The 72,089-nt window shown below is 46.5% G+C and overlaps 1 protein-coding gene and 2 long non-coding RNA genes across 6 annotated transcripts; 1 reads left to right on the top strand and 2 right to left on the bottom strand.

Annotated features, from left to right (window-relative positions):
- Positions 1 to 21,088: 21,088 nt before the first annotated feature.
- Positions 21,089 to 37,650, top strand: LOC118372963 (very-long-chain 3-oxoacyl-CoA reductase-B-like). The gene is made up of 11 exons (XM_052517585.1): positions 21,089 to 21,434; positions 31,452 to 31,498; positions 31,921 to 31,996; positions 32,228 to 32,335; positions 32,537 to 32,601; positions 32,749 to 32,793; positions 33,009 to 33,043; positions 34,939 to 35,086; positions 35,520 to 35,669; positions 36,021 to 37,074; positions 37,111 to 37,650. Exons 1-10 carry the CDS (start codon positions 21,257 to 21,259, stop codon positions 36,126 to 36,128), a joined length of 960 nt encoding a protein of 319 aa, XP_052373545.1. The 5' UTR covers positions 21,089 to 21,256; the 3' UTR covers positions 36,129 to 37,074; positions 37,111 to 37,650.
- Positions 37,364 to 38,704, bottom strand: LOC127929606 (uncharacterized). Its single transcript, XR_008135415.1, has 2 exons — positions 38,597 to 38,704; positions 37,364 to 37,625 (listed from the first exon to the last, which is right to left on the bottom strand). It is a non-coding gene; the product is annotated as an uncharacterized LOC127929606 (long non-coding RNA).
- Positions 38,705 to 46,232: 7,528 nt separating this feature from the next.
- On the bottom strand, positions 46,233 to 47,860 carry LOC127929604 (uncharacterized). 4 transcript variants are annotated; one of them, XR_008135412.1, is made up of 4 exons: positions 47,385 to 47,860; positions 46,956 to 47,228; positions 46,607 to 46,682; positions 46,233 to 46,528 (listed from the first exon to the last, which is right to left on the bottom strand). It is a non-coding gene; the product is annotated as an uncharacterized LOC127929604 (long non-coding RNA). The 4 variants fall into 4 exon arrangements; XR_008135413.1 differs by lacking the exon at positions 47,385 to 47,860 and having other exon boundaries at positions 46,233 to 46,452; positions 46,568 to 46,682; positions 46,956 to 47,325; XR_008135414.1 differs by lacking the exon at positions 47,385 to 47,860 and having other exon boundaries at positions 46,233 to 46,489; positions 46,956 to 47,325.
- Between the last annotated feature and the right edge of the window lie 24,229 nt (positions 47,861 to 72,089).

The following is a 72,089-nucleotide window of genomic DNA, read 5'->3' as shown; positions in this document are numbered from 1 at the left end:
ATCCATACAATACAGAACACAGTGAGACTCGTGTTACATGTGTTAAATGTTGTAATATTTGATTGCGGTTCAATGTTATCTGTCATCTTTTGTACATGAGTTCCGTATTTCTCAAAACACAATTATGTTGGATAATTGTATGAGTTTGCTGTTTGAATAAAATGTTGATTCATGAAATGGGTGTTTTCTGGTCTATTCTTTGTGTTTTGTAATATAGGAAGTGTGTAGAAATACAAAGAGGCCAGCACTCCCTTGGTGAGTTAATAACTGACTTAGATGGAGCAGATCATTTAGATGTTGGTTAAATATCCTAACAGCTCACACCTAGACATGTATTCCACAAGGTAGGACACGTCCCGAGTTCAGGACCCCCCACTCTGGTCCTGGGTGTGCAGGCTTTTGTTTCACCACAGCACTAACACACCTGTTTCCACTAATCAATTGATAACAGTCATCCGAGTTGGAGACAGTTACGTTTTTATCTAATTATATTGTTTATTAGTAGTGGTTGTGGTTTGTGTTTGTGCAGGGTAAGATGGCTGCTACATTGTTTTAAGGGTTTCCTCAAGTCCTGAGCAAACGAACCCCTTCTCAATCTATAAGGAATCATATGCATGCCACAAGGTATTGTGGGATCTTTTGAGACCCCCGTCACACCCCTACTGAACCACTTCTTCACCCCTCCCTATCTAACCTGGTCCTATATGAATGTGCTGTATCCCACCGGGAGTCTTTGAGTTGCATATCACTTGTCTTTATGATCTTCTGTCAGGTGTCCTGAGCGTCACCAATGTGTTCTATGAAGAGTGTATGATTACGATGAAAATGCTCTACATTTACATTTACATTTAAGTCATTTAGCAGACGCTCTTATCCAGAGCGACTCATTCACCTTATGACATCAAGTGGAACAGCCACTTTACAATAGTGCATCTAAATCTTTTAAGGGGGGAGGTGAGAAGGATTACTCCTATCCTAGGTATTCCTTAAAGAGGTGGGGTTTCAGGTGTCTCCGGAAGGTTGATTGACTCCGCTGTCCTGGCGTCGTGAGGGAGTGTGTTCCACCATTGGGGAGCCAGAGCAGCGAACAGTTTTGACTGGGCTGAGCGGGAACTGTACTTCCTCAGTGGTAGGGAGGCGAGCAGGCCAGAGGTGGATGAACGCAGTGCCCTTGTTTGGGTGTACACAATTATCTTGGATACGAAGACAGCAAAGACAACTATGTAGCTAGCTAACACTACCTAATCAAGTCGTTCAGTTGAGTGTAATAGTTTCTACAGTGCTGCTATTCGGTAGACGGTGGACGTTTGCTCTCATGAGTCTTGAGGCTCCACTTCAAGTGGAATTGACAGCAGTTTAACTACATTGCAGATATGAAACAAACAGACAATCATATCAGTCAAATAATATAGAATTCCCAGTTTATGCTACAAAGCCAACTGTATAAGAGGTTTTAAAAAAAAGGTTATATTTGACTCAGAATTCCATGACATACAGTAAGGCATTACTGGCAGAAAAGCTCAAGTTCAATGCCTGATTAATATAATTCACCAATACATTTCTTGGTTGTCCAAAAAATATTGCTATCAGGTTTTAAATCAGAGCTGGCCTGGTACATTGTTTACTGCCTCCACCCTTTCGGGGAGTTTCAATCACTCAATATTTGGAACAAGAAAGGAGGAATGTAACTAAGGCATGTACATACAACCAAACTAGCAAGGACAATGATCACAAGTCAGTCATAAAGTGGCTAATAGACTAGCGTATCCTATTTATGTATCTATTTATTTAGCAAGCTAAAAACACAGAGCCTAACGTTAGCTAGCTAGCTTCTGGGAAGTGCTGGGAGGATGTCATGGCTTCACTTGACCGCAGTCATGCTATTGGAGGAGTGGCTGAGTGGCCAAATCTTTCTCTCCTATCGTTTATGGGTGGCTACAGAGATGCAGGAGTCATTTGGTTAGCATCTTGGCCATGTTCTGTTATAATCTCCACCCGGCACAGCCGGAAGAGGACTGGCCACCCCACATATGCTCTCTCTAATTCTTTCTTTCTCTCTCTCGGAGGACCTGAGCCCTAGGACCATGCCCCAGGACTACCTGACATGATGGCTCCTTGCTGTCCCCAGTCCACCTGACCGTGCTGCTGCTCCAGTGTCAACTGTTCTGCCTTATTATTATACGACCATGCTGGTCATTTATGAACATTTGAACATCTTGGCCATGTTCTGTTATAATCTCCACCCGGCACAGCCAGAAGAGGACTGGCCACCCCACATAGCCTGGTTCCTCTCTAGGTTTCTTCCTAGGTTTTGGCCTTTCTAGGGAGTTTTTCCTAGCCACCGTGCTTCTACACCTGCATTGCTTGCTGTTTGGGGTTTTAGGCTGGGTTTCTGTACAGCACTTTGAGATATCAGCTGATGTACGAAGGGCTATATAAATACATTTGATTTGATTTGAGCTAGTAAGACATGTGAATCACTTTGCTAGCTAGCTATACTGAACTTGAACAACTGTTATCCAGTTAGCATATCTCTTGCGCTCGTAAATTCACTCTGGCTATCTACTCCGATTTCAGAACACTCTCGTCTGAGTGTGACAGAGTGCAGAATAACTGATGAATTTACTAACGCGCAACACCTGCTGAATATGACCGGGCAGTAAAGTCCTTAAATTGTTGCCAGCAGCACAGTCAGTCACTAACACTCTAGATAACATGTAAACAGCCTAACCAGCTTTGCTAGGGTGAGGAAAATTGTCAGAGTGAGGTGTGGTCAGAATGTTCTCTCATTTGTGTCTGGAAGTAGCTGGCAAGCTAGCCAACTTTAGCCAGTTAGCTTGGATGCTTGACTGCCGTTGTGAGGAATGCTAGGATCAACCCTACTCCTCGGCCAGAGCATCCAGACCAGTGTCAATAGTGCAGTGTGTGTTCTGAACACCCGGAAAGGGAAACACACGGAATTTACAGACAATGTGAATTTATGAACATTCTGAATTCACTAACAGACATTCTGAATTCACTAACAGACATTCTGAATTTACGAACAAACATTCTGAATTTACGAACAGACAATCTGAATTTACTAACAGACATTCTGAATTTACGAACAGACACTCTGATTTACTCTGAATTTATGAACAGACAATGTGAATTTACGAACAGACAATCTGAATTTACGAACAGACAATCTGAATTTACGAACAATCTGAATTTACGAACAGACAATCTGAATTTACGAACAGACAATGTGAATTTACGAACAGACAATCTGAATTTACGAACAATCTGAATTTACGAACAGACAATCTGAATTTACGAACAGACAATCTGAATTTACGAACAGACAATCTGAATTTACGAACAGACATTCTGAATTTACGAACATTGTGAATTTACGAACAGACAATGTGAATTTACGAACATTCTGAATTTACGAACAGACAATCTGAATTTACGAACATTCTGAATTCACTAACAGACAATCTGAATTTACGAACAGACAATCTGAATTTACCAACAGACATTCTGAATTTACGAACAGACAATGTGAATTTACGAACAGACAATGTGAATTTACGAACAGACAATGTGAATTTACGAACAGACAATCTGAATTTATGAACAGACACTGAATTTACGAACAGACAATCTGAATTTACGAACAGACAATCTGAATTTACGAACAGACACTGAATTTACGAACAGACACTGAATTTACGAACAGACAATGTGAATTTACGAACAGACAATGTGAATTTACGAACAGACAATGTGAATTTACGAACAGACAATCTGAATTTACGAACAGACAATCTGAATTTACGAACAGACAATGTGAATTTACGAACAGACAATGTGAATTTACGAACATTCTGAATTTACGAACAAACAATCTGAATTTACGAACAGACAATCTGAATTTACGAACAGACAATCTGAATTTACGAACAGACAATCTGAATTTACGAACAGACAATCTGAATTTACGAACAGACACTGAATTTACGAACAGACAATCTGAATTTACGAACAGACAATCTGAATTTACGAACAGACACTGAATTTACGAACAGACAATCTGAATTTACGAACAGACACTGAATTTACGAACAGACAATCTGAATTTACGAACAGACAATCTGAATTTACGAACAGACAATCTGAATTTACGAACAGACAATCTGAATTTACGAACAGACAATCTGAATTTACGAACAGACACTGAATTTACGAACAGACAATCTGAATTTACGAACAGACAATCTGAATTTACGAACAGACAATCTGAATTTACGAACAGACACTGAATTTACGAACAGACAATCTGAATTTACGAACATTCTGAATTCACTAACAGACAATCTGAATTTACAAACAGACAATCTGAATTTACGAACAGACAATCTGAATTTACGAACAGACAATCTGAATTTACGAACAGACAATCTGAATTTACGAACAGACAATCTGAATTTACGAACAGACACTGAATTTACGAACAGACACTGAATTTACGAACAGACAATCTGAATTTACGAACAGACAATCTGAATTTACGAACAGACAATCTGAATTTACGAACAGACAATCTGAATTTACGAACAGACAATCTGAATTTACGAACAGACACTGAATTTACGAACAGACACTGAATTTACGAACAGACAATCTGAATTTACGAACAGACACTGAATTCACTAACAGAAAATCTGAATTTACAAACAGACAATCTGAATTTACGAACAGACAATCTGAATTTACGAACAGACAATCTGAATTTACGAACAGACAATGTGAATTTACGAACAGACACTGAATTTACGAACAGACAATCTGAATTTACGAACAGACAATCTGAATTTACGAACAGACAATCTGAATTTACGAACAGACAATCTGAATTTACGAACAGACAATCTGAATTTACGAACAGACAATCTGAATTTACGAACAGACAATCTGAATTTACGAACAGACAATCTGAATTTACGAACAGACAATCTGAATTTACGAACAGACAATGTGAATTTACGAACAGACACTGAATTTACGAACAGACAATCTGAATTTACGAACAGACAATGTGAATTTACGATGGTTTAATGGTAAATGGTTTAAGTTGTTTCTCAGTGCAATTTTGAGTGCCAACTAGCTGAAATCATTTGAGAGGGTTTATCTACTGTCTCTTGTTAGATTTTAGGCCATCCCCTTTGGCTAGCAATAGTTGTTGATCTTGTTGTTGTTGATGTGCATATGCAACTGAGGGAGAGAGAGCCTACCTTTTCATGGTTGTTTGATCAAAAGGACTGTAAAGATCCCAAATGTAAGAGCATCCCCTTGGTATTTACATATTTGCAGAAATCCATTCAGGTGTATTTTGTGGCTTTTGGCGAATGCGTTCTGATGAGCTAAAGTCACGCTGATGCTACTGCCTGTAAACACACAGTCCAGTTCAAAGTGAATGATGGCAGGCCCTACTGCCTGTAAACACACAGTCCAGTTCAAAGTAAATGATGGCAGGCCCTACTGCCTGTAAACACACAGTCCAGTTCAAAGTAAATGATGGCAGGCCCTACTGTCTGTAAACACACAGTCCAGTTCAAAGTAAATGATGGCAGGACCTACTGCTGTAAACACACAGTCCAGTTCAAAGTAAATGATGGCAGGACCTACTGCTGTAAACACACAGTCCAGTTCAAAGTAAATGATGGCAGGACCTACTGCCTGTAAACACACAGTCCAGTTCAAAGTAAATGATGGCAGGACCTACTGTCTGTAAACACACAGTCCAGTTCAAAGTGAATGATGGCAGGACCTACTGCTGTAAACACACAGTCCAGTTCAAAGTAAATGATGGCAGGCCCTACTGTCTGTAAACACACAGTCCAGTTCAAAGTGAATGATGACAGGCCCTACTGTCTGTAAACACACAGTCCAGTTCAAAGTAAATGATGGCAGGCCCTACTGCCTGTAAACACACAGTCCAGTTCAAAGTAAATGATGGCAGGCCCTACTGTCTGTAAACACACAGTCCAGTTCAAAGTAAATGATGGCAGGACCTACTGCCTGTAAACACACAGTCCAGTTCAAAGTAAATGATGGCAGGCCCTACTGCCTGTAAACACACAGTCCAGTTCAAAGTAAATGATGGCAGGCCCTACTGTCTGTAAACACACAGTCCAGTTCAAAGTAAATGATGGCAGGACCTACTGCCTGTAAACACACAGTCCAGTTCAAAGTAAATGATGGCAGGACCTACTGTCTGTAAACACACAGTCCAGTTCAAAGTAAATGATGGCAGGACCTACTGCTGTAAACACACAGTCCAGTTCAAAGTAAATGATGGCAGGACCTACTGCCTGTAAACACACAGTCCAGTTCAAAGTAAATGATGGCAGGACCTACTGCCTGTAAACACACAGTCCAGTTCAAAGTAAATGATGGCAGGCCCATGTGGAAAATGGCTTATTTGCATAAAGGCCTACTGTAGCTCTGATTGGTTATCGCGCACCGGTCCTGGACGAGACAGATGTTTTTATTAGCTTTTATTTACTTCTGTTGTCCAAACGCACAGAAGCTTTCCTACTCTATTTTGCTATAGAACTTTCACAAATGCCTTACTATACGTAATTCCCAAACATTATATGAATTTGTGAAAATGGTCATATCTAAGTGCTCGCTTGTCAGAAAATGTACAAAAAAAGGTGTCATATTCGCCCTGGGGGCCTATATGAACAGATTTGAATAAGATTTCAAAATGCTGTCAGTTCCACTTGAAGGTTTCTGTCCTCTTTGTGTCTTGCCATTATCATCACATGTGTTTACCGTTCACACAGTCTTAGGACAACAGTTTGAACTGGGTTCTGTTTACTTCAACATTCATGCCCCCATATCATGTTGTATCCCGTTTTTCTGCAAAGGGACCAGGACGACTGATCCGTGTAAAGGAAAGAATGGATGGGGCCGTGTATCGTGAGATTTTGAGTGAAAACCTCCGTCCATCAGCAAGGGCTTTGAGGTTGAAACGTGGCTGGGTCTTTCAGCATGACAATGATCCCAAACACACCGCCCGGGCAACGAAGGAGTGGCTTCGTAAGAAGCATTTCAAGGTCCTGGAGTGGCCTAGCCAGTCTCCAGATCTCAACCCCATAGAAAATCTTTGGAGGGAGATGAAAGTCCGTGTTGCCCAGCAACAGCCCCAAAACATCACTGCTCTAGAGGAGATCTGCATGGGGAATGGGCCAAAATACCAGCAACAGTGTGTGAAAACCTTGTGAAGACTTACAGAAAACGTTTGACCTCTGTCATTGCCAACAAAGGGTATATAACAAAGTATTGAGATAAACTTTTGTTATTGACCAAATACTTATTTTCCACCATAATTTGCAAATAAATTCATTAAAAATCCTACAATGTGATTTTCTGGAATTTTGTTTTCTAATTTTGTCTGTCATAGTTGAAGTGTACCTATAATGAAAATTACAGGCCTCTCATCTTTTTAAGTGGGAGAACTTGCACAATTTGTGGCTGACTAAATACTTTTTTTGCCCCACTGTATGTGCATTAAAGTAGTAAAAATGTAAGTATTTGGTCCCATATTCATAGCACACAATGGCTACATCAAGCTTGTGACTCTGTGATTCTTATTTACAATAAAAGTGACTCCAAAATGACACAATACATTATTTACCATTCAGTTCTATTGGGCACAACATTATCTGAAAAACAACCAAAACTAACCGCAAATACATCCAACAAATGTGTAGAGTCACACACTTGATGTAGTCATTGTGTGCTATGAATATGGGACCAAATACTTTTTACTACTTTAATACACACAAAATGAATTTGTCCCAATACTTTTGGTCTCCTAAAATGGGCCGACTATGTACTGAAAGGGCTGTAATTTCTAAACGGTTCACCCAATATATATGAAATACCCTCAAATTAAAGCTGACAGTCTGCACTTTAAACTCCAAAGTCATCCAACTTTCCCACAACGTTCTGGGAATGGTGCAGGATAGTCGCGTGGCTTTGGAACATTCTCAGCACATTTAAGAAATTCTTCTGTGGGAATTTCAGTTATTCAGCAAAAAGTTTTCTGCAGGTTTCCTCATGGTTCTATTTCAAGTCCTGTTCTCAGAACATTGAGAAAATGTTCCATTAAAAAGCCCCAAGAAAACATTCATAAGGTTCAAAGAAGATTCTAAGAAGGTTCTAAGAAGGTTCTAAGAATGTTATTTAACAACATATACATTCCGTTCTCAGGGTCAACAAAACTCTCTCTCCTCGATCTTGTTAAGTGTGTTCAGGTGTGTTGGCCACTAATTGGCCACAGCTGATCTTAATGAGTGCTTGTTTCCATTGAAATGAGAGCTGGTTGAGTAAACTACAATGAACAGCTTTGTATGAGTTTTTAAAAAACATGGGGTTGTAGCTCCATCCTGGTGGGCAATGGACTAATTCCATGGATAGACAACTAGGAGATCATAGGTTCAAATCTCACTGATGCTGTGCTACAATAAAAAGAGATGTGTTTGCATGATTAATGCCTAAGCAAATGAATGTACAATGTGTCCTATCTGTGCTGAGAGTTAAGAACAGTTGACCTAAGCTGGCAGTGTTATTGAAAGTCTTGATGCAATATGAAACTCAAGTGAGTTTTTAGGAAGATACTTAAAAAATCTCCAAATAACATTTACATTTATTAAAAACATTCACAACATTTAGAGAATGTTCTCAGAACGTTATTTAATTATCTTCAAATAACGTATAATTATAATAACGTTAATAAAACCTCCCAGGAAAACTTTCAGGGAACCATCGTAAAACTTTCTCAGAAACTCCATGCAATTTAAAAATTAACATTCGCAGAACAGGCGAAATGTTCACTTCCATTCTCAGAACGTTTACGAAATGTTTGGTTTTACCAGAAATGAAACACATGGCTTCGTTCCCAGAACCAATGGAAAACAAAAAACATAGGTTCCCTCATCTTCCAAGGAACCAAATGTGCTGAATTGTGGATATAGATGCACACAGTCATAATATATATACACAGAGAGAGGGAGGGAGGACAGAGAGAGAGAGGGAGGGAGGACAGAGAGAGAGGGGGAGGGAGGACAGAGAAGGAGAGGGAGAGAGGACAGAAAGAGAGGGTGAGAGGGAGGGAGGACAGAGAGAGAGAGGTAGAGAGGACAGAGAAGGAGAGAGAGGACAGAGAGCGAGTGTTCATTTTTATTGTTTATTTAACTTTTGTATATTATCTACTTCACTTGCTTTTCCAATGTTAACATGTGTTTAGCATGCCAATAAAGCCCCTTGAATTGAATTGAATTGAGAGAGGACAGAGAGAGAGAGCGGACAAAGAGAAGGAGAGAGGGAGAGAGGGAGAGAGAGAGGGAGACAGGCTCAACAGATCTCTACTCCCAATCTCAAAACACAAAACAAGGATGTGTCCTATTTTTAGGTCCAGACAGGTAAATTGAGTCTGTAAACAATTTTAATGGACTGAGTGTGGTTAGCCCTGTGTGTATATATGTGTTTGTGTGTGTGTGTGTCTCTGTGTGTGTGTGTCTGTGTGTGTCTGTGTGTGCCATCCACAGTAAACAAGTCTGGAATCAGACTGTGCTTGTGCCATTTGGTGTATTTGGCTCTATAATTATGGGCTCAGAGGGTTTAGTGCCATTGGACCTCATAGTGCACAGCCAAATAAATGTAATTATGAGAGAGAGAGAGAGAGAGAGAGAGACAGAGAGAGAGAGAGAGAGAGAGAGAGAGAGAGAGAGAGAGAGAGAGAGAGAGAGAGAGAGAGAGAGAGAGAGAGAGAGAGAGAGAGAGAGAGAGAGAGAGAGAGAGAGAGAGAGAGAGAGAGGAGAGAGAGAGAGAGAGAGAGAGAGAGAGAGACACAGAGAGAGAGAGAGAGAGAGAGAGAGAGAGAGAGAGAGAGAGAGAGAGAGAGAGAGAGAGAGAGAGAGAGAGAGAGAGAGAGAGAGAGAGAGAGAGAGAGAGAGAGAGAGAGAGAGTTTCTTATTTAGTCATCAGGGCCATAACCATGTTTGTTATTTGTATTTTAATGTTGGCCTCCAGGGAAGATAGGTCCTGTGGAGATGTTCACATAGAAACATACAGGGGTTGTATTTTAATGTCGTCCTCCAGGGAAGATAGGTCCTGTGGAGATGTTCACATAGAAACATACAGGGGTTGTATTTTAATGTTGACCTCCAGGGAAGATAGGTCCTGTGGAGATGTTCACATAGAAACATACAGGGGTTGTATTTTAATGTTGGCCTCCAGGGAAGATAGGTCCTGTGGAGATGTTCACATACAAACATACAGGGGTTGTATTTTAATGTTGGCCTCCAGGGAAGATAGGTCCTGTGGAGATGTTCACATAGAAACATACAGGGGTTGTATTTTAATGTTGTCCTCCAGGGAAGATAGGTCATGTGGAGAAGTTCAAAATTAAAACATACAGGGGTTGTATTTTAATGTTGACCTCCAGGGAAGATAGGTCCTGTGGAGAAGTTCAAAATTAAAACATACAGGGGTTGTATTTTAATGTCGTCCTCCAGGGAAGATAGGTCCTGTGGAGATGTTCACATAGAAACATACAGGGGTTGTATTTTAATGTCGGCCTCCAGGGAAGATAGGTCCTGTGGAGATGTTCACATAGAAACATACAGGGGTTGTATTTTAATGTCGGCCTCCAGGGAAGATAGGTCCTGTGGAGATGTTCACATAGAAACATACAGGGGTTGTATTTTAATGTCGGCCTCCAGGGAAGATAGGTCCTGTGGAGATGTTCACATAGAAACATACAGGGGTTGTATTTTAATGTTGTCCTCCAGGGAAGATTGGTCCTGTGGAGATGTTCACATAGAAACATACAGGGGTTGTATTTTAATGTTGTCCTCCAGGGAAGATAGGTCCTGTGGAGATGTTCACATTAAAACATACAGGGTTGTATTTTAATGTTGACCTCCAGGGAAGATTGGTCCTGTGGAGATGTTCACATAGAAACATACAGGGGTTGTATTTTAATGTTGGCCTCCAGGGAAGATAGGTCCTGTGGAGATGTTCACATTAAAACATACAGGGGTTGTATTTTAATGTCATCCTCCAGGGAAGATAGGTCCTGTGGAGATGTTCACATACAAACATACAGGGGTTGTATTTTAATGTTGGCCTCCAGGGAAGATTGGTCCTGTGGAGATGTTCACATAGAAACATACAGGGGTTGTATTTTAATGTTGTCCTCCAGGGAAGATAGGTCATGTGGAGAAGTTCAAAATTAAAACATACAGGGGTTGTATTTTAATGTTGACCTCCAGGGAAGATAGGTCCTGTGGAGATGTTCACATAGAAACATACAGGGGTTGTATTTTAATGTCGGCCTCCAGGGAAGATAGGTCCTGTGGAGATGTTCACATAGAAACATACAGGGGTTGTATTTTAATGTTGTCCTCCAGGGAAGATAGGTCCTGTTGAGATCATATTAAAACACATCTTATTTTTTAGTTCCTAACTTGTTTGATAAGATTAGTTCAGATTTTCTCAGGGGACCCCACATGGGGCCCCTACCCCAAGTTTCCTCGCTCTCTCTGTCTCCTCTACTTCCTCCTGTATGCATGGCAGCCTGCCTCAGCCTCACCTCTGAGTGCCACATCACTGTCTGTCTCAGTAGTCTGCTCTCTGTAAAACAAAGTTACAATGATAACTTAGTAGAGTATTTTTTTCATCCTGCTGAGGTAGGCACCTTTTAACGTTAGCTTCTCACTTCATCCTTCTAGCTGGCTAAGTAACACTAGCTAGAGCCCTTAAACATTACTGCAATATAAGTATAGCCACCTGACTGACATACCTATAAGCAAATACTTAGCAGTTGTGCACTTATTCAGTTTTTGTTTGTTTGCGGGATGTCTGTAGACAAGGCGGGACTGTTATAATTAGCTTTTTGACCGGCATCTCCTAAACCCACTGTCAGCAGAGCCTACTGCGAACTGGGGTAGTTCGTTGTGCGGCAAGAGGGTGGGGGGGTTAGCGATTTGGAAGAGCGGTGAATGTGCTGCTAAAAAGACAAATCCGGGTGACGCAGACGAACAAAACTAAATATCACTGTTCATGATTCAACGCCTTCGCAAAAAGGACGGTGCGAATATAACTCAGTCAGATCAAGACATTAATTAAGAGACGTGATGTATTTAAAATCAGATATAGGTGAGAGGAGTATCACAACGACTCACTACAAGGGAGCTGTCGGGTAAGATGTGGTGCTGAAGTCATATATATATATATTTATATTCATTTTGGGTTGAAACTAAAGACAAACAAAGAGGCTTTATTATGCAGATCTAGTCCCTTGTCACATTTAATTGTTCAAAAGAAAAAGTATATTAAAGTATAAAGTATATGATATATTTATGAATATATTAGGATTCCGGGCAGGTAAATCAACAGGAGACATTCCAGAGAGCTGCAACAACACATGACATGTGATCTTTATACATGTATAATGCTAAGCCTTTGTATTCGTTTTATGATTCAACCTGTGCTTCTTAGATGTTCAGGCATCTACACATTGAACTATTTTTCCCCTCATGGTTGAGTCATTTATGAATGGTTTTAAATCAAAACAACGTTTATTGGTCGCCAAGACAGTTGAGCAGATCTTATAGTGGGTGCAGCGAAATGCTTATGTCACTAGTTCCTAACAACGCAGTAAAATGTCAAACACAGAAATTATCAATTTTAAAAACAACAAAAAGAAAGAACAAAAATAAATCAAGAAAGTTTGAAAATGAATCCAATTACAACCCAACAGCACTGTAACAGTAATCCAAGAGCAATCTATACGTATATACACCGGATGATCCGACACAATATATACTACCAATGATACGTACAGCAGCAGAAATATTAGTGAGCTATGTCAATAATCCAGTATGTAAATAAATACGCGGTGTGTTAAAACAGCCTAACTAAAATATAATGTAGAGTAGTATAAATATTAGAATGAGCTATGTCGAAATTACAGTATTTAAATACACAGTACAAAACCCCCATAGTAAAATGACCTGTCCAGAATACAGTATTTAAATACACAGTACAAAACCCCATAGTAAAAGGACCTGTCCAGAATACAGTATTTAAATACACATTACAAAACCCCATAGTAAAAGGACCTGTCCAGAATACAGTATTTAAATACACATTACAAAACCCCATAGTAAAAGGACCTGTCCAGAATACAGTATTTAAATACACAGTACAAAACCCCATAGTAAAAGGACCTGTCGAGAATACAGTATTTAAATACACAGTACAAAACCCCATAGTAAAAGGACCTGTCCAGAATACAGTATTTAAATACACAGTACAAAACCCCATAGTAAAAGGACCTGTCCAGAATGCAGTATTTAAATGCACAATACAAAACCCCATAGTAAAAGGACCTTTAAATTTAAATACACAGTACAAAACCCCATAGTAAAATGACCTGTCCAGAATACAGTATTTAAATACACAATACAAAACCCCATAGTAAAAGGACCTGTCCAGAATACAGTATTTAAATACACAGTACAAAACCCCATAGTAAAAGGACCTGTCCAGAATACAGTATTTAAATACACAGTACAAAACCCCATAGTAAAAGGACCTGTCCAGAATACAGTATTTAAATACACAATACAAAACCCCATAGTAAAAGGACCTGTCCAGAATACAGTATTTAAATACACAGTACAAAACCCCATAGTAAAAGGACCTGTCCAGAATACAGTATTTAAATACACAATACAAAACCCCATAGTAAAAGGACCTGTCCAGAATACAGTATTTAAATGCACATTACAAAACCCCATAGTAAAAGGACCTGTCCAGAATACAGTATTTAAATACACAATACAAAACCCCATAACAAAAAGAGTCCAGAATCTAAATCCTATTAACCAACGTCAAAAAGTTTTAGGCAGGTCTGAAAAAATGCTGTAAAGTAAGAATGTTTTCAAAAATAGACACGTTAATAGATTATATTTATCAATGAACTAAATGAAAAGTGAGTGAACAGAGAAAAATCTACATCAAATCCATATTTGGTGTGACCACCCTTGGCCTTCAAAACAGCAGCAGATCTTTTAGGTACACCTGCACAAAGTCAGGGATTTTGTAGGCATATAGTCAGGTGTATGATTAAACAATTAGACCAAACAGGTGCTAATGATCATCAATTCAATATGTAGTTTGAAACAAAATTATTAACTGAAACAGAAACAGCTGTGTAGGAGGAATAAAACTGGGTGAGGAACAGACAAACTCAGCTGACAAGGTGAGGGTTGCTGAAGACAGTTTACAGTCAAAAGTCATACTCCATGGCAAGACTGAGCACAGCAACAAGACACAAGGTACTGTATCAGTAAGGTCTCTCTCTCCCAGGCAGACATTAAGGCAGACAGGGGTTTCCAGATGTGCTGTAAAGCTCCTGTGAAGAAGCACAAAGAAACGGGCAACGTTAAAGAACTGGGGTGCCGGGAAATGGCAGCAGGCGCTCTGGACTAATGAGTCAGAATTAGAAATATTTGGCTGTAGCAGAAGGTAGTTTGTTTGCCGAAGGCCTGGAGAACGGAACATGAATTAGTGTCTGCAGGCAACAGTGAAGCAAGGTGGAGGTTCCTTGCAAGTTTGGGGCTGCATTTCTGCAAATTCATTTGGTGATTTGGTCAGAATTAATGGTCTCCTCAATGCTGAGAAGTACCGGCAGATACTTATCCATCATGCAATACCACCAGGGAGGCATCTGAATGGCCCCAAAAGTATTCTGCAGCATGACAACAACCACAAACATACAGAGAAAGTCATTAAGAACTTTCTTGAGTGTAAAGAAGAATAACGAGTCCTGGAAGTGATGGTATGGCCCCCACAGAGCCCTGATCTCAACATCATCGAGTCTGTCTGGGATTACATGAAGAGAGATAAGCACCTGAGGCTGCCTAAATCCACAGAAGAACTGTGGTTAGTTCTCCAAGATGTCTGGGCCAACCTACCTGCCGAGTTCCTTCAAATACTGTGTGCAAGTGAACCTAGAAGAATTGATGTTGTTCTGAAGGCAAAGGGTGGTCACACCAAATATGGATTTGATGTAGATTTTTCTCCAGTTCACTCACTTTGCATTTTGTTAATTGATAAATATAATCTTTTAACGTGTCTATTTTTGAAAGCATTCTTACTTTACAGCATTTTTTTCACACTTGCCTAAAACGTTTGTACAGTACTGTCCATGTATGTGAAGGGTTTGTATAGACAGTATGGACAGTGTGTGAATAGAGAAGGTGTATATAGCAGTAGTTATATAGGATGAGCCATGACTTCACTCTTAGATAAAAAGGTGCTAAGTAAGACCATACAGGGTTTTCGGTTTGTCCCCATAGTGGAACAATTTTTGTTGCTGGGTAGAACCCTTTGCAGAGGCTTCATCTAGAACCCTCTATGTGGGGTACTTCAAAGAACCCCCTGTATATGGTTCTACCTAGAACTGTCCATGAAGGGTTATACCAAAAGCCATTTGTTCTTCTGAAGGTTCTTCCTAGAACCGTCTATGAAGGGTTAAACCAAAAGCCATTTGTTCTTCTGAAGGTTCTTCCTAGAACCGTCTATGAAGGGTTAAACCAAAAGCCATTTGTTCTTCTGAAGGTTCTTCCTAGAACCGTCTATGAAGGGTTATACCAAAAGCCATTTGTTCTTCTGAAGGTTCTTCCTAGAAGCGTCTATGAAGGGTTAAACCAAAAGCCATTTGATCTTCTGAAGGTTCTTCCTAGAACCGTCTATGAAGGGTTAAACCAGCCTTATTAGTCTTTACCATTGTATTATTTATGGAAATACATGCAGTGCGTTCGGAAAGTATTCTGACCACTTGTTTTTTTCCCACATTTTGTGACGTTATTCTAAAATGGATTAAATTATTATTTTTTCGACCTCATCAATTTACACACAATACCCCATAATAACAAAGCAATTTTTTGCAAATGTATAAATAAATAAAAATATCACATTTACATAAGGATTCAGACCCTTTACTCATTGCTTGGTTGAAACACCTTTGGCAACGATAACAGCCTTGAGTCTTCTTGGGTATGACACTAGAAGCTTGGCACATCTGTATTTGGGGAGTTTCTCCCATTCTTCTCTGCAGATCCTCTCAAGCTCTGTCAGGTTGGCTGGTCTTTCCATAGATGTTTGATCGTGTTCAAGTCCGGGCTCTGGCTGGGCCACTCAAGGACATGCAGAGACCTGTCCCGAAGCCACTCCTGCGTTGTCTTGGCTGTGTGCTTAGGGTTGTTTAGAGTTTCCTGTTGTATGGTGAATCTCTGCCCCAGTCTGAGGTCCTGAGCGCTCTGGAGCAGGTTTACATCAATGATCTCTCTATACTTTGCTCCATTCATTTTTCCCTCGATCCTGACTAATCTCCCAGTCCCTGCCACTGAAAAAAATCCACACATCATGATGCTGCCACCACAATGCTTCACCGTAGGGATGGTGCCAGGTTTACTCCAGATGTGACACTTGGCATTCAGGCCAAACTTGGTTTCATCAGACCAGAGAATCTTGTTTCTCATTGTCTGAGAGTCTTTTAGGTGCCTTTTGGCACCTACTGTAAGTGGGCTGCCGGGCCTTTTATTGAGATGTGGCTTCCGTCTGGCCACTCTACCATTAAAGTCTGATTGGCGGAGTGCTGCAGAGATGGTTGTCCTTCTGGAAGGTTCTCCCATCTCCACAGAGGAACTCTGGAGCTCTGTCAGAGTGACCATCAGGTTCTTCGTCACCTCCCTTCTCCCCCGATTGCTCAATTTGGCCGTGCGGCCAGCTCTAGGAAGAGTCTTGGTGGTTCCAAACTTCTTCTACTTAAGAATGATGGAGGCCACTGTGTTCTTGGGGAGCTTCAATGTTGCATAATGTTTTTGGTACCCTTCCCCAGATCTGTGCCTCGACACAATCCTCTCTTGGAGCTCTACGAAACAATTCCTTTGACCTCATGGCTTGGTTTTTGCTCTGACATGCACTGTCAACTGTCGGACCTTATCGACAGGTGTGTGCCTTTCCAAATCATGTCCAATAAATTGAATTTGCCACAGGTTGACTCCAATGAGGTTATATAAACATCTCAAGGATCAATGGAAACAGGATGCACCTGAGCTCAATTTCAAGTCTCATATCCAAGGTTCTGAATACTTATGTAAATAAGGTATTTCAGTTTTTATTTTTTATAAATGAGCAAATATGTCTAAAAACCTGATTTTTCTTTGTCATTCTGGGGGTTTGTGTGTAGATTGGTGAGGGAAATAGTTTATTTAATCAATTATAGAATAAGGCTGTAATGTAACAACATGTGGAAAAAGTCAAGGGGTCTAAATACTTTCCAAATGCACTGTTTAACATAAGGCCTTTCTTAAAGGGCCTAGTTATACCCTAACACAGTGGTGTTAGGAAACTCCTGGTTTACAGGCCACATCAGGCCTGCAAGTCACATTATGCTGGCTTGCAAAGTGATGTGCAATTCCTATTGGAATCCAACCAGAGTTATGATATTGTTAATCACCCGCAACCTGCATTCAGAATGACTGCCAGGGTAGGCAGTCATTCAATCATCTCAACTGGAACAACCATCTCAGTAAAACTTGCTATGAATCCGACAGATTGGATTAGTTTAGAAAACTGTACGTTATTTATCTTTGTGTAGCATAAAATATATTAACCAGTCAATGTACATGCAAAAACACAGATATTACAGTAAAACAAACCAATCTGAATGTCTTCCTGTAATAGAGCATGCTGGGAAATACTATGGTTCTATTATGTAGAACCCTTTTTTCCTTAAAAAGAATCCTTCTTGCCTTCCAAAAAAATCACCAAAGAACCCGTTCTTCTAAAAATGGTTCTTAGGATGTTAAAAGGTTTGAGATGAAACCCTTTGCCTTACAAAGCACCCTTCTCTTCCAAAAGGGTTCTTCTGATCAAAACGGTTCTTGGTTGAACCCTATCCCTCCGCAAAGAACCCTTTTGTAACCCTTTTTTCTAAGAGTGTTAGAATACAGTATATACATATGAAGCAGGTAAACAGAATGTAAACATTATTAAAGTGACCAGTGTTCATTGACTCTGTGTACACAGGGCAGCGGCCTCTTTAGGTGCAGGGTAGAGTATCAGGTGGTAGCCGGCTAGTGACAGTGTCTGAGGTTCCGGGCAGTGTACTGGGTGGAGGCCGGCTAGTAGAGACTGTTTAACAGTCTGATGGCCTGGAGATAGATGGTGTTTATCAGTCTCTCGGCTACAGCTTTGCTGCAACTGTACTGTACTGTCTCCGACCTTCTAAATGGTAGCGGGGTGAACAGGCCTTGGCTCGGGTCCTTCTTGGCATTCCTGTGACACCGGGTGCTGTAGATGTCTTGGAGGGAAGGCATTGTGCCCCTGATGATGCGTTGGGCTGACTGCACAACCCTCCGGAGACTTTTGCGTTTTGCGGACAATGCAATTGCTGTACCAGGCGGTGATACAGCCTGACAGGATGCTCTCAATGGTGCATCTGTAAATGTTGGTGTGGTTCTTGGGGGCCAAGCCAAATTTCCTCAGCTTTCTTAGGTTGAAGAGGTGCTGTCGTTTTTCACCACAGTGTTTGTGGGAAGGGACCATTTCAGGTCGTCAGTGACGTGCAAGCAGAAGAATTGGAGTCCACTGCAGAGTCCAGTAATAATAATAATATATTAACACAGTACCAGTCAAAAGTTTGGACACACCTACTCATTCCTGGGTTTTTCATTATTTTTACTTTTTTCTACACTGTAGAATAATAGTGAAGACATCAAAATAGGAAATAACACATTTGGAATCATGTAGTAACCAAAAAATGGTTAAACAAATCTAAATATATTTTATGATTTAGATTCTTCAAAGTAGCCACCCAAAGTAGCCACCCTTTGCCTTGACGACAGCTTCATGAGGTAATCACCTGGAATGCATTTCAATTAACAGGTGTGCCTGTTTATTTCCTTCTTAATGCGTTTAAGACAATCAGTTGTGTTGTGACAAGGTATGGGTGGTATACAGAATATAGCCCTATTTGGTAAAAGACCAAATCCATATTATGGCAATAATGGCTCAAATAAGCAAAGAGAGAAGTCAGTAAGTCCAACATTACTTTAAGACATGAAGGCCAGTCAATTCTGATTTGTTTTCAACAACTTAGAAAGTTTCTTCAAGTGCAGTCGCAAAAACCATCAAGTGCTATGATGAAACTTTTCTCTCATAAGTCTGGGAAGACCCAGAGTTACCTCTGCTTGCAGAGGATAAATTCATTGGAGTTACCAGCCTAGGAAATTGCAGCCCAAATAAAAGCTTCACAGAGTTCAAGTAACAGACACATCTCAACATCAACTGTAAACCAGGCCTTCATGGTCGAATTGCTGCAAAGAGACCACTACTAAAGGACACCAATAAGAAGAAGAGACTTGCTTGGGCCAAGAAACACGAACAATGGACATTAGACCAGTGGAAATCTGTCCTTTGGTCTGATGAGTCCAAATCTTTTGGTTCCAAGATTTTTGGTTCCAACCGCCATGTCTTTGTGAGATGCAGAGTAGGTGAACGGATGATCTCTGCATATGTGGTTTCCATCGTGAAGCACGGAGGAGGAGGTGTGATGGTGTGGGGATGCTTTGCCGGTGACACTGTCAGTGATTTATTTAGAATTCAAGGCACACTTAACCAGCATGGCTACCACAGCACTCTGCAGCGATACACCATCCCATCTGGTTTGCGCTTCGTGGGGCTATCATTTGGTTTTCAACAGCACATTGACCCAAAACACACCTCCAGGCTATGTAAGGGCTATTTGACCAAGAAGGAGAGTGATGGAGTGCTGCATCTGATCACCTGGTCTCCATAATCACCCAACCTCAACCCAAATGGGATGGTTGTGATGAGTTGGACCGCAGAGTGAAGGAAAAGCAGCCAACATGTGCTCAGCATATGTGGGAACTCTTTCAAGACTGTTGGAAAAGCATTCCAGGTAAAGCTGGTTGAGAGAATGCAAAGAGTGTGCAAAGTTGTCATCAAGGCAAAGGGTGGCTACTTTGAAGAATCTAAAATGTATTTCGATTTGTTTAACACTTTTTTGGTTACTTTATGAATCCATATGTTATTTCATAGTTTTGATGTCTTCACTATTATTCTACAATGTATAAAAACTGTAAAAATAAAGAAAACCCCTTGAATAAGAAGGTGTGTCCAAACTGTTGACTGGTACTGTGTATTATTTGTTTCATTAATAAAAAATAAAAAAATTAACATTGAACACAGACAACGATGAAAGTTATATACAGGATTAGCCAGATCTAGTGAAATAATATTACAGCACAAACCAATCAGAAATGTGAAAATCTGGTGTCATAAATATTCATCCAGTCAGATATTATGAAAGTGTTGGTCCCGCCTTCCTCGTCCATGAAGATTTAAAAAATACTAATAATGAAAATGGCTGTCGATACACTTTTTAATTACATTTTTTAAATGTTTTATTAATATCAAATCAATACATAAAGCAGATGAGGGAACACAAGCATACATAGATTACAAACAATAGACAATCGAGCTAGGAGGTACAATATCACATTACAATTACACAAGGACCTTAAGGGACATGCATATACTTACAATTCTAACAGCTTTTTTGTTAGTAGAGCATTTAACCGTCTTAAAATACAGTTCAATTTCTTTTTGTAGGATACGAAAATGTGGTTTTCTTTTTGTAAATTTACATTTGTGTATATGAAATTTGGCCAAAAGAATAATGAAATGAATTACATAAAAATGATTCCGCTTATTTCTATTGTATGTAAAGAATCCAAACAGTACATCTCTCCACAATAGTGTAAAATCTTCATAAATGTGTTCAATTATAAACCTACTGATGTCTTGCCACAGTTTTACACATGTCATTGCTGCTCTACGAATTGACGCAAATATAAACGAATCGAAAAGGAGCATATTTTGACAGATTCCAACGTCAACAAATCGGTGCTGCAAATCAGTGAATGCGGAAGTGTCAGACGCGGAAGTAAAGCCAAATATAAAGGCACGAGCTTAAAGTTACTGGCTGTAGCATGTACAAGAGGCTTTTGCGATAGATGCACGTATTGTAGACAGCCATTTGTAATTCCATACATTTGATCTCACAAATTAGTTGTGAAAGCCGTGTGCAAATATCATGTCGTCAACTGGAGAGACTTTACTACGGGCGGTGGAGACTCCGCTCTTCTGGATAGGCGCGTTGACTGCGGCCTATTTCTCAGTGTGCTCCGTATGTCGTTTGCTGTCAGGGCTCAGAGTTTGGGTGCTGGGGAATGGACGGGTGGTATCACCTGCTAAACTCGGAAAATGGGCAGGTGAGTAGCTAGCAAGCAATATTCATATAAAGACAAGGTTTGCATGACCTCACCATTTGCTTTATTGCCTGCTTTTTTTATTTTTAAGGTTTCTTTAGTCGCTGATGAAAGAGAATTGCCATATGTTTCGAAAGCCGTATCTCAAGCGATGATTGACGCGTCTAAACGTTAAAACACAGTGTATGAATTGTAGTTCACATGAGCCATCAAGGCTAATGACTCAGGACTGTCTAGTGAGGTCAGGATGCTGCCTGGTGTTTGAGAGCTAGTAGTGAGTTAAATCAATCACCCTCGACCCAGTATAATAATGGTTCAGTATATAGTGTGAATCAGACAAGTTTCTCCTAGCAATCAGTAGGATATTGTAGCTAGTAGAATACATGTAGTGTTTCCCCTAGGATTTCTCTGCAGGGGTGGTAAAGTTAGCGTGGGGACCACAGTTTTATAGAGGTCCTCTTGGCGTTAGACAACTGTGCTGTTTTTAAAGGAGATTTCCTGCAATTCTACACAATTTGCTATTGTTTATGTCTTATGTTTTCAGTGACTCAAACATAACTAAATCAATGGGAACACAATGCCAATCTCCCTGATTGTCCAGTTTTATTTTGGTGATGGCTAGTTCTCAAAGATCTTTTATATTTTTATATATATATATATTCTTTATCTGTTTAAAAAAAAAAAAAAAAAGTTTCACCATCCTGAAAAATCTTTACATTTTACTCTAAGTTTGTTGTTCACTGCTTAATGCATATAGGGGAAAGGCTGGCCAGCCCTATTGTCCTTTGGAACACACCGTGGCCTCTGCTTTGTAGACAACACATCACTGTTGCGTCGGCATGACATGAGTCTGCCTTTCCTCGCAGAAGTGAGTGATAGGTTACATTAATGTTTACCCAACCTTATTGCTCGGTCAAGGCCATTCAGGGTTATGTTATCAGGGTTACATCAACAGGGTTACCACATCAGGATGACTACATCAGGGGTGGCAGATAACCTAGCGCTTAGAGCCACTAACCGAAAGGTCCCTAGTTTTAATCCCTGAGCCGACAAGGTGAAAAATCTGTCAATGTGCCCTTGAGCAAGGCACCTAACCCTAATTGCTCCAGGGTTACCGTTGATTATGCTAGACCCTGGTTGTGACCCTACTCTCAGAGTGGGATTTGCAAAAAAAACAACATTTCCAGTTCACATGTGTATTAATACACACTTGTACATGTGTGAAATAGGACAAGTATAAGCACCCAGTGAATTATTATTCTTATACACTGCTCAAAACAATAAAGGGAAAACTTAAACAACACAATGTAACTCTAAGTCGATCACACTTCTGTGAAATCAAACTCTCCACTTAGGAAGCAACGCCGATTGACAATAAATTTCACATGCTGTTGTGCAAATGGAATAGACAACAGGTGGAATTTTATAGGCAATTAGCAAGACACCCTCAATAAAGAAGTGGTTCTGCAGGTGGTGACCACAGACCACTTCTCAGTTCCTATGCTTCCTGGCTGATGTTTTGGTCACTTTTGAATGCCGGCGGTGCTTTCACTCCAGTGGTAGCATGAGACTGAGTCTACAACCCACACAAGTGGCTCAGGTAGTGCAGCTCATCCAGGATGGAACATCAATGCGAGCTGTGGCAAGAAGGTTTGCTGTGTCTGTCAGCGTAGTGTCCAGAGCATGGAGGCGCTACCAGGAGACGGGCCAGTACATCAGGAGACGTGGAGGAGGCCGTAGGAGGGCAACAACCCAGCAGCAGGACCGCTACCTCCGCCTTTGGGCAAGGAGGAGCAGGAGGAGCACTGCCAGAGCCCTGCAAAATGACCTCCAGCAGGCCACAAATGTGCATGTGTCTGCTCAAATGGTCAGAAACAGACTCCATGAGGGTGGTATGAGGGCCCGATGTTCACAGGTGGGGGTTGTGCTTACAGCCCAACACCGTGCAGGATGTTTGGCATTTGCCAGAGAACACCAAGGTTGGCAAATTCGCTGCTGGCGCCCTGTGCTATTCACAGATGAAAGCAGGTTCACACTGAGCACATGTGACAGTCTGGAGACACCGTGGATAACGTTCTGCTGCCTGCAACATCCTCCAGCATGACCGGTTTGGCGGTGGGTCAGTCATGATGTGGGGTGGCATTTCTTTCGGGGACCGCACAGCCCTCCATGTGCTCGCCAGAGGTAGCCTAACTGCAATTAGGTACCGAGATGAGATCCTCAGACCCCTTGTGAGACCATATGCTGGTGCGGTTGGCCCTGGGTTCCTCCTAATGCAAGACAATGCTGGACCCCATGTGGCTGGAGTGTCAGCAGTTCCTGCAAGAGGAAGGCATTGATGCTATGGACTGGCCCGCCCATTCCCCAGACCTGAATCCAATTGAGCACATCTGGGACATTGTCTCGCTCCATCCACCAACGCCACATTGTACCACAGACTGTCCAGGAGCTGGCGGATGCTTTAGTCCAGGTCTGGGAGGACATCCCTCAGGAGACCATCCGCCACCTCATCAGGAGCATGCCCAGGCGTTGTAGGGAGGTCATACAGGCACGTGGAGGCCACACACACTACTGAGCCTCATTTGGACATTTTTTTAAGGACATTACATCAAAGTTGGTTCAGCCTGTAGTGTGGTTTCCCACTTTAATTTTGAGTGCTACTCCAAATCCAGACCTCCATGGGTTGATAAATTTGATTTCCATCATTTTTGTGTGATTTTTGTTGTCGGCACATTCAACTATGTAAATATGTATTTCATTCATTCAGATCTAGGATGTGTTATTTTAGTGTTCCCATCCATCTTTGAAGTGTAAACACCAGGTTAGGGCTTTGACCATGTGACTGTAAAACACAGCTGTGCCGATCGCACCCAGAAGTGGACTGGTTCCAGGAAGGTTTTACGTCATTGAAATCGCATTTTGAAATGAAAAATAAGCCCCTGTAAATTAAAGCACATGTCAACTTCTGTGTTTGGCATGTGACACGGAGTACCAGGAATGGTATGTTAACACCAAGCTGGTCTGGATTTCAGGCTAGCTGCCAAGGCCTGCTGAATATCGGTCTTGTCCTGCTCTGCTGATTTTTAAGTACAGGTTTGCAGCAAAGGGAAATTATAAATGTGGGGACATTTCAACCAATTTTGACATGTGTTGTATGTAGCTTATTTAGAAGCTGTGTGAATAGCTATTATACAGCTTCCCCCCCCTCGCTCACTGAAGCATAGGTGATTGAGAGAATGGCCTGATTATGTAAGAAGACTAGAGCCATTCATAAATGCGGCTGAGGAGTCAGAGTATTCTGTTTGAATTCCACTTTACTGCTGGCAGTGTGTTGTGGAGCAGCATCCCGTAACACAGGGTCCATATCTCTAGCTCCTCCTCTCATTCACAAAGGCCTATATTCACTATCTTTCTGTGCATTCACGCCTCTTACCCCTTCCTCATCCTGTTCTGAGCTTCCGCCCTTCCTCCTCCCTGTCTCTTTCTGTCACGACACCTGCTCTGTCTCTACACCATGGTTATTTAGCTTCTCATACAGTTATATTGTCAAGTCCTTTATTGAAATGCATTGGCTCATGAGTTATTTCTGGTGTGATTAACAGATTGTTGGACACTGGTAGCATTAAGTAGACCACTCTCTGTTATTGGTTGAAGGAGGTCGTTCTCAGGTCATTGTTACATTCCACACGGGTGTTCTTCTGCCTGCTTCAAGTTGGACAGGAAGGGGGATCTTTTGTAACAAAAGTTTTCAAAATCCTAGCATGTATTACAATTGACTAAAAACAAATATGCTTTGGAAGCGTGATCTTTGCCAATTTACATTTTTAAATCATTATTTAGATATAATTGCTGAAAGTTGGGATATTAATTAAATATTGCCCACTTCATCAGCTGCATATTTACAAATGTGGGCTGAGTCATGAGCTTTATACCATAACTGGGACATGATGTGGAAAAAAACATAGCAATTTGATATTTTGGGTCAAGGAATGCTGAGGTGTGAGAAACCGCTGGGAGCCGCCGCTCGTTGGTATTCTGTGCAGCAACTGTGCAAGACGAGGCTGCAGCCTTCTGCTATTTTAAACCTGCACTTCTTTTTTTAGCTCAGAATATTCGGCAGCAGAAGCACCGCTGTCTGGCAGAGAAGCACTAACATTTTTACAACAATTTTCATTTCTTTATCATTTGGAAGATGTATGAGGATGTTGAAGGATGCCATTCAAGCCCATCTAGGTTAGGTCCTATGAGTAGGTAGAAGAACCATCTTCACTGACCTGGCATATATTTATGACGATCTCTTCAAATGGACACTTTAAAAAAACAACAACAAAAAATGGAGTAAATTGGAGGAACATGGCTTGTGCTCGAAACATTGAGTTTCATTCTTAAAACAGCTTAAAATAACCAGCGGACGCTTCCCCTGTCGCCCATACGGACTCCCCCTCTTTCTGTTCAATTGCTTTGTTCTGTTTTTAGCTCTCTACCCTCCTTTCTGATCTCCATTCTGGTACCTCCCCAGTGAAAACCTGGCTGCTTCCCGTCTTCCTCTGCTTTAAGGCAACAGCAGTGGAGAGTTGGGTCTGGGGAGGGAGGGATGGATGGGTGGAGAGTTGGGTCTGGGGAGGGAGGGATGGATGGGTGGAGAGTTGGGTCTGGGGAGGGATGGATGGGTGGAGAGTTGGGTCTGGGGAGGGAGGGATGGATGGGTGGAGAGTTGGGTCTGGGGAGGGATGGATGGGTGGAGAGTTGGGTCTGGGGAGGGAGGGATGGATGGAGAGTTGGGTCTGGGGAGGGAGGGAGGGATGGCTGGGTGGAGAGTTGGGTCTGGGGAGGGAGGAATGGATGGAGAGTTGGGTCTGGGGAGGGATGGCTGGGTGGAGAGTTGGGTCTGGGGAGGGAGGGATGGATGGGTGGAGAGTTGGGTCTGGGGAGGGAGGGAGGGATGGGTGTAGAGTTGGGTCTGGGGAAGGAAGGAGGGAGGGATGGGAGGAGAGTTGGGTCTGGGGAGGGAGGGATGGATGGAGAGTTGGGTCTGGGGAGGGAGGGATGGCTGGGTGGAGAGTTGGGTCTGGGGAGGGAGGGAGGGATGGGTGTAGAGTTGGGTCTGGGGAAGGAAGGAGGGAGGGATGGGAGGAGAGTTGGGTCTGGGGAGGGAGGGATGGGTGGAGAGTTGGGTCTGGGGATGGATGGGTGGAGAGTTGGGTCTGGGGAGGGAGGGATGGATGGGTGGAGAGTTGGGTCTGGGGAGGGAGGGAGGGATGGGTGGAGAGTTGGGTCTGGGGAAGGAGGGAGGGATGGGTGGAGAGTTGGGTCTGGGGAGGGAGGGATGGATGGGTGGAGAGTTGGGTCTGGGGAGGGATGGATGGGTGGAGAGTTGGGTCTGGGTGAAGTAGGGATGGATGGGTGGAGAGTTGGGTCTGGGTGAAGTAGGGATGGATGGGTGGAGAGTTGGGTCTGGGGAGGGAATGGATGGAGAGTTGGGTCTGGGGGAGGGGGTCTGGGGAGGGAAGGAGGGATGGGTGGAGAGTTGGGTCTGGGGAGGGAGGGATGGATGGGTGGAGAGTTGGGTCTGGGGAGGGATGGGTGGAGAGTTGGGTCTGGGGAGGGAGGGATGGATGGGTGGAGAGTTGGGTCTGGGGAGGGAGGGATGGATGGGTGGAGAGTTGGGTCTGGGGGGAGGGATGGATGGGTAGAGAGTTGGGTCTGGGGAGGGATGGAGGGATGGGTGGAGAGTTGGGTCTGGGGAGGGATGGATGGGTGGAGAGTTGGGTCTGGGAGGGAGGGATGGATGGGTGGAGAGTTGGGTCTGGGGAGGGAGGGATGGATGGAGAGTTGGGTCTGGGGAGGGAGGGAGGGATGGATGGGTGGAGAGTTGGGTCTGGGGAGGGAGGGATGGATGGAGAGTTGGGTCTGGGGAGGGAGGGAGGGATGGGTGGAGAGTTGGGTCTGGGGAGGGAGGGAGGGATGGGAGGAGAGTTGGGTCTGGGTGAAGGAGAGTTGGGTCTGGTGAAGGAGGGAGGGATGGTGGAGAGTTGGGTCTGGGGAGGGAGGGAGGGAGGGAGGAGAGTTGGGTCTGGGGAGGGAGGGAGGGAGGGATGGGAGGAGAGTTGGGTCTGGGTGAAGGAGAGTTGGGTCTGGTGAAGGAGGGAGGGATGGGTGGAGAGTTGGGTCTGGGAGGGAGAGTGGGGTCTGGGGAAGGAAGGAGGGAGGGAGGGAGGGGTGGAAAACAGGGCTCACTGACAGCCAGTAAAGGCTAAATATAGCTACTGCTGTCTCTGCAGTGCCAGGCTGCCTGACCTGGGGTGGCAGAGGAATGCCACGGAGCCTGTCCCCTTCCCCTCCGTCTCAGTACCTGCATCACCATCGTCGTCTTGTCTTTACCACCAATATTCTCTATCGTCGTCTTGTCTTTACCACCAATATTCTCTTTTCCCTCACGCTCACTTAAATGACAGAACCACAGGTAGCAGTGCAAGGACACAATGCATTGTCAATGTGATCGTTTTCATCTGGCATGTCATTTTTCGATACATCAGCATTTAAGTATCTGTATAAATGTATCTGTATAAATGTATTTCATCCAGGTCTGATGAGTTGACTCAGTACTGCTTGACACACAGGCATGTTTGACCTATTGACTAGAATGGATCACTGTTCTCTTCCCTTTATGTAGTTTGTTTATCTTTTATTTCTCCCTCAGTTGTGAGGGTGTCTGTGTGTTTGGTTTGCCCTTGATTAATACTCCCCTTCTCCTTGTTCGTCTTCTCCCTCAGTTGTGAGGGTGTCTGTGTGTTTGGTTTGCCCTTGATTAATACTCCCCTTCTCCTTGTTCGTCTTCTCCCTCAGTTGTGAGGGTGTCTGTGTGTTTGGTTTGCCCTTGATTAATACTCCCCTTCTCCTTGTTCGTCTTCTCCCTCAGTTGTGAGGGTGTCTGTGTGTTTGGTTTGCCCTTGATTAATACACCCCTTCTCCTTGTTCGTCTTCTCCCTCAGTTGTGAGGGTGTCTGTGTGTTTGGTTTGCCCTTGATTAATACACCCCTTCTCCTTGTTCGTCTTCTCCCTCAGTTGTGAGGGTGTCTGTGTGTTTGGTTTACCCTTGATTAATACACCCCTTCTCCTTGTTCGTCTTCTCCCTCAGTTGTTAGTTGTGAGGGTGTCTGTGTGTTTGGTTTGCCCTTGACACCCCTTCTCTTGTTCGTCTTCCCTCAGTTGTGAGGGTGTCTGTGTTTGGTTTGCTTTGATTAATACACCCCTTCTCCTTGTTCAGTTGTGAGGGTGTCTGTGTGTTTGGTTTGCCTTGTGAGTTGTGAGGGTGTCTGTGTGTTTGGTTTGCCCCTTCTCCTTGTTCGTCTTCTCCCTCAGTTGTGAGGGTCTGTGTGTTTGGTTTGCCCTTGATTAATACACCCCTTCTCCTTGTTCGTCTTCTCCCTCAGTTGTGAGGGTGTCTGTGTGTTTGGTTTGCCCTTCTCTCCTCAGTTGTGAGGGTGTCTGTGTGTTTGGTTTGCCCTTGATTAATACACCCCTCTCCTTGTTCGTCTTCTCCCTCAGTTGTGAGGGTGTCTGTGTGTTTGGTTTGCCCTTGATTAATACTCCCCTTCTCCTTGTTCGTCTTCTCCCTCAGTTGTGAGGGTGTCTGTGTGTTTGGTTTGCCCTTGATTAATACCTTCTCCTTGAGGGTGTCTGTGTGTTTGGTTTGCCCTTGACTCCCCTCCTTGTTCGTCTTCTCCCTCAGTTGTGAGGGTGTCTGTGTGTTTGGTTTGTCCTTGATTAATCTTCTCCCGTCTCAGTTGTGAGGGTGTCTGTGTGTTTGGTTTGCCCTTGATTAATACACCCCTTCTCCTTGTTCGTCTTCTCCTCTCAGTTGTGAGGGTGTCTGTTGTGAGGGTGTCTGTTTTTGGTTTGCCCTTGATTAATACTCCCCTCTCCTTGTTCGTCTTCTCCCTCAGTTGTGAGGGTGTCTGAGGGTGTCTGTGTCTTCTCCCTCAGTTGTGAGGGTGTCTTGTTTTTGGTTTGATTAATACACCCCTTCTCCTTGTTCGTCTTCTCCCTCAGTTGTGAGGGTGTCTGTGTGTTTGGTTTGCCCTTGATTAATACTCCCCTTCTCCTTGTTCGTCTTCTCCTCAGTTGTGAGGGTGTCTGTGTGTTTGGTTTGCCCTTGATTAATACACCCCTTCCCTTCTCCCCTCAGTTGTGAGGGTGTCTGTGTGTTTGGTTTGCCCTTCTCCCCTTCTCCTTGTTCGTCTTCTCCCTCAGTTGTGAGGGTGTCTGTGTGTTTGGTTTGCCCTTGATTAATACACCCCTTCTCCTTGTTCTCCTCCCTCAGTTGTGAGGGTGTCTGTGTGTTTGGTTTGCCCTTCTCTCCTTGTTCGTCAGTTGTGAGGGTGTCTGTGTGTTTGGTTTGCCCTTGATTAATACACCCCTTCTCCTTGTTCGTCTTCTCCCTCAGTTGTGAGGGTGTCTGTGTGTTTGGTTTGCCCTTGATTAATACTCCCCTTCTCCTTGTTCGTCTTCTCCCTCAGTTGTGAGGGTGTCTGTGTGTTTGGTTTGCCCTTGATTAATACTCCCCTTCTCCTTGTTCGTCTTCTCCCTCAGTTGTGAGGGTGTCTGTGTGGTTTGCCCTTGTTTGCTCCTTCTCCTTGTTCGTCTTCTCCCTCAGTTAGGGTGTCTGTGTGTTTGGTTTGCCCTTGATACTCCCCTTCTCCTTGTTCGTCTTCTCCCTCAGTTGTGAGGGTGTCTGTGTTCGTTTGGTTTCTGTGTGTTTGGTTTGCCCTTGATTAATACTCCCCTTCTCCTTGTTCGTCTTCTCCCTCAGTTGTGAGGGTGTCTGTGTGTTTGGTTTGCCCTTGATTAATACACCCCTTCTCCTTGTTGTGTCTTCTCCCTCAGTTGTGAGGGTGTCTGTGTGTTTGGTTTGCCCTTGATTAATACTCCCTTCTCCTTGTTCTCTTCCCCTCAGTTGTGAGGGTGTCTGTGTGTTTGGTTTGTCCTTGATTAATACTCCCCTTCTCCTTGTTCTTCTCCCTCAGTTGTGAGGGTGTCTGTGTGTTTGGTTTGCCCTTGATTAATACACCCCTCCTTGTTCTCCTTGTTCGTCTTCTCCCTCAGTTGTGAGGGTGTCTGTGTGTTTGGTTTGCCCTTGATTAATACACCCCTTCTCCTTGTTCGTCTTCTCCCTCAGTTGTGAGGGTGTCTGTGTGTTTGGTTTGCCCTTGATTAATACACCCCTTCTCCTTGTTCGTCTTCTCCCTCAGTTGTGAGGGTGTCTGTGTGTTTGGTTTACCCTTGATTAATACACCCCTTCTCCTTGTTCGTCTTCTCCCTCAGTTGTGAGGGTGTCTGTGTGTTTGGTTTGTCCTTGATTAATACACCCCTTCTCCTTGTTCGTCTTCTCCCTCAGTTGTGAGGGTGTCTGTGTGTTTGGTTTGTCCTTGATTAATACACCCCTTCTCCTTGTTCGTCTTCTCCCTCAGTTGTGAGGGTGTCTGTGTGTTTGGTTTGCCCTTGATTAATACTCCCCTTCTCCTTGTTCGTCTTCTCCCTCAGTTGTGAGGGTGTCTGTGTGTTTGGTTTGCCCTTCTCCCTTGTTCGTCTTCTCCCTCAGTTGTGAGGGTGTCTGTGTGTTTGGTTTGCCCTTGATTAATACTCCCCTTCTCCTTGTTCGTCTTCTCCCCCTCAGTTGTGAGGGTGTCTGTGTGTTTGGTTTGCCCTTGATTAATACTCTCCTTGTTCGTCTTCTCCCTCAGTTGTGAGGGTGTCTGTGTGTTTGGTTTGCCCTTAATACTCCCCTTCTCCTTGTTCGTTAGTTGTGAGGGTGTCTGTGTGTTTGGTTTGCTTGATTAATACACCCCTTCTCCTTGTTCGTCTTCTCCCTCAGTTGTGAGGGTGTCTGTGTGTTTGGTTTGTCCTTGATTAATACTCCCCTTCTCCTTGTTCGTCTTCTCCCTCAGTTGTGAGGGTGTCTGTGTGTTTGGTTTGCCCTTGATTAATACTCCCCTTCTCCTTGTTCGTCTTCTCCCTCAGTTGTGACAGGAGCCACGGATGGAATCGGGAAAGCCTATGCGGAGGAGGTAAGACTGAATCCCGGGGTTTCAGACATTTCAGGCCCCTTCACGGGAAAACCAAAGTGAGTGACTCATCGGAGAGAGAGAGGGGTTTAACCAGGAGGTCAGAGTAGTGACACACACACTCAAAGGTTTGCCTTTTGCGAGCAAAGCACTGAGGGATTTATGCTGCATAGCCAGGGCAGAATTCATTTAAAAAGTAGTCATTTTTTTCAAGGGAGTTCCCATCAGTTGACAGTCATGATCAATGCCCTGCTTGATAACAGTGCTGTCCTTTTCATTGTTGATGATGGCTATTGTTGATTTAGGTCATGGGTCTGGGTGCAGTGTGTGTGTGGTAGTGATGCATGTTAGACCCTCTTTAACGGCCGGTCTTAAAGATGGTCTTAGTGTCCATGTTGAGTGTTGGTTTCTGTCCGTCTCCACAGCTGGCTCGGAGGGGATTTTCCATTGTGCTAATCAGCCGCACCCAGGAGAAACTGGATGATGTGTCCAAGTCCATCGGTGAGTAGTTACACCAGGGGGCATGTTCATTAGGCGTGGGGAAACCCTGGACTAGAGGAGAATGAGTCAGTCTCCAGTTGTCTTGTGTGACGGGGCCCTCTGCTGTTCACTATGGTGTATTGACATCTGAGCCCCCACATCTTTACAGACGAGTCCACTATAGTCTCACTCCCTAAAGCTCAGTTTGTTTCACTACCTTTTTAATGTTACAGTAACTGTCTTCCCTCCTAGAGAGCAAATATGGAGTTGAGACCAAATCCATCGCTGCAGACTTCAGTACGACGGACATATATCCCAAGATTGAAGCTGGACTGACCGGGCTAGAGGTTGGCGTTCTGGGTAAGAGAGAGAGGCAGTCCACGACTGTGACGGTTGGTTTGGTGAATCATTCAGATGGTGTGGTCCTCTTTTAAAACGCTGCTGCCCCCCCTTTGGTTAGAAGTTGAAAATCAAGTGCAGAGAGGCATCACTTCCTTCATTCCCTTAAACAATGTTGTATTTGAAAGACCTGACTGTGTTCTATATGGCTTTTATCCCTAGTAAATAATGTGGGAATGTCCTACTCCTATCCGGAATTCTTCCTCAACGTTCCCAACCTGGATAGTGTGAGTCTGAATGGCCTTGTGATTGTTCACGTCCCATCTATTGTGTACCAAGATGACTTATCTCACACATTCTGTTCTATGAAAACATTACGCCTCAGAGATGAACCCAGAACTAAATCATTGTGTTTTTTTATTCTGCCCTTGCAGTTCATCGACACAATGGTGAACATCAACATCACGTCTGTTTGCCAGGTCAGTAATCATTATGGGACTGGAAGCCCAGTAATACACTAATGAACATTTTGATCAAGTCTTATTTATTTGCCTTATCTGTCACACACTACAATGAGTGCACACACACACACACACACACACAGTCTGCCATATGAGGCAGAGGATTGGTTCCCAGCCCAAAGCAACAGCATGCTTTCTGCTTTAAAACCCACAATCCCTCTCTCTTTATACAGATGACCCGTATGGTGCTACCTGGGATGGTAGAGAGGTAAGTGGGGGGGGTGACGGTATCTGGGGTGCTCAGGGAGGGACTGAGGGGGTGACTGTATCTGGGGTTCTCGGGGAGGGACGGAGGGGGTGACGGTATCTGGGGTTCTCGGGGAGGGACGGAGGTGGTGGAGGGATCTGGGGTTCTCGGGGGACGGACGGAGGTGGTGGAGGTATCTGGGGTTCTCGGGGGAGGGACGGAGGTGGTGGAGGGATCTGGGGTTCTCGGGGAGGGACGGAGGTGGTGGAGGGATCTGGGGTTCTCGGGGAGGGACGGAGGTGGTGGAGGGATCTGGGGTTCTCGGGGAGGGACGGAGGTGGTGGAGGGATCTGGGGTTCTCGGGGAGGGACGGAGGTGGTGGAGGGACGGATGTGGTGGAGGGATCTGGGGTTCTCGGGGAGGGACGGAGGGGGTGATGGGATCTGGGGTTCTCGGAGGGATGGAGGAGGTGGAGGGATCTGGGGCTCTTGGGGGAGGGATCTGGGGCTCTTGGGGGAGGGAGGGATCTGGGGTTCTCGGGGAGGGACGGAGGGGTGATGGGATCTGGGGTTCTCGGGGAGGGACGGAGGGGGTGATGGGATCTGGGGTTCTCGGGGAGGGACGGAGGGGTGATGGGATCTGGGGTTCTCGGAGGGATGGAGGTGGTGGAGGGATCTGGGGTTCTCGGGGAGGGACGGAGGTGGTGGAGGGATCTGGGGTTCTCGGGGAGGGACGGAGGTGGTGACGGGATCTGGGGTTCTCGGGGAGGGGGTGAAGGGATCTGGGGTTCTCGGGGGAGGGATGGAGGTGGTGGAGGGATCTGGGGTTCTCGGGGAGGGACGAAGGGGGAGGGGGTGGGGGATGGGATCTGGGGTTCTCGGAGGGACTGAGGTGGTGAAGGGGGAGGGGGTGATGGGATCTGGGGTTCTCGGAGGGACGGAGGTGGTGAAGGGATCTGGGGTTCTCGGGGAGGGACGGAGGGGGTGATGGGATCTGGGGTTCTCGGAGGGATGGAGGTGGTGGAGGGATCTGGGGTTCTCGGGGAGGGATGGAGGTGGTGGAGGGATCTGGGGTTCTCGGGGAGGGGTGAAGGGGGAGGGGGTGATGGGATCTGGGGTTCTCGGAGGGACTGAGGTGGTGAAGGGGGAGGGGGTGATGGGATCTGGGGTTCTCGGAGGGACGGAGGTGGTGAAAGGATCTGGGGTTCTCGGAGGGATGGAGGTGGTGGAGGGATCTGGGGTTCTCGGGGGAGGGACGGAGGGGGTGATGGGATCTGGGGTTCTCGGAGGGATGGAGGTGGTGGAGGGATCTGGGGTTCTCGGGGGAGGGACGGAGGGGGTGATGGGATCTGGGGTTCTCGGGGAGGGACGGAGGGGGTGATGGGATCTGGGGTTCTCGGAGGGATGGAGGTGGTGGAGGAATCTGGGGTTCTCGGAGGGACGGAGGGGGTGACTGTATCTGGGGTTCTCGGGGAGGGGGTGATGGGATCTGGGGTTCTCAGAGAGACTGAGGTGGTGAAAGGATCTGGGGTTCTCGGGGGAGGGACTGAGGTGGTGGAGGGATCTGGGGTTCTCGGGGAGGGACGGAGGTGGTGGAGGGATCTGGGGTTCTCGGAGGGACGGAGGTGGTGGAGGGATCTGGGGTTCTCGGAGGGACGGAGGTGGTGGAGGGATCTGGGGTTCTCGGGGAGGGACGGAGGTGGTGGAGGGATCTGGGGTTCTCGGAGGGACGGAGGGGGTGACTATCTGGGGTTCTCGGGGAGGGACGGAGGGGGTGATGGGATCTGGGGTTCTCGGGGAGGGACGGAGGGGGTGGAGGGATCTGGGGTTCTCGGGGAGGTTCTCAGGGAGGGATGTTGTCTCTGACCAGAGGTTGGCGTTGTCTCTGACCACTAAGTTTCGTGTCACCCGTTTCAGGAAAAAGGGGGCCATCCTCAACATCTCTTCTGCCAGTGGGATGTACCCTTGTCCCCTCCTCACGGTCTACTCTGCCTCGAAGGCTTTTGTGGACTTCTTCTCCCGAGGACTAGAGGCTGAGTACAAGAGCAAAGGGATCCTCATCCAGGTGAGACTGAAGACTGACCTGTTTTAACCAATGATTTGTATATCCACTAGATGACTGATAGTGGGCGCTGTGTCGGAGCCACCGTGCCGCCATCTTGGCTCTCCCCCAACATTGTAAAATGTGTTGGAAACTATAGAAATGCATGTATTAATGTCTACATTTGTTTTTGCCATGTTTATTCTATTAGACGGCTTAATGCATGTCTTTAAATTGAGAATTTCTTTGTTTATATAAACATTTTCCTTTTTGTATTGATGACTGTTACTGTCCCCATGACGACAACAAAAAATACTTCAATACATGTAATTTTGAAATGCTGTAAAATGTTCAAAATGTTCAAGCTTGGTCATATTTAGCTGTCGGAGGAGTTTGTTTTCAAACCAGTGAGGGAACATCCATGTAAATTTGAGTAACAGTCGTTTCTCCTCCCCAGAGTGTCCTGCCATTCTTTGTGGCCACCAAGCTGAGTAAGATCCGGCGAGCCACTCTGGACAAGCCCAACCCTGACCGCTATGTGGCTGCGGAGCTCAACACAGTGGGGCTGCAGAGCCAGACCAACGGCTACCTGCCTCACGCAGTCATGGTAGGGACGGGCTAACGATACGATAGAATACTTCACTGTCCATTTCCATGGACATTTTTAGGGTTCAGGATGACTGTTTTTATAACAAGTTTGAACAAGTAGCTACTTGTCAGGTTACACCAGATTCTACCTCATCAGCTTACGACGATTCTTCCCTGACAGTTAGCCATAAATGATCATTGCTTGAAGCTCTCATGCTTTTGCAAATGCAGAACTATTCAATTGGCAAGTATCTTGATGTAAGTTAATAGTAATGAATGTAGAATTTAGACTGTAAATGATGATAATGTGAATTATGATATGAACAGGCATGGATTCCCAGACCAGATTAGTGATGTTTTGTTTCCTCAGGGCTGGCTGACCACCGTGCTGTGCCCTGCCAGGCTCCTGAACAGCTACATCATGGGGCTACACCTGGGGATGCGCTCACGCTACCTGAAGAAACAGAAACAGGGCTAGAGGTACGATCAGGGGAAAGGAGGGGCAGGTGTGGAGAGAAAGGGGACCAACACAAATCCACCTGCTTCGTTCTTCCATACCCCTCACAGACCAGGCACAGGGCTGGCAGACTGCTAGTGTGTTGAATTTAGTCTACGGTGTTGTCTGGCTTGGCTAATCGGCTCTATGGAGGAACTTCCTGGAGTTGAAACATTGACCAGGCACTTAAACATAATGCACTAAGTTCAATTAAACTGTTGAAAAAAATGTTCTTGTGGACAGGTATTAGGAGCTGCGCTTGTGAGCGACCACTTCAAAAAACAATACTAGTTGCAACTTTATTCCTTCAAAATGTTTTATTGTTGGAGTCGTGTTGAACTCAGAAAAAAAACAAATATTGAAAGAAATGGATTTGAGTCCATCTGAAACGCTCATTTGGCAAAGGGCAGGAAAATGGCTGTTCTCCTGGATTGCTTTACAATGATAATGTTGTTGTGTACTAATCATGTATTCATGAACCTACAAAAAGGGAGACTAAGGAGACCGAGTTAACAGAACTCTTCCTGTTTTCATACTGGATGGATTGATGTCCCGTTTTGAAGAAGGTTGTGTCTGCTAGCATGTCAGTATGGTAGGTAGTTAACACACAAGGGAATGGGTTGAGTTAATCCGGGCTTGTTTGACCTGATACAGAAGGGACACAACTTACAAGCCATTCTCTGGTCATCAAGGCAGTGTCTCTACAACAACAAGTAGATACAAGCCATTCTCTGGTCATCAAGGCAGTGTCTCAACAACAACAAGTAGATACAAGCCATTCTCTGGTCATCAAGGCAGTGTCTCAACAACAACAACAAGTAGATACAAGCCATTCTCTGGTCATCAAGGCAGTGTCTCTACAACAACAAGTAGATACAAGCCATTCTCTGGTCATCAAGGCAGTGTCTCAACAACAACAAGGATACAAGTGTCATCAAGGCAGTGTCTCTACAACAACAAGTAGATACAAGCCATTCTCTGGTCATCAAGGCAGTGTCTCAACAACAACAAGTAGATACAAGCCATTCTCTGGTCATCAAGGCAGTGTCTCAACAACAACAACAAGTAGATACAAGCCATTCTCTGGTCATCAAGGCAGTGTCTCTACAACTACAACAACTAGATACAAGCTGTTAAACAGTTCAGGCCATTTTACTGTTGAACCAAATGTCTTGTCCAACTGTTCTGGGTACTTTCTATCACGCAGTCAGTGGTCCGTTAACAGATGTTTCTTAACATGCTTCACACGCTGTCTGTTTTTTGAACTCTAAGCATTTCGTTGTACATCATAATGCCACTGTTATCTTACTCTGAACTCACCAAGGTGACGCATTAATATTGTCTTCTGTTATTTGCTTGTTAATGAAAGCTTTGCATTTGATTGTTTTTAGATGCATTTAAGTAACAAGGTCTTTAACATTGTGAGAATTGTAAGGTTTGATCGAGAGCTTGTGTATATTCCCAGTCTGTCATGCTCGCCTCAATAAAAGACTGTTCAACCATCTCTCTGGCATGTTCCTGGTCTGTCATGCTCGCCTCAATAAAACACTGTTCAACCATCTCTCTGGCATGTTCCTGGTCTGTCATGCTCGCCTCAATAAAACACTGTTCAACCATCTCTCTGGCATGTTCCTGGTCTGTCATGCTCGCCTCAATAAAACACTGTTCAACCATCTCTCTGGCATGTTCCTGGTCTGTCATGCTCGCCTCAATAAAACACTGTTCAACCATCTCTCTCTGGCATGTTCCTGGTCTGTCATGCTCGCCTCAATAAAACACTGTTCAACCATCTCTCTGGCATGTTCCTGGTCTGTCATGCTCGCCTCAATAAAACACTGTTCAACCATCTCTCTGGCATGTTCCTGGTCTGTCATGCTCGCCTCAATAAAACACTGTTCAACCATCTCTCTGGCATGTTCCTGGTCTGTCATGCTCGCCTCAATAAAACACTGTTCAACCATCTCTCTGGCATGTTCCTGGTCTGTCATGCTCGCCTCAATAAAACACTGTTCAACCATCTCTCTGGCATGTTCCTGGTCTGTCATGCTCGCCTCAATAAAACACTGTTCAACCATCTCTCTGGCATGTTCCTGGTCTGTCATGCTCGCCTCAATAAAACACTGTTCAACCATCTCTCTGGCATGTTCCTGGTCTGTCATGCTCGCCTCAATAAAACACTGTTCAACCATCTCTCTGGCATGTTCCTGATCTGTCATGCTCGCCTCAATAAAACACTGTTCAACCATCTCTCTGGCATGTTCCTGGTCTGTCATGCTCGCCTCAATAAAACACTGTTCAACCATCTCTCTGGCATGTTCCTGGTCTGTCATGCTCGCCTCAATAAAACACTGTTCAACCATCTCTCTGGCATGTTCCTGGTCTGTCATGCTCGCCTCAATAAAACACTGTTCAACCATCTCTCTGGCATGTTCCTGGTCTGTCATGCTCACCTCAATAAAACACTGTTCAACCATCTCTCTGGCATGTTCCTGGTCTGTCATGCTCACCTCAATAAAACACTGTTCAACCATCTCTCTCTGGCATGTTCCTGGTCTGTCATGCTCACCTCAATAAAACACTGTTCAACCATCTCTCTGGCATGTTCCTGGTCTGTCATGCTCGCATCAATAAAACACTGTTCAACCATCTCTCTGGCATGTTCCTGGTCTGTCATGCTCACCTCAATAAAACACTGTTCAACCATCTCTCTGGCATGTTCCTGGTCTGTCATGCTCACCTCATCAAAACACTGTGCAACCATCTCTCTGGCATGTTCCTGGTCTGTCATGCTCGCATGAAAACACTGTGCAACCATCTCTCTGGCATGTTCCTGGTCTGTCATGCTCGCATCAAAACACTGTGCAACCATCTCTCTGGCATGTTCCTGGTCTGTCATGCTCGCATGAAAACACTGTGCAACCTTGTATTCCCTCATGTGGTCTTAACATAAGAGATGATTGCTGATTTAATGCCCTACTTCTGTTCAATTTAAAAGTGGTACTTTTTGAATAGCACTTCCCCTCTAGTCCCAACAGTCTTCACATGGATGTTAATTTCAGGCGATGAGAGTTCACTGTGGATATCATCTGATCTGTGTGTCACTTCCAGAAACTGGGCTTTCCTTATGGGCTGTAACTGAAGCTCCATACAGCAGAGACTGGGGCCTTCCTTATGGGCTGTAACTGAAGCTCCATACAGAGACTGGGCTTTCCTTATGGGCTGTAACTGAAGCTTCATACAGCAAAGACTGGGCTTTCCTTATGGGCTGTAACTGAAGCTCCATACAGCAAAGACTGGGCTTTCCTTATGGGCTGTAACTGAAGCTCCATACAGCAAAGACTGGGCTTTCCTTATGGGCTGTAACTGAAGCTCCATACAGCAAAGACTGGGCCTTCCTTATGGGTTGTAACTGAAGCTCCATATAGAGACTGGGCTTTCCTTATGGACGGTAACTGAAGCTCCATACAGAGACTGGGCTTTCTTTTTTGGACAGTAACTGAAGCTCCATACAGAGACTGGGCTTTCCTTATGGGCTGTAACTGAAGCTCCATACAGCAAAGACTGGGCTTTCCTTATGGGCTGTAACTGAAGCTCCACACAGCAGAGACTGGGCTTTCCTTATGGGCTGTAACTGAAACTCCATACAGCAGAGACTGACCATCTCTCTGGCATGCTGCTCGCCTCAATAAAATACTGTTCCTTATGGGCTGTAACTGAAGCTCCATACAGCAAAGACTGGGCTTTCCTTATGGGCTGTAACTGAAGCTCCATATAGAGACTGGGCTTTCCTTATGGGCTGTAACTGAAGCTCCATACAGAGACTGGGCTTTCCTTATGGGCTGTAACTGAAGCTCCATACAGAGACTGGGCTTTCCTTATGGGCTGTAACTGAAGATCCATACAGCAAAGACTGGGCTTTCCTTATGGGCTGTAACTGAATCTCCATATAGAGACTGGGCTTTCCTTATGGACGGTAACTGAAGCTCCATACAGAGACTGGGCTTTCCTTATGGACAGTAACTGAAGCTCCATACAGAGACTGGGCTTTCCTTATGGGCTGTAACTGAAGCTCCACACAGCAGAGACTGGGCTTTCCTTATGGGCTGTAACTGAAGCTCCATACAGAGACTGGGCTTTCCTTATGGGCTGTAACTGAAGTTCCATACAGAGACTGGGCTTTCCTCATGGGCTGTAACTGAGGCTCCATACAGCAAAGACTGGGCTTTCCTTATGGACGGTAACTGAGGCTCCATACAGCAGAGACGGGCTTTCCTTATGGGCTGTAACTGAAGCTCCATACAGAGACTGGGCTTTCCTTATGGGCTGTAACTGAAGCTCCATACAGAGACTGGGCTTTCCTTATGGGCTGTAACTGAAGCTCCACACAGCAGAGACTGGGCTTTCCTTATGGGCTGTAACTGAAGCTCCATACAGCAGAGACGGGCTTTCCTTATGGGCTGTAACTGAAGCTCCATACAGAGACTGGGCTTTCCTTATGGACGGTAACTGAAGCTCCATACAGCAGAGACTGGGCTTTCCTTATGGACGGTAACTGAAGCTCCATACAGCAGGAGACTGGGCTTTCCTTATGGACGGTAACTGAAGCTCCATACAGAGACTGGGCTTTCCTTATGGGCTGTAACTGAAGCTCCATACAGAGACTGGGCTTTCCTTATGGGCTGTAACTGAAGCTCCACACAGCAGAGACTGGGCTTTCCTTATGGGCTGTAACTGAAGCTCCATACAGAGACTGGGCTTTCCTTATGGGCTGTAACTGAAGTTCCATACAGAGACTGGGCTTTCCTCATGGGCTGTAACTGAGGCTCCATACAGCAAAGACTGGGCTTTCCTTATGGGCTGTAACTGAGGCTCCATACAGCAAAGACTGGGCTTTCCTTATGGGCTGTAACTGAAGCTCCATACAGAGACTGGGCTTTCCTTATGGGCTGTAACTGAAGCTCCATACAGAGACTGGGCTTTCCTTATGGGCTGTAACTGAAGCTCCACACAGCAGAGACTGGGCTTTCCTTATGGGCTGTAACTGAAGCTCCATACAGCAGAGACTGGGCTTTCCTTATGGGCTGTAACTGAAGCTCCATACAGCAAAGACTGGGCTTTCCTTATGGGCTGTAACTGAAGCTCCATACAGCAAAGACTGGGCTTTCCTTATGGGCTGTAACTGAAGCTCCATACAGCAAAGACTGGGCTTTCCTTATGGGCTGTAACTGAAGCTCCATACAGAGACTGGGCTTTCCTTATGGGCTGTAACTGAAGCTCCATACAGAGACTGGGCTTTCCTTATGGGCTGTAACTGAAGCTCCATACAGCAGAGACTGGGCTTTCCTTATGGACGGTAACTGAAGCTCCATACAGCAGGAGACTGGGCTTTCCTTATGGACGGTAACTGAAGCTCCATACAGCAGAGACTGGGCTTTCCTTATGGATGGTAACTGAAGCTCCATACAGAGACTGGGCTTTCCTTATGGACGGTAACTGAAGCTCCATACAGCAGAGACTGGGCTTTCCTTAAGGACGGTAACTGAAGCTCCATACAGCAGAGACTGGGCTTTCCTTATGGATGGTAACTGAAGCACCATACAGCAGAGACTGGGCTTTCCTTAAGGACGGTAACTGAAGCTCCATACAGCAGAGACTGGGCTTTCCTTATGGACAGTAACTGAAGCACCATACAGCAGAGACTGGGCTTTCCTTATGGGCTGTAACTGAAGCTCCATACAGCAGAGACTAGGCTTTCCTTATGGATGGTAACTGAAGCACCATACAGCAGAGACTGGGCTTTCCTTAAGGACTGTAACTGAAGCTCCATACAGCAGAGACTGGGCTTTCCTTATGGACAGTAACTGAAGCACCATACAGCAGAGACTGGGCTTTCCTTATGGGCTGTAACTGAAGCTCCATACAGCAGAGACTGGGCTTTCCTTATGGGCTGTAACTGAAGCTCCATACAGCAGAGACTGGGCTTTCCTTATGGGCTGTAACTGAAGCTCCATACAGCAGAGACTGGGCTTTCCTTATGGGCTGTAACTGAAGCACCATACAGCAGAGACTGGGCTTTCCTTATGGACAGTAACTGAAGCACCATACAGCAGAGACTGGGCTTTCCTTATGGACGGTAACTGAAGCACCATACAGCAGAGACTGGGCTTTCCTTATGGACGGTAACTGAAGCACCATACAGCAGAGACTGGGCTTTCCTTATGGGCTGTAACTGAAGCTCCATACAGAGACTGGGCTTTCCTTATGGGCTGTAACTGAAGCTCCATACAGAGACTGGGCTTTCCTTATGGGCTGTAACTGAAGCTCCACACAGCAGAGACTGGGCTTTCCTTATGGGCTGTAACTGAAGCTCCATACAGCAGAGACGGGCTTTCCTTATGGGCTGTAACTGAAGCTCCATACAGAGACTGGGCTTTCCTTATGGACGGTAACTGAAGCTCCATACAGCAGAGACTGGGCTTTCCTTATGGACGGTAACTGAAGCTCCATACAGCAGGAGACTGGGCTTTCCTTATGGACGGTAACTGAAGCTCCATACAGAGACTGGGCTTTCCTTATGGGCTGTAACTGAAGCTCCATACAGAGACTGGGCTTTCCTTATGGGCTGTAACTGAAGCTCCACACAGCAGAGACTGGGCTTTCCTTATGGGCTGTAACTGAAGCTCCATACAGAGACTGGGCTTTCCTTATGGGCTGTAACTGAAGTTCCATACAGAGACTGGGCTTTCCTCATGGGCTGTAACTGAGGCTCCATACAGCAAAGACTGGGCTTTCCTTATGGACGGTAACTGAGGCTCCATACAGCAAAGACTGGGCTTTCCTTATGGGCTGTAACTGAAGCTCCATACAGAGACTGGGCTTTCCTTATGGGCTGTAACTGAAGCTCCATACAGAGACTGGGCTTTCCTTATGGGCTGTAACTGAAGCTCCACACAGCAGAGACTGGGCTTTCCTTATGGGCTGTAACTGAAGCTCCATACAGCAGAGACGGGCTTTCCTTATGGGCTGTAACTGAAGCTCCATACAGAGACTGGGCTTTCCTTATGGGCTGTAACTGAAGCTCCATACAGAGACTGGGCTTTCCTTATGGGCTGTAACTGAAGCTCCACACAGCAGAGACTGGGCTTTCCTTATGGGCTGTAACTGAAGCTCCATACAGCAGAGACGGGCTTTCCTTATGGGCTGTAACTGAAGCTCCATACAGAGACTGGGCTTTCCTTATGGACGGTAACTGAAGCTCCATACAGCAGAGACTGGGCTTTCCTTATGGACGGTAACTGAAGCTCCATACAGCAGGAGACTGGGCTTTCCTTATGGACAGTAACTGAAGCTCCATACAGCAGAGACTGGGCTTTCCTTAAGGATGGTAACTGAAGCTCCATACAGAGACTGGGCTTTCCTTATGGACGGTAACTGAAGCTCCATACAGCAGAGACTGGGCTTTCCTTAAGGACGGTAACTGAAGCTCCATACAGCAGAGACTGGGCTTTCCTTATGGATGGTAACTGAAGCACCATACAGCAGAGACTGGGCTTTCCTTAAGGACGGTAACTGAAGCTCCATACAGCAGAGACTGGGCTTTCCTTATGGACAGTAACTGAAGCACCATACAGCAGAGACTGGGCTTTCCTTATGGGCTGTAACTGAAGCTCCATACAGCAGAGACTAGGCTTTCCTTATGGATGGTAACTGAAGCACCATACAGCAGAGACTGGGCTTTCCTTAAGGACGGTAACTGAAGCTCCATACAGCAGAGACTGGGCTTTCCTTATGGACAGTAACTGAAGCACCATACAGCAGAGACTGGGCTTTCCTTATGGGCTGTAACTGAAGCTCCATACAGCAGAGACTGGGCTTTCCTTATGGGCTGTAACTGAAGCTCCATACAGCAGAGACTGGGCTTTCCTTATGGGCTGTAACTGAAGCTCCATACAGCAGAGACTGGGCTTTCCTTATGGGCTGTAACTGAAGCACCATACAGCAGAGACTGGGCTTTCCTTATGGACGGTAACTGAAGCACCATACAGCAGAGACTGGGCTTTCCTTATGGACGGTAACTGAAGCACCATACAGCAGAGACTGGGCTTTCCTTATGGACGGTAACTGAAGCACCATACAGCAGAGACTGGGCTTTCCTTATGGACGGTAACTGAAGCACCATACAGCAGAGACTGGGCTTTCCTTATGGACGGTAACTGAAGCACCATACAGCAGAGACTGGGCTTTCCTTATGGACAGTAACTGAAGCACCATACAGCAGACTGGGCTTTCCTTATGGACAGTAACTGAAGCACCATACAGCAGACTGGGCTTTCCTTATGGACAGTAACTGAAGCACCATACAGCAGACTGGGCTTTCCTTATGGACAGTAACTGAAGCACCATACAGCAGACTGGGCTTTCCTTATGGACAGTAACTGAAGCACCATACAGCAGACTGGGCTTTCCTTATGGACGGTAACTGAAGCACCATACAGCAGACTGGGCTTTCCTTATGGACAGTAACTGAAGCACCATACAGCAGAGACTGGGCTTTCCTTATGGACAGTAACTGAAGCACCATACAGCAGAGACTGGGCTTTCCTTATGGACAGTAACTGAAGCACCATACAGCAGACTGGGCTTTCCTTATGGACGGTAACTGAAGCACCATACAGCAGACTGGGCTTTCCTTATGGACAGTAACTGAAGCACCATGCAGCAGACTGGGCTTTCCTTATGGACGGTAACTGAAGCACCATACAGCAGACTGGGCTTTCCTTATGGACAGTAACTGAAGCACCATACAGCAGACTGGGCTTTCCTTATGGACGGTAACTGAAGCACCATACAGCAGACTGGGCTTTCCTTATGGACGGTAACTGAAGCACCATACAGCAGACTGGGCTTTCCTTATGGACAGTAACTGAAGCACCATACAGCAGACTGGGCTTTCCTTATGGACGGTAACTGAAGCACCATACAGCAGAGACTGGGCTTTCCTTATGGACGGTAACTGAAGCTCCATACAGCAGACTGGGCTTTCCTTATGGACAGTAACTGAAGCACCATACAGCAGAGACTGGGCTTTCCTTATGGACAGTAACTGAAGCACCATACAGCAGACTGGGCTTTCCTTATGGACAGTAACTGAAGCACCATACAGCAGAGACTGGGCTTTCCTTATGGACAGTAACTGAAGCACCATACAGCAGACTGGGCTTTCCTTATGGACAGTAACTGAAGCACCATACAGCAGACTGGGCTTTCCTTATGGACAGTAACTGAAGCACCATACAGCAGACTGGGCTTTCCTTATGGACAATAACTGAAGCACCATACAGCAGAGACTGGGCTTTCCTTATGGACAGTAACTGAAGCACCATACAGCAGAGACTGGGCTTTCCTTATGGACGGTAACTGAAGCACCATACAGCAGAGACTGGGCTTTCCTTATGGACGGTAACTGAAGCACCATACAGCAGAGACTGGGCTTTCCTTATGGACGGTAACTGAAGCACCATACAGCAGAGACTGGGCTTTCCTTATGGACAGTAACTGAAGCACCATACAGCAGAGACTGGGCTTTCCTTATGGACAGTAACTGAAGCACCATACAGCAGAGACTGGGCTTTCCTTATGGACAGTAACTGAAGCACCATACAGCAGACTGGGCTTTCCTTATGGACAGTAACTGAAGCACCATACAGCAGAGACTGGGCTTTCCTTATGGACAGTAACTGAAGCACCATACAGCAGACTGGGCTTTCCTTATGGACAGTAACTGAAGCACCATACAGCAGTCACAACAGTGTGACATATGGAATAATGATAGCGACGACAAGAATGACGTGTAGTTGCAATGTCATGACTGCACCTTGAGACTCTGCGTGTCCATATGTGATTCTGCTGTCTGTTGGAGACCTGGGTGTGCACACACATACATGCCTAAGGCCATCTGGGTCATAACTGGGGAAAGCAGCCCACACACATCAGACAGGCCTGTGTGTTGTGTGAGATGTACTTGTTTCTTGCATTCTTAATTACCAGTCTAGTTCATTCTCTTAATTAAGACATCTATATTTTATTTTCACATTCACCAGACAGGTGCAGTGTGGTGTTAAAGTGCCTTGCTCAAGGGCACATTGGGAAAAACAATCACCTTGTCAGCTTGTGTTTTTGAACCAGCAACATTTCGTTTACGGGCTCAACACTCTAACCACTAGACTACCTACTGTTTACTGGCCCAACTCTCTAACCACTAGACTACCTACTGGTTACTGGCCCAACTCTCTAACCACTAGACTACCTACTGGTTACTGGCTCAACTCTAACCACTAGACTACCTACTGGTTACTGGCTCAACTCTCTAACCACTAGGCTACCTACTGGTTACCGGCCCAACTCTCTAACCACTAGGCTACCTACTGGTTACTGGCCCAACTCTCTAACCACTAGACTACCTACTGGTTACTGGCCCAACTCTCTAACCACTAGACTACCTACTGGTTACTGGCTCAACTCTAACCACTAGACTACCTACTGGTTACCGGCCCAACTCTCTAACCACTAGACTACCTACTGGTTACTGGCCCAACTCTCTAACCACTAGGCTACCTGCTGGTTACTGGCTCAACTCTCTAACCACTAGACTACCTACTGGTTACTGGCCCAACTCTCTAACCACTAGGCTACCTACTGGTTACTGGCCTAACTCTCTAACGACTAGGCTACCTACTGGTTACTGGCCCAACTCTCTAACCACTAGGCTACCTACTGGTTACTAGCCCAACTCTCTAACCACTAGACTACCTGCTGGTTACTGGCCCAACTCTCTAACCACTAGACTACCTGCTGGTTACTGGCCCAACGCTCTAACCACTAGACTACCTGCTGGTTACTGGCCCAACTCTCTAACCACTAGACTACCTACTGGTTACTGGCCCAACTCTCTAACCACTAGACTACCTGCTGGTTACTGGCCCAACTCTCTAACCACTAGACTACCTACTGGTTACTGGCCCAACTCTCTAACCACTAGGCTACCTACTGGTTACTGGCCCAACTCTCTAACCACTAGGCTACCTGCTGGTTACTGGCTCAACTCTCTAACCACTAGGCTACCTACTGGTTACTGGCCCAACTCTCTAACCACTAGGCTATCTACTGGTTACTAGCTCAACTCTCTAACCACTAGACTACCTACTGGTTACTGGCCCAACTCTCTAACCACTAGGCTACCTACTGGTTACTGGCCCAACTCTCTAACCACTAGGCTACCTGCTGGTTACTGGCTCAACTCTAACCACTAGGCTACCTACTGGTTACTGGCCCAACTCTCTAACCACTAGGCTACCTACTGGTTACTAGCTCAACTCTCTAACCACTAGACTACCTACTGGTTACTGGCCCAACTCTCTAACCACTAGGCTACCTACTGGTTACTAGCTCAACACTAACCTATTTTTTTTGTATGTGTGTGTCTATTTGTGTGTCTCTCTCTGTCTGTGCGTGTGTGTCTCTCTCTTTCTGTGTGTGTCTCTCTCTCTATCTATTTGTGCGTGTGTCTGTCTTTCTGTGTGTCTCTCTCTGTATCTCTCCAGCTCTCTCTCTGTCTCTCCTGCTGTCACCCCTACCCTCTGACTCTTTTCCATGTTTATTTCTGGGGGCAGATTCCGGAGGATTGTTATGGAAGCCGGAACTGTGACGTTGCTGAAAAGGAGGGAGGGGAGGGAGGGAAGGGGGTGCCTGGCACTGGAGGAAGAGGGTAGTCAGCAGGAGTGGGTGGGTGGCTGGGAGGGAGGGACCTTTATAACCACGGGTGGAGCTGAGAGTCAAACAGCTAACAGCTCCCACAGACACTCAAAGGGAGTGGTATCACTGTGGAAGAGATCAGGCTACTGAGAGGAGTTCCAGAGGGAGCAGTAGTACTGTGGAAAAGATCAAGTTACTGAGAGGAGTTCCAGAGGGAGCAGTAGTACTGTGGAAGAGATCAAGCTACTGAGAGGAGTTCCAGAGGGAGCAGTAGTACTGTGGAAAAGATCAAGCTACTGAGAGGAGTTCCAGAGGGAGCAGTAGTACTGTGGAAAAGATCAAGCTACTGAGAGGAGTTCCAGAGGGAGCAGTAGTAGTGTGGAAGAGATCAGGCTACTGAGAGGAGTTCCAGAGGGAGCAGTAGTACTGTGGAAAAGATCAAGCTACTGAGAGGAGTTCCCGAGGGAGCAGTAGTACTGTGGAAAAGATCAAGCTACTGAGAGGAGTTCCAGAGGGAGCAGTAGTACTGTGGAAAAGATCAAGCTACTGAGAGGAGTTCGAGAGGGAGCAGTAGAACTGTGGAAGAGATCAAGCTACTGAGAGGAGTTCCAGAGGGAGCAGTAGAACTGTGGAAGAGATCACGCTACTGAGAGGAGTTCGAGAGGGAGCAGTAGAAAGAACTGTGGAAGAGATCAAGCTACTGAGAGGAGTTCCAGAGGGAGCAGTAGTACTGTGGAAGAGATCAAGCTCTCCTCCTCCCTCCAGACACTTATCAGGAGCAGCAACCCGGACAGATGGCGGTAAACATGTAGATAGACCAGTACAGATAGGAATAACCTGGACCTGGGGATTTTGAAATGGCTGTTTACTAGAGAGATAAATCGATAGCATTATTCCTGGCTTCATAGTTTACTTACTGTCAGAGCTCAGATTGAGCTCAAAGCCATCCAGGTTTCCTCCATCACCTTCACTCATTTTCCAGACCTTTTCTACTCCACACCGGATCTCTCCCCGGCCTCGCAGCCCCTTGAGTGCATTGGCCACCAGAATGGACACGCTGCCCGACCATCTGTTGCCATTGGCGATGGAGGTGTTCCCTCAGCCTGCGGTCCCTGGTGTCCAGCTCTGCAGCCGGGGCCACCGGGAACCCTGCTTCCGGATGCAGACACGCCCCCCATTCTCTGACATCACAGAGGAAGAGGAGAGAGGGTCGTCCCTGGAAGAGGATCACGCCCTGCGCTCCTTCCTGAAGACCCTGGAGAGCCTGAGGTGGAGTTCCCAGGGGTGGTCATGAAGGATGTGAGGACCGCCCTTTCAGGAGACGCTGTGTCCCGACCCAAAAGGAGGGGTGACCTCCCTGTGACTCCTCTATGCACTTCTACAGGATTGCCCCCTACTCTACTGCCTGGCTCGGAGGCAGGACTGTGGCAGACAGGCTGTTTTTATCCTGTTGACTGTTTATCATTGTTTACAATTATTTATTGGTATTTATGTCAATATTTTGGAATGATGCAACTGTTTGTTGTTGTTGCGTTGCTTCCTGGAAAGCATGTGTAGCGTTATTTTTTTACCGAACCAAACAAAAATATTTTCATTACTTTTTAGTCCCTGTTTTGAGAACCAATGTGATCTTTTGATTAAAATGCTTCATATTGAGTCCCAAAATGAATCCAACATCTCTTGGTCTCATATGTATGTCATTGACAATATGTTACTTTAGACAACAACGCTACTCTTCCCCCTTTTCCGTTTGGAACATTTTAAAGGTAATGTTCCTGACGGAGATGCATTCAGGGTAAACACTGCATATGTCGGCTCAATCGGAAATTACCTTTAAATGAAAATTACCTTCAAATGTCAATCATTTTACAAAGAGGATCTTCGACGTTCCGGATTTAATCTAGAAAATAGTATGCTAGCATCAGTGCCTTTTATTCACGGCCACCAAGAGAAGCAAGGCTTCCCCCCCAAAAAAAATTGTGTTCAATAAACATTTTATCTTTCGTCTTTCTGTGTTTCATCATGTTCCTTTAATTGGCGAGAGGCTGAATGTCATGTATCTCACAGGAGAAAGCATTGGAGCGAGTGAAACAGCGCCCATCTATCAGAAACTGTCTTGTCCAAATGAGTATGACATTGTTGCTGCCCGTAGCATTGAATGCAAGGGAAGCCAGTGAGCATTTGGCCTCACTTGACAGAAAAAAAGTTTAAAAAAATGTGCCAATCAGCATTGAGCTAAACTGAGCGAGCTCAACTGTGAATGGTCCTACCAGGAAAAAAATGATTACCATGGGAAGCCAATTTGGATTTAGCGTCTCTCCTAACAAATCGCTTTGAGAGCATACATCATCAACAGAAACAATTTGAGTTGTTGCATCTCGTGGTGCGTTTCCACAAATTCACTCTGGCTATCTACTCCGATTTCAGAGGACTCTCATTTGAGTGTGCCAGAGCGCAGAGTAACTGAATACTCAACACCCGTTGAATATGACCGGTGTCTGTAAATGTCAAAAGCATAATTAAAATCTTGCCAGCAGCACAGTTAGTCACCGACGCTCTAGATAACATGAAAACAGCCTTACCAGCTTTGCTAGGGCGAGTAAAATGGTCAGAGTGAGGTGTTCTCTCATTTGTGTCTGGAAGTAGTCAGAACGCTCGGATCAACCCTACTCATCGGCCAGAGCGTCCAGTGTGCGCGTGCGCTCTGAATGCTCCAAGAGCCGAAATGCTCTAAATTTAGGAAGAGCGCACTCTGGCACTCCAGATTGAATTTACGAACACACCCTTGTTGTATTGTTAACCTCCGGTGGCTAGACAGGTAGCTAGCTAAAATTGTCCCTTTCATAAATGATTTGGATTTGGACTTAATTCTCCGTAGTGGCCAATGATTACAATGGTGATTCTGATCCAACCATTAGCTCATACATTATTGTGCCCCTGGCCTGAGAGGAAGCTAGATGTTGAAGGCTAATGTTAACTAGCTAACGCTGCCCATGAATGGAAGTGAGGCGCGTGATCAAGCATTTTAGCCAGATGGCCTAGGACAACTAAAAATAAAACCTTGTACCGTATGACAGAGTGATAGACCATTTCATCAACATGGAAGAGAGGAGGACCGCATTGACTTCCCCAATGGTTTGACCCACGCACAGCTACTGGCGAGGATGTATTACCATGAACGCCAATGCTACAGTTAAATGGAGGGAATTCTAGTAGCCTATCATGTGTCCTCTTATGGAGAGACTAAGGGGACTTTTCTGACCAGCATCCCATTGACAGCCCGACTAGCCAAAATCAATGTCTTACCCTTACCTAAACCCTAACCGTAACCTTATTTTTTTTTACAAATTCAAAAGTGTAATATTGTTTCGCATATTAGCCACGTCACCTTCGTTTTTCCCGTCTTACGGTGAGAGGTAAAGGCAGCATGGTCCTAATACTCAATTATTATTGGCAGTAATCAATATTACCATCTCTACCAAACAGGCTGCAGTAGAGTTGACTGCTTTCCAATACTTTTTTTTGAATGGATGGACACTGAAATAAATACGTGGAAAAACACAGTATGTCACATTATGTACGACTGCAATCCCACTCTGTACGAGATTGAGTTGAATGAGGATCGACTGACATCCAGGGGTCGTTCTCCATGTTATACAGGAGGCTCCCAGTATCTCCATGCGGTGGCACTGGAGCTGCACTGTCCCTATCAGAAAGCTCAAGGTGCCTCTTTTTGCAACATGGATAGAATGTGCAGCACATGAGCACTGTTGAATGCAAGTCACATGGCCAGGTATCTGATTTGTATCTGATTTCAAATCACCTATGAATGTGGTTCAAATCGGATTAAAAAAGATCGGATTCCATTTGCTTTTTGGCTGTTAGGACCTCAGGAACCTGTCTTAACAAAGCCTTTTTGGCTTAACAAAGCCATAAGTTAAACAGAGTCTAAAGGGGCTCCTACATACTTCCTTCATCTGCACTGATGTTGAAAAACTGGACATCAAATGCCTGCTACTAAAAGAATAGTAAAAAAGGTTGATCAGATTGGAGGGGTTGTACAGGATGTGATATTTTATTAACTGTTGCATACATCCACAACATCTCTGGGTGATTGGTGCGTTTATGAGTCAAGTTCAGCTGTGTCACACAATGTTGCTGGGTTTAATGTAGAACTGATTAACCGTCTAGATTTGACACTGTCCGGAATTGGCTAATGATAGATTCACTATGAGTCAGGGGTGAGATCTCCACCATGTGATGTCACGGTCTGCTCCTTGTTCTGATCTGAACACACCGGCCTCACCTCCCACTAGTTTTCAGGAGAGCTGCCCATCCTTTAGACAGACAGGAAGGCAGTGAGGGGTCAAAGATGAAAATGGCTGGCTGTTCTTATTGCCGATCTTCATAAGCCAAGTTTAACATTCTCCACTGAACACATATGTAAGGACAGGATTGCATTTGCCCTCTCATTTTCCACAACCCCTCCAATAGCTGCCACATTCCTGGGTTCTCATTTCCCCCAACCCCTCCAATAGCTGCCACTTTCCTGGGATCTCATTTCCCCCAACCCCTCCAACAGCTGCCACATTCCTGGGTCCTCATTTCCCCCTACAACAGCTGCCACATTCCTGGGTCCTCATTTCCCCCAACCCTTACAACAGCTGCCACATTCCTGGGTTCTCATTTCCCCCAACCCTTACAACAGCTGACACATTCCTGGGTTCTCATTTCCCCCATCCCTCCAACAGCTGACACATTCCTTGGTTCTCATTTCCCCCTACAACAGCTGCCACATTCCTGGGTCCTCATTTCCCCCAACCCTTACAACAGCTGCCACATTCCTGGGTTCTCATTTCCCCCAACCCTTACAACAGCTGACACATTCCTGGGTTCTCATTTTCCCCAACCCCTCCAACAGCTGCCACTTTCCTGGGTTCTCATTTCCCCCAACCCTTACAACAACAGCTGACACATTCCTGGGTTCTCATTTCCCCAACCCTCCAACAGCTGCCACTTTCCTTGGTTCTCATTTCCCCCAACCCTTACAACAGCTGACACATTCCTTGGTTCTCATTTCCCCCCTACAACAGCTGCCACATTCCTGGGTTCTCATTTCCCCCAACCCTTACAACAGCTGACACATTCCTGGGTCCTCATTTCCCCCAACCCTTACAACAGCTGCCACATTCCTGGGTTCTCATTTCCCCCAACCCTTACAACAGCTGACACATTCCTGGGTCCTCATTTCCCCAACCCCTCCAACAGCTGCCACTTTCCTTGGTTCTCATTTCCCCCTACAACAGCTGCCACATTCCTGGGTTCTCATTTCCCCAACCCTTACAACAGCTGACACATTCCTGGGTCCTCATTTCCCCAACCCCTCCAACAGCTGCCACTTTCCTTGGTTCTCATTTCCCCCCCTCCAACAGCTGCCACATTCCTGGGTCCTCATTTCCCCAACCCTTACAACAGCTGACACATTCCTTGGTTCTCATTTCCCCTACAACAGCTGACACATTCCTGGGTTCTCATTTCCCCCAACCCTTACAACAGCTGCAACATTCCTGGGTTCTCATTTCCCCCAACCCTTACAACAGCTGCCACATTCCTGGGTTCTCATTTCCCCAACCCTTACAACAGCTGACACATTCCTTGGTTCTCATTTCCCCCAACCCTTACAACAGCTGCCACATTCCTGGGTTCTCATTTCACCCTTACAACAGCTGCCACATTCCTGGTTCTCATTTCCCCACCCTTACAACAGCTGCCACATTCCTGGGTTCTCATTTCCCCCAACCCTTACAACAGCTGCCACATTCCTTGGTTCTCATTTCCCCCAACCCTTACAACAGCTGACACATTCCTGGGTTCTCATTTCCCCCCTTACAACAGCTGCCACATTCCTGGGTTCTCATTTCCCCCCCTTACAACAGCTGACACATTCCTTGGTTCTCATTTCCCCCAACCCTTACAACAGCTGCCACATTCCTGGGTTCTCATTTCCCCCTTACAACAGCTGCCACATTCCTGGGTTCTCATTTCCCCCAACCCTTACAACAGCTGCCACATTCCTGGGTTCTCATTTCCCCCTTACAACAGCTGCCACATTCCTTGGTTCTCATTTCCCCCAACCCTTACAACAGCTGCCACATTCCTGGGTTCTCATTTCCCCCTTACAACAGCTGCCACATTCCTGGGTTCTCATTTCCCCAACCCTTACAACAGCTGACACATTCCTTGGTTCTCATTTCCCCCAACCCTTACAACAGCTGCCACATTCCTGGGTTCTCATTTCCCCCTTACAACAGCTGCCACATTCCTGGGTTCTCATTTCCCCCTTACAACAGCTGCCACATTCCTGGGTTCTCATTTCCCCCAACCCTTACAACAGCTGACACATTCCTGGGTTCTCATTTCCCCAACTCTTACAACAGCTGACACATTCATGGGTTCTCATTTCCCCAACCCTTACAACAGCTGACACATTCCTGGGTTCTCATTTCCCCCAACCCTTACAACAGCTGACACATTCCTGGGTTCTCATTTCCCATAAACCCTTACAACAGCTGACACATTCCTGGGTTCTCATTTCCCCCAACCCTTACAACAGCTGACACATTCCTGGGTTCTCATTTCCCCCAACCCCTCCAACAGCTGCCACTTTCCTGGGTCCTCATTTCCCCCAACCCTTACAACAGCTGACACATTCCTGGGTTCTCATTTCCCCCAACCCTTACAACAGCTGCCACATTCCTGGGTTCTCATTTCCCCCTTACAACAGCTGCCACATTCCTGGGTTCTCATTTCCCCCTTACAACAGCTGACACATTCCTGGGTTCTCATTTCCCCAACCCTTACAACAGCTGACACATTCCTTGGTTCTCATTTCCCCCTACAACAGCTGCCACTTTCCTTGGTTCTCATTTCCCCCAACCTACAGCTGCCACATTCCTGGGTTCTCATTTCCCCAACCCTTACAACAACTGACACATTCCTTGGTTCTCATTTCCCCCAACCCTTACAACAGCTGCCACATTCCTGGGTTCTCATTTCCCCCTACAACAGCTGCCACATTCCTGGGTTCTCATTTCCCCCTTACAACAGCTGCCACATTCCTGGGTTCTCATTTCCCCCAACCCTTACAACAGCTGACACATTCCTTGGTTCTCATTTCCCCCTACAACAGCTGCCACATTCCTGGGTTCTCATTTCTCCCAACCCTTACAACAGCTGACACATTCCTGGGTTCTCATTTCCCCAACCCTTACAACAGCTGACACATTCCTTGGTTCTCATTTCCCCCAACCCTTACAACAGCTGACACATTCCTGGGTTCTCATTTCCCCCTACAACAGCTGACACATTCCTTGGTTCTCATTTCCCCCTACAACAGCTGCCACATTCCTGGGTTCTCATTTCTCCCAACCCTTACAACAGCTGACACATTCCTGGGTTCTCATTTCCCCCAACCCTTACAACAGCTGACACATTCCTGGGTTCTCATTTCCCCCAACCCTTACAACAGCTGCCACATTCCTGGGTTCTCATTTCCCCCTTACAACAGCTGCCACATTCCTGGTTCTCATTTCCCCCAACCCTTACAACAGCTGCCACATTCCTGGGTTCTCATTTCCCCCCTTACAACAGCTGCCACATTCCTGGGTTCTCATTTCCCCCTTACAACAGCTGCCACATTCCTGGGTTCTCATTTCCCCAACCCTTACAACAGCTGACACATTCCTGGGTTCTCATTTCCCCCAACTCTTACAACAGCTGACACATTCATGGGTTCTCATTTCCCCAACCCTTACAACAGCTGACACATTCCTGGGTTCTCATTTCCCCCAACCCTTACAACAGCTGACACATTCCTGGGTTCTCATTTCCCATAAACCCTTACAACAGCTGACACATTCCTGGGTTCTCATTTCCCCCAACCCTTACAACAGCTGACACATTCCTGGGTTCTCATTTCCCCCAACCCCTCCAACAGCTGCCACTTTCCTGGGTCCTCATTTCCCCCAACCCTTACAACAGCTGACACATTCCTGGGTTCTCATTTCCCCCAACCCTTACAACAGCTGCCACATTCCTGGGTTCTCATTTCCCCCTTACAACAGCTGCCACATTCCTGGGTTCTCATTTCCCCCTTACAACAGCTGACACATTCCTGGGTTCTCATTTCCCCCAACCCTTACAACAGCTGACACATTCCTTGGTTCTCATTTCCCCCTACAACAGCTGCCACTTTCCTTGGTTCTCATTTCCCCTCCTACAGCTGCCACATTCCTGGGTTCTCATTTCCCCAACCCTTACAACAACTGACACATTCCTTGGTTCTCATTTCCCCCAACCCTTACAACAGCTGCCACATTCCTGGGTTCTCATTTCCCTACAACAGCTGCCACATTCCTGGGTTCTCATTTCCCCTTACAACAGCTGCCACATTCCTGGGTTCTCATTTCTCCCAACCCTTACAACAGCTGACACATTCCTGGGTTCTCATTTCCCCCAACCCTTACAACAGCTGACACATTCCTTGGTTCTCATTTCCCCCAACCCTTACAACAGCTGACACATTCCTGGGTTCTCATTTCCCCCTACAACAGCTGACACATTCCTTGGTTCTCATTTCCCCCTACAACAGCTGCCACATTCCTGGGTTCTCATTTCCCCCAACCCTTACAACAGCTGACACATTCCTTGGTTCTCATTTCCCCCTACAACAGCTGCCACATTCCTGGGTTCTCATTTCTCCCAACCCTTACAACAGCTGACACATTCCTGGGTTCTCATTTCCCCAACCCTTACAAAGCTGACACATTCCTGGGTTCTCATTTCCCAAAACCCTTACAACAGCTGACACATTCCTGGGTTCTCATTTCCCCCAACCCTTACAACAGCTGACACATTCCTGGGTTCTCATTTCCCCCAACCCTCCAACAGCTGCCACTTTCCTGGGTCCTCATTTCCCCCAACCCTTACAACAGCTGACACATTCCTGGGTTCTCATTTCCCCCAACCCTTACAACAGCTGCCACATTCCTGGGTTCTCATTTCCCCCCCTTACAACAGCTGCCACATTCCTGGGTTCTCATTTCCCCCTTACAACAGCTGACACATTCCTGGGTTCTCATTTCCCCCAACCCTTACAACAGCTGACACATTCCTTGGTTCTCATTTCCCCCACAACAGCTGCCACTTTCCTTGGTTCTCATTTCCCCCCCTACAGCTGCCACATTCCTGGGTTCTCATTTCCCCCAACCCTTACAACAACTGACACATTCCTTGGTTCTCATTTCCCCCAACCCTTACAACAGCTGCCACATTCCTGGGTTCTCATTTCCCCCTACAACAGCTGCCACATTCCTGGGTTCTCATTTCCCCTTACAACAGCTGCCACATTCCTGGGTTCTCATTTCCCCAACCCTTACAACAGCTGACACATTCCTGGTTCTCATTTCCCCTACAACAGCTGCCACATTCCTGGGTTCTCATTTCTCCCAACCCTTACAACACCTGACACATTCCTGGGTTCTCATTTCCCCCCCTTACAACAGCTGACACATTCCTTGGTTCTCATTTCCCCCAACCCTTACAACAGCTGACACATTCCTGGGTTCTCATTTCCCCCTACAACAGCTGACACATTCCTTGGTTCTCATTTCCCCCTACAACAGCTGCCACATTCCTGGGTTCTCATTTCTCCCAACCCTTACAACAGCTGACACATTCCTGGGTTCTCATTTCCCCCAACCCTTACAACAGCTGACACATTCCTGGGTTCTCATTTCCCCCAACCCTTACAACAGCTGCCACATTCCTGGGTTCTCATTTCCCCCCCTTACAACAGCTGCCACATTCCTTGGTTCTCATTTCCCCCACCCCTACAACAGCTGCCACATTCCTGGGTTCTCATTTCCCCCTTACAACAGCTGCCACATTCCTGGGTTCTCATTTCCCCCTTACAACAGCTGCCACATTCCTGGGTTCTCATTTCCCCAACCCTTACAACAGCTGACACATTCCTGGGTTCTCATTTCCCCCAACTCTTACAACAGCTGACACATTCATGGGTTCTCATTTCCCCCACCCTTACAACAGCTGACACATTCCTGGGTTCTCATTTCCCCCAACCCTTACAACAGCTGACACATTCCTGGGTTCTCATTTCCCATAAACCCTTACAACAGCTGACACATTCCTGGGTTCTCATTTCCCCCAACCCTTACAACAGCTGACACATTCCTGGGTTCTCATTTCCCCAACCCCTCCAACAGCTGCCACTTTCCTGGGTCCTCATTTCCCCCAACCCTTACAACAGCTGACACATTCCTGGGTTCTCATTTCCCCCAACCCTTACAACAGCTGCCACATTCCTGTGTTCTCATTTCCCCCTTACAACAGCTGCCACATTCCTGGGTTCTCATTTCCCCCTTACAACAGCTGACACATTCCTGGGTTCTCATTTCCCCCAACCCTTACAACAGCTGACACATTCCTTGGTTCTCATTTCCCCCTACAACAGCTGCCACTTTCCTTGGTTCTCATTTCCCCCTCCTACAGCTGCCACATTCCTGGGTTCTCACTTCCCCCAACCCTTACAACAACTGACACATTCCTTGGTTCTCATTTCCCCCAACCCTTACAACAGCTGCCACATTCCTGGGTTCTCATTTCCCCCTACAACAGCTGCCACATTCCTGGGTTCTCATTTCCCCTTACAACAGCTGCCACATTCATGGGTTCTCATTTCCCCCAACCCTTACAACAGCTGACACATTCCTTGGTTCTCATTTCCCCCTACAACAGCTGCCACATTCCTGGGTTCTCATTTCTCCCAACCCTTACAACAGCTGACACATTCCTGGGTTCTCATTTCCCCCAACCCTTACAACAGCTGACACATTCCTTGGTTCTCATTTCCCCCAACCCTTACAACAGCTGACACATTCCTTGGTTCTCATTTCCCCCAACCCCTACAACAGCTGACACATTCCTTGGTTCTCATTTCCCCCTCCTACAGCTGCCACATTCCTTGGTTCTCATTTCCCCCAACCCTTACAACAGCTGACACATTCCTTGGTTCTCATTTCCCCCTACAACAGCTGCCACATTCCTTGGTTCTCATTTCCCCCAACCCTTACAACAGCTGACACATTCCTTGGTTCTCATTTCCCCCAACCCTTACAACAGCTGACACATTCCTTGGTTCTCATTTCCCCCAACCCTTACAACAGCTGACACATTCCTGGGTTCTCATTTCCCCCTACAACAGCTGACACATTCCTTGGTTCTCATTTCCCCCTACAACAGCTGCCACATTCCTGGGTTCTCATTTCTCCCAACCCTTACAACAGCTGACACATTCCTGGGTTCTCATTTCCCCCAACCCTCAACAGCTGACACATTCCTGGGTTCTCATTTCCCCCAACCCTTACAACAGCTGCCACATTCCTGGGTTCTCATTTCCCCCTTACAACAGCTGCCACATTCCTTGGTTCTCATTTCCCCCAACCCTTACAACAGCTGCCACATTCCTGGGTTCTCATTTCCCCCTTACAACAGCTGCCACATTCCTGGGTTCTCATTTCCCCCAACCCTTACAACAGCTGACACATTCCTTGGTTCTCATTTCCCCCAACCCTTACAACAGCTGCCACATTCCTGGGTTCTCATTTCCCCCTTACAACAGCTGCCACATTCCTGGGTTCTCATTTCCCCCTTACAACAGCTGCCACATTCCTGGGTTCTCATTTCCCCCAACCCTTACAACAGCTGACACATTCCTGGGTTCTCATTTCCCCCAACTCTTACAACAGCTGACACATTCATGGGTTCTCATTTCCCCCAACCCTTACAACAGCTGACACATTCCTGGGTTCTCATTTCCCCCAACCCTTACAACAGCTGACACATTCCTGGGTTCTCATTTCCCATAAACCCTTACAACAGCTGACACATTCCTGGGTTCTCATTTCCCCCAACCCTTACAACAGCTGACACATTCCTGGGTTCTCATTTCCCCCAACCCCTCCAACAGCTGCCACTTTCCTGGGTCCTCATTTCCCCCAACCCTTACAACAGCTGACACATTCCTGGGTTCTCATTTCCCCCAACCCTTACAACAGCTGCCACATTCCTGGGTTCTCATTTCCCCCTTACAACAGCTGCCACATTCCTGGGTTCTCATTTCCCCCTTACAACAGCTGACACATTCCTGGGTTCTCATTTCCCCCAACCCTTATTGACACATTCCTTGGTTCTCATTTCCCCCAACCCTTACAACAGCTGACACATTCCTTGGTTCTCATTTCCCCCTACAACAGCTGCCACTTTCCTTGGTTCTCATTTCCCCCTCCTACAGCTGCCACATTCCTGGGTTCTCATTTCCCCCAACCCTTACAACAACTGACACATTCCTTGGTTCTCATTTCCCCCAACCCTTACAACAGCTGCCACATTCCTGGGTTCTCATTTCCCCCTACAACAGCTGCCACATTCCTGGGTTCTCATTTCCCCTTACAACAGCTGCCACATTCATGGGTTCTCATTTCCCCCAACCCTTACAACAGCTGACACATTCCTTGGTTCTCATTTCCCCCTACAACAGCTGCCACATTCCTGGGTTCTCATTTCTCCCAACCCTTACAACAGCTGACACATTCCTGGGTTCTCATTTCCCCCAACCCTTACAACAGCTGACACATTCCTTGGTTCTCATTTCCCCCAACCCTTACAACAGCTGACACATTCCTGGGTTCTCATTTCCCCCTACAACAGCTGACACATTCCTTGGTTCTCATTTCCCCCTACAACAGCTGCCACATTCCTGGGTTCTCATTTCTCCCAACCCTTACAACAGCTGACACATTCCTGGGTTCTCATTTCCCCCAACCCTTACAACAGCTGACACATTCCTGGGTTCTCATTTCCCCCAACCCTTACAACAGCTGACACATTCCTGGGTTCTCATTTCCCCCTTACAACAGCTGACACATTCCTGGGTTCTCATTTCCCCCAACCCTTACAACAGCTGACACATTCCTGGGTTCTCATTTCCCCCAACCCTTACAACAGCTGACACATTCCTGGGTTCTCATTTCCCCCCACCCTTACAACAGCTGACACATTCCTTGGTTCTCATTTTCCCCAACCCTTACAACAGCTGACACATTCCTGGGTTCTCATTTCCCCCAACCCTTAAAACAGCTGCCACATTCCTTGGTTCTCATTTCCCCTACAACAGCTGCCACATTCCTGGGTTCTCATTTCCCCCAACCCTTACAACAGCTGCAACATTCCTGGGTTCTCATTTCCCCCAACCCTTACAACAGCTGCCACATTCCTGGGTTCTCATTTCCCCCAACCCTTACAACAGCTGACACATTCCTGGTTCTCATTTCCCCCAACCCTTACAACAGCTGCCACATTCCTGGGTTCTCATTTCACCCTTACAACAGCTGCCACATTCCTGGGTTCTCATTTCCCCCAACCCTTACAACAGCTGCCACATTCCTGGGTTCTCATTTCCCCCAACCCTTACAACAGCTGCCACATTCCTTGGTTCTCATTTCCCCCAACCCTTACAACAGCTGACACATTCCTGGGTTCTCATTTCCCCCTTACAACAGCTGCCACATTCCTGGGTTCTCATTTCCCCCTTACAACAGCTGACACATTCCTGGTTCTCATTTCCCCCAACCCTTACAACAGCTGCCACATTCCTGGGTTCTCATTTCCCCCTTACAACAGCTGCCACATTCCTGGGTTCTCATTTCCCCCTTACAACAGCTGACACATTCCTTGGTTCTCATTTCCCCAACCCTTACAACAGCTGCCACATTCCTGGGTTCTCATTTCCCCCTTACAACAGCTGCCACATTCCTGGGTTCTCATTTCCCCCAACCCTTACAACAGCTGCCACATTCCTGGGTTCTCATTTCCCCCTTACAACAGCTGCCACATTCCTTGGTTCTCATTTCCCCCAACCCTTACAACAGCTGCCACATTCCTGGGTTCTCATTTCCCCTTACAACAGCTGCCACATTCCTGGGTTCTCATTTCCCCCAACCCTTACAACAGCTGACACATTCCTTGGTTCTCATTTCCCCCAACCCTTACAACAGCTGCCACATTCCTGGGTTCTCATTTCCCCCTTACAACAGCTGCCACATTCCTGGGTTCTCATTTCCCCCTTACAACAGCTGCCACATTCCTGGGTTCTCATTTCCCCCAACCCTTACAACAGCTGACACATTCCTGGGTTCTCATTTCCCCCAACTCTTACAACAGCTGACACATTCATGGGTTCTCATTTCCCCCAACCCTTACAACAGCTGACACATTCCTGGGTTCTCATTTCCCCCAACCCTTACAACAGCTGACACATTCCTGGGTTCTCATTTCCCATAAACCCTTACAACAGCTGACACATTCCTGGGTTCTCATTTCCCCCAACCCTTACAACAGCTGACACATTCCTGGGTTCTCATTTCCCCCAACCCCTCCAACAGCTGCCACTTTCCTGGGTCCTCATTTCCCCCAACCCTTACAACAGCTGACACATTCCTGGGTTCTCATTTCCCCCAACCCTTACAACAGCTGCCACATTCCTGGGTTCTCATTTCCCCCCTTACAACAGCTGCCACATTCCTGGGTTCTCATTTCCCCCTTACAACAGCTGACACATTCCTGGGTTCTCATTTCCCCCAACCCTTACAACAGCTGACACATTCCTTGGTTCTCATTTCCCCCTACAACAGCTGCCACTTTCCTTGGTTCTCATTTCCCCCTCCTACAGCTGCCACATTCCTGGGTTCTCATTTCCCCCAACCCTTACAACAACTGACACATTCCTTGGTTCTCATTTCCCCCAACCCTTACAACAGCTGCCACATTCCTGGGTTCTCATTTCCCCCTACAACAGCTGCCACATTCCTGGGTTCTCATTTCCCCTTACAACAGCTGCCACATTCCTGGGTTCTCATTTCCCCCAACCCTTACAACAGCTGACACATTCCTTGGTTCTCATTTCCCCCTACAACAGCTGCCACATTCCTGGGTTCTCATTTCTCCCAACCCTTACAACACCTGACACATTCCTGGGTTCTCATTTCCCCCAACCCTTACAACAGCTGACACATTCCTTGGTTCTCATTTCCCCCAACCCTTACAACAGCTGACACATTCCTGGGTTCTCATTTCCCCCTACAACAGCTGACACATTCCTTGGTTCTCATTTCCCCCTACAACAGCTGCCACATTCCTGGGTTCTCATTTCTCCCAACCCTTACAACAGCTGACACATTCCTGGGTTCTCATTTCCCCCAACCCTGCTGACACATTCCTGGGTTCTCATTTCCCCCAACCCTTACAACAGCTGACACATTCCTGGGTTCTCATTTCCCCCTTACAACAGCTGCCACATTCCTTGGTTCTCATTTCCCCCAACCCTTACAACAGCTGCCACATTCCTGGGTTCTCATTTCCCCCTTACAACAGCTGCCACATTCCTGGGTTCTCATTTCCCCAACCCTTACAACAGCTGACACATTCCTTGGTTCTCATTTCCCCCAACCCTTACAACAGCTGCCACATTCCTGGGTTCTCATTTCCCCCTTACAACAGCTGCCACATTCCTGGGTTCTCATTTCCCCCTTACAACAGCTGCCACATTCCTGGGTTCTCATTTCCCCAACCCTTACAACAGCTGACACATTCCTGGGTTCTCATTTCCCCCAACTCTTACAACAGCTGACACATTCATGGGTTCTCATTTCCCCCAACCCTTACAACAGCTGACACATTCCTGGGTTCTCATTTCCCCCAACCCTTACAACAGCTGACACATTCCTGGGTTCTCATTTCCCATAAACCCTTACAACAGCTGACACATTCCTGGGTTCTCATTTCCCCCAACCCTTACAACAGCTGACACATTCCTGGGTTCTCATTTCCCCCAACCCTCCAACAGCTGCCACTTTCCTGGGTCCTCATTTCCCCCAACCCTTACAACAGCTGACACATTCCTGGGTTCTCTCCATTTCCCCCAACCCTTACAACAGCTGCTGCCACATTCCTGGGTTCTCATTTCCCCCTTACAACAGCTGACACATTCCTGGGTTCTCATTTCCCCCCTTACAACAGCTGACACATTCCTGGTTCTCATTTCCCCCAACCCTTACAACAGCTGACACATTCCTTGGTTCTCATTTCCCCCTACAACAGCTGCCACTTTCCTTGGTTCTCATTTCCCCCTCCTACAGCTGCCACATTCCTGGGTTCTCATTTCCCCCAACCCTTACAACAACTGACACATTCCTTGGTTCTCATTTCCCCCAACCCTTACAACAGCTGCCACATTCCTGGGTTCTCATTTCCCCCTACAACAGCTGCCACATTCCTGGGTTCTCATTTCCCCTTACAACAGCTGCCACATTCATGGGTTCTCATTTCCCCCAACCCTTACAACAGCTGACACATTCCTTGGTTCTCATTTCCCCCTACAACAGCTGCCACATTCCTGGGTTCTCATTTCTCCCAACCCTTACAACAGCTGACACATTCCTGGGTTCTCATTTCCCCCAACCCTTACAACAGCTGACACATTCCTTGGTTCTCATTTCCCCCAACCCTTACAACAGCTGACACATTCCTGGGTTCTCATTTCCCCCTACAACAGCTGACACATTCCTTGGTTCTCATTTCCCCCTACAACAGCTGCCACATTCCTGGGTTCTCATTTCTCCCAACCCTTACAACAGCTGACACATTCCTGGGTTCTCATTTCCCCCAACCCTACAACAGCTGACACATTCCTGGGTTCTCATTTCCCCCAACCCTTACAACAGCTGACACATTCCTGGGTTCTCATTTCCCCCTTACAACAGCTGACACATTCCTGGGTTCTCATTTCCCCCAACCCTTACAACAGCTGACACATTCCTGGGTTCTCATTTCCCCAACCCTTACAACAGCTGACACATTCCTGGGTTCTCATTTCCCCCACCCTTACAACAGCTGACACATTCCTTGGTTCTCATTTCCCCCAACCCTTACAACAGCTGACACATTCCTGGGTTCTCATTTCCCCCAACCCTTAAAACAGCTGCCACATTCCTGGTTCTCATTTCCCCCTACAACAGCTGCCACATTCCTGGGTTCTCATTTCCCCAACCCTTACAACAGCTGCAACATTCCTGGGTTCTCATTTCCCCCAACCCTTACAACAGCTGCCACATTCCTGGGTTCTCATTTCCCCCAACCCTTACAACAGCTGACACATTCCTGGGTTCTCATTTCCCCCAACCCTTACAACAGCTGCCACATTCCTGGGTTCTCATTTCACCCTTACAACAGCTGCCACATTCCTGGGTTCTCATTTCCCCCAACCCTTACAACAGCTGCCACATTCCTGGGTTCTCATTTCCCCAACCCTTACAACAGCTGCCACATTCCTGGTTCTCATTTCCCCCAACCCTTACAACAGCTGACACATTCCTGGGTTCTCATTTCCCCCTTACAACAGCTGCCACATTCCTGGGTTCTCATTTCCCCCTTACAACAGCTGACACATTCCTGGGTTCTCATTTCCCCCAACCCTTACAACAGCTGCCACATTCCTGGGTTCTCATTTCCCCCAACAACAGCTGCCACATTCCTGGGTTCTCATTTCCCCCTTAAACAGCTGACACATTCCTGGGTTCTCATTTCCCCCAACCCTTACAACAGCTGCCACATTCCTGGGTTCTCATTTCCCCCTTACAACAGCTGCCACATTCCTGGGTTCTCATTTCCCCCAACCCTTACAACAGCTGCCACATTCCTGGGTTCTCATTTCCCCCTTACAACAGCTGCCACATTCCTGGTTCTCATTTCCCCCAACCCTTACAACAGCTGCCACATTCCTGGGTTCTCATTTCCCCCTTACAACAGCTGCCACATTCCTGGGTTCTCATTTCCCCCAACCCTTACAACAGCTGACACATTCCTGGGTTCTCATTTCCCCCAACCCTTACAACAGCTGCCACATTCCTGGGTTCTCATTTCCCCCTTACAACAGCTGCCACATTCCTGGGTTCTCATTTCCCCTTACAACAGCTGCCACATTCCTGGGTTCTCATTTCCCCCAACCCTTACAACAGCTGACACATTCCTGGGTTCTCATTTCCCCCAACTCTTACAACAGCTGACACATTCATGGGTTCTCATTTCCCCCAACCCTTACAACAGCTGACACATTCCTGGGTTCTCATTTCCCCCAACCCTTACAAACAGCTGACACATTCCTGGGTTCTCATTTCCCATAAACCCTTACAACAGCTGACACATTCCTGGGTTCTCATTTCCCCCAACCCTTACAACAGCTGACACATTCCTGGGTTCTCATTTCCCCCAACCCCTCCAACAGCTGCCACTTTCCTGGGTCCTCATTTCCCCCAACCCTTACAACAGCTGACACATTCCTGGGTTCTCATTTCCCCCAACCCTTACAACAGCTGCCACATTCCTGGGTTCTCATTTCCCCCTTACAACAGCTGCCACATTCCTGGGTTCTCATTTCCCCCCTTACAACAGCTGACACATTCCTGGGTTCTCATTTCCCCCAACCCTTACAACAGCTGACACATTCCTTGGTTCTCATTTCCCCCTACAACAGCTGCCACATTCCTTGGTTCTCATTTCCCCCTCCAACAGCTGACACATTCCTTGGTTCTCATTTCCCCCAACCCTTACAACAGCTGACACATTCCTTGGTTCTCATTTCCCCCAACCCTTACAACAGCTGACACATTCCTTGGTTCTCATTTCCTCCTCCTACAGTTGCTACATTCCTTGTTTCTCATTTCCCCCAACCCCTCCAACAGCTGCCACTTTCCTGGGTTCTCATTTCCCCCAACCCTTACAACAGCTGACACATTCCTTGGTTCTCATTTCCCCCTACAACAGCTGCCACATTCCTGGGTTCTCATTTCTCCCAACCCTTACAACACCTGACACATTCCTGGGTTCTCATTTCCCCCAACCCTTACAACAGCTGACACATTCCTTGGTTCTCATTTCCCCCAACCCTTACAACAGCTGACACATTCCTGGGTTCTCATTTCCCCCTACAACAGCTGACACATTCCTTGGTTCTCATTTCCCCCTACAACAGCTGCCACATTCCTGGGTTCTCATTTCTCCCAACCCTTACAACAGCTGACACATTCCTGGGTTCTCATTTCCCCCAACCCTTACAACAGCTGACACATTCCTGGGTTCTCATTTCCCCCAACCCTTACAACAGCTGCCACATTCCTGGGTTCTCATTTCCCCCCTTACAACAGCTGCCACATTCCTTGGTTCTCATTTCCCCCAACCCTTACAACAGCTGCCACATTCCTGGGTTCTCATTTCCCCCTTACAACAGCTGCCACATTCCTGGGTTCTCATTTCCCCCTTACAACAGCTGCCACATTCCTGGGTTCTCATTTCCCCAACCCTTACAACAGCTGACACATTCCTGGGTTCTCATTTCCCCAACTCTTACAACAGCTGACACATTCATGGGTTCTCATTTCCCCCAACCCTTACAACAGCTGACACATTCCTGGGTTCTCATTTCCCCCAACCCTTACAACAGCTGACACATTCCTGGGTTCTCATTTCCCATAAACCCTTACAACAGCTGACACATTCCTGGGTTCTCATTTCCCCCAACCCTTACAACAGCTGACACATTCCTGGGTTCTCATTTCCCCCAACCCCTCCAACAGCTGCCACTTTCCTGGGTCCTCATTTCCCCCAACCCTTAGCTGACACATTCCTGGGTTCTCATTTCCCCCAACCCTTACAACAGCTGCCACATTCCTGGGTTCTCATTTCCCCCTTACAACAGCTGACACATTCCTGGGTTCTCATTTCATTCCTGGGTTCTCAACCCTTACAACAGCTGACACATTCCTGGTTCTCATTTCCCCCTACAACCTGCCACATTTCCCCCTCCTACAGCTGCCACATTCCTGGGTTCTCATTTCCCCAACCCTTACAACAACTGACACATTCCTTGGTTCTCATTTCCCCCAACCCTTACAACAGCTGCCACATTCCTGGGTTCTCATTTCCCCCTACAACAGCTGCCACATTCCTGGGTTCTCATTTCCCCTTACAACAGCTGCCACATTCATGGGTTCTCATTTCAACCCTTACAACAGCTGACACATTCCTTGGTTCTCATTTCCCCCTACAACAGCTGCCACATTCCTGGGTTCTCATTTCTCCCAACCCTTACAACAGCTGACACATTCCTGGGTTCTCATTTCCCCCAACCCTTACAACAGCTGACACATTCCTTGGTTCTCATTTCCCCCAACCCTTACAACAGCTGACACATTCCTGGGTTCTCATTTCCCCCTACAACAGCTGACACATTCCTTGGTTCTCATTTCCCCCTACAACAGCTGCCACATTCCTGGGTTCTCATTTCCCCCAACCCTACAACAGCTGACACATTCCTTGGTTCTCATTTCCCCCTACAACAGCTGCCACATTCCTGGGTTCTCATTTCTCCCAACCCTTACAACACCTGACACATTCCTGGGTTCTCATTTCCCCCAACCCTTACAACAGCTGACACATTCCTGGTTCTCATTTCCCCCAACCCTTACAACAGCTGACACATTCCTGGGTTCTCATTTCCCCCTACAACAGCTGACACATTCCTTGGTTCTCAACAACAGCTGCCACATTCCTGGTTCTCATTTCTCCCAACCCTTACAACAGCTGACACATTCCTGGGTTCTCATTTCCCCCAACCCTTACAACAGCTGACACATTCCTGGGTTCTCATTTCCCCCAACCCTTACAACAGCTGCCACATTCCTTGGTTCTCATTTCCCCCTTACAACAGCTGCCACATTCCTTGGTTCTCATTTCCCCCAACCCTTACAACAGCTGCCACATTCCTGGGTTCTCATTTCCCCCTTACAACAGCTGCCACATTCCTGGGTTCTCATTTCCCCCAACCCTTACAACAGCTGACACATTCCTTGGTTCTCATTTCCCCCAACCCTTACAACAGCTGCCACATTCCTGGGTTCTCATTTCCCCCTTACAACAGCTGCCACATTCCTGGGTTCTCATTTCCCCCTTACAACAGCTGCCACATTCCTGGGTTCTCATTTCCCCCAACCCTTACAACAGCTGACACATTCCTGGGTTCTCATTTCCCCCAACTCTTACAACAGCTGACACATTCATGGGTTCTCATTTCCCCAACCCTTACAACAGCTGACACATTCCTGGGTTCTCATTTCCCCCAACCCTTACAACAGCTGACACATTCCTGGGTTCTCATTTCCCATAAACCCTTACAACAGCTGACACATTCCTGGGTTCTCATTTCCCCAACCCTTACAACAGCTGACACATTCCTGGGTTCTCATTTCCCCCAACCCCTCCAACAGCTGCCACTTTCCTGGGTCCTCATTTCCCCAACCCTTACAACAGCTGACACATTCCTGGGTTCTCATTTCCCCCACCCTTACAACAGCTGCCACATTCCTGGGTTCTCATTTCCCCCTTACAACAGCTGCCACATTCCTGGGTTCTCATTTCCCCCTTACAACAGCTGACACATTCCTGGGTTCTCATTTCCCCCAACCCTTACAACAGCTGACACATTCCTTGGTTCTCATTTCCCCCTACAACAGCTGCCACTTTCCTTGGTTCTCATTTCCCCTCCTACAGCTGCCACATTCCTGGGTTCTCATTTCCCCCAACCCTTACAACAACTGACACATTCCTTGGTTCTCATTTCCCCCAACCCTTACAACAGCTGCCACATTCCTGGGTTCTCATTTCCCCCTACAACAGCTGCCACATTCCTGGGTTCTCATTTCCCCTTACAACAGCTGCCACATTCCTGGGTTCTCATTTCCCCCAACCCTTACAACAGCTGACACATTCCTTGGTTCTCATTTCCCCCTACAACAGCTGCCACATTCCTGGGTTCTCATTTCCCCCAACCCTTACAACAGCTGACACATTCCTGGGTTCTCATTTCCCCCAACCCTTACAACAGCTGACACATTCCTTGGTTCTCATTTCCCCCAACCCTTACAACAGCTGCCACATTCCTGGGTTCTCATTTCCCCCAACCCTTACAACAGCTGACACATTCCTTGGTTCTCATTTCCCCCTATTTCCTGGGTTCTCATTTCTCCCAACCCTTACAACAGCTGACACATTCCTGGGTTCTCATTTCCCCCAACCCTTACAACAGCTGACACATTCCTGGGTTCTCATTTCCCCCAACCCTTACAACAGCTGACACATTCCTGGGTTCTCATTTCCCCCTTACAACAGCTGCCACATTCCTGGGTTCTCATTTCCCCCCCCAACAGCTGACACATTCCTTGGTTCTCATTTCCCCCAACCCTTACAACAGCTGCCACATTCCTGGGTTCTCATTTCCCCCCCTTACAACAGCTGCCACATTCCTGGGTTCTCATTTCCCCCAACCCTTACAACAGCTGCCACATTCCTGGGTTCTCATTTCCCCCTTACAACAGCTGCCACATTCCTTGGTTCTCATTTCCCCCAACCCTTACAACAGCTGCCACATTCCTGGGTTCTCATTTCCCCCTTACAACAGCTGCCACATTCCTGGGTTCTCATTTCCCCCAACCCTTACAACAGCTGACACATTCCTTGGTTCTCATTTCCCCCAACCCTTACAACAGCTGCCACATTCCTGGGTTCTCATTTCCCCCCCTTACAACAGCTGCCACATTCCTGGGTTCTCATTTCCCCCTTACAACAGCTGCCACATTCCTGGGTTCTCATTTCCCCAACCCTTACAACAGCTGACACATTCCTGGGTTCTCATTTCCCCCAACTCTTACAACAGCTGACACATTCATGGGTTCTCATTTCCCCCAACCCTTACAACAGCTGACACATTCCTGGGTTCTCATTTCCCCCAACCCTTACAACAGCTGACACATTCCTGGGTTCTCATTTCCATAAACCCTTACAACAGCTGACACATTCCTGGGTTCTCATTTCCCCCAACCCTTACAACAGCTGACACATTCCTGGGTTCTCATTTCCCCCAACCCCTCCAACAGCTGCCACTTTCCTGGGTCCTCATTTCCCCCAACCCTTACAACAGCTGACACATTCCTGGGTTCTCATTTCCCCCAACCCTTACAACAGCTGCCACATTCCTGGGTTCTCATTTCCCCCTTACAACAGCTGCCACATTCCTGGGTTCTCATTTCCCCCTTACAACAGCTGACACATTCCTGGGTTCTCATTTCCCCCAACCCTTACAACAGCTGACACATTCCTTGGTTCTCATTTCCCCCTACAACAGCTGCCACTTTCCTTGGTTCTCATTTCCCCCCTACAGCTGCCACATTCCTGGGTTCTCATTTCCCCCAACCCTTACAACAACTGACACATTCCTTGGTTCTCATTTCCCCCAACCCTTACAACAGCTGCCACATTCCTGGGTTCTATTTCCCCCTACAACAGCTGCCACATTCCTGGGTTCTCATTTCCCCTTACAACAGCTGCCACATTCCTGGGTTCTCATTTCCCCCAACCCTTACAACAGCTGACACATTCCTTGGTTCTCATTTCCCCTACAACAGCTGCCACATTCCTGGGTTCTCATTTCTCCCAACCCTTACAACACCTGACACATTCCTGGGTTCTCATTTCCCCCAACCCTTACAACAGCTGACACATTCCTTGGTTCTCATTTCCCCCAACCCTTACAACAGCTGACACATTCCTGGGTTCTCATTTCCCCCTACAACAGCTGACACATTCCTTGGTTCTCATTTCCCCCTACAACAGCTGCCACATTCCTGGGTTCTCATTTCTCCCAACCCTTACAACAGCTGACACATTCCTGGGTTCTCATTTCCCCCAACCCTTACAACAGCTGACACATTCCTGGGTTCTCATTTCCCCCAACCCTTACAACAGCTGACACATTCCTGGGTTCTCATTTCCCCCTTACAACAGCTGCCACATTCCTTGGTTCTCATTTCCCCCAACCCTTACAACAGCTGCCACATTCCTGGGTTCTCATTTCCCCCTTACAACAGCTGCCACATTCCTGGGTTCTCATTTCCCCCTTACAACAGCTGCCACATTCCTGGGTTCTCATTTCCCCCAACCCTTACAACAGCT

Source organism: Oncorhynchus keta, unplaced genomic scaffold (assembly GCF_023373465.1).
Source record: "Oncorhynchus keta strain PuntledgeMale-10-30-2019 unplaced genomic scaffold, Oket_V2 Un_scaffold_8588_pilon_pilon, whole genome shotgun sequence".
NCBI lineage: Eukaryota > Metazoa > Chordata > Actinopteri > Salmoniformes > Salmonidae > Oncorhynchus > Oncorhynchus keta.
The sequence above is the reverse complement of the archived record's forward strand: the minus strand, read 5'-3'. Positions and strand labels throughout refer to the sequence as shown.

Excerpts from the sequence above, each read along its gene's own strand:
- LOC118372963 (XM_052517585.1), top strand. The coding sequence starts at position 21,257 with ATGTCGTCAACTGGAGAGACTTTACTACGGGCGGTGGAGACTCCGCTC. Across the intron at positions 31,997-32,227 it reads TGATGTGTCCAAGTCCATCG|AGAGCAAATATGGAGTTGAG; the intron begins GTGAGTAGTTAC and ends CTTCCCTCCTAG. Across the intron at positions 32,602-32,748 it reads ACGTTCCCAACCTGGATAGT|TTCATCGACACAATGGTGAA; the intron begins GTGAGTCTGAAT and ends CTGCCCTTGCAG.